General features: G+C 41.8%; 1 protein-coding gene and 1 long non-coding RNA gene across 2 annotated transcripts; both read right to left on the reverse strand.

The window, feature by feature from the left end:
* Window positions 1–11033: 11033 nt before the first annotated feature.
* Window positions 11034–51112, reverse strand: LOC116355341 (uncharacterized). The gene is made up of 2 exons (XR_004204373.1): window positions 51024–51112; window positions 11034–11620 (listed from the first exon to the last, which is right to left on the reverse strand). It is a non-coding gene; the product is annotated as an uncharacterized LOC116355341 (long non-coding RNA).
* A 5385-nt stretch (window positions 51113–56497) lies between these two features.
* en1a (engrailed homeobox 1a) lies at window positions 56498–60931 on the reverse strand. The gene is made up of 2 exons (XM_020499692.2): window positions 60130–60931; window positions 56498–57570 (listed from the first exon to the last, which is right to left on the reverse strand). Exons 1-2 carry the CDS (start codon window positions 60656–60658, stop codon window positions 57251–57253), a joined length of 849 nt encoding a protein of 282 aa, XP_020355281.1. The 5' UTR covers window positions 60659–60931; the 3' UTR covers window positions 56498–57250.
* Window positions 60932–72089: the final 11158 nt, after the last annotated feature.

Below are 72089 nucleotides of genomic sequence, written 5' to 3' on the forward strand. Positions count from 1 at the left end.
CCAGTATAAACAGGACAGGAAAGGGAATATATACTGTAAGCTCTTAGGACTTCTACTCAGTACTTCTACTCAATAAAAGCAATGTTCTTGGATGGATTGCAGTTAGGGTGATAGGGCTATACAGTCGTGAATGACCCTGTTGAGGTGACTGATGCCTCTGAAGAGACAAGCCATGTGAGAAGACACAAAGATTGGATTGGAGATTGGTTGGGGATCTATTAGCCCTGTTCCAACATGTTAGTCCTCTGTTACGCCACTAGAACGTGCTCTTCAGCAGCCTATCAGTCCTCTGTTACTACTGTACCATCACCCCTCTCTTTATCTCTCTCTATCTCTCTCTATCTGTCTCTCTTCCTTTCTCTCTCTTCCTCTCTCTCTCTCTTCCTCTCTCTCCTTATCACTCTCTCTCCTTATCACTCTCTCTCTCTATCGTGCTCTCTCTCTCTCTCTCTATCGTGCTCTCTCTCTCTCTCTCTATCGTGCTCTCTCTCTCTCTCTCTATCATGCTCTCTCTCTCTCTCCATTTATCTATTTCTCTCTCTCTCTCCCTCCCTCTCTTGCTCTTTCTCTCTCTTTACCATTCTCTCTTCCTCTCCTCTTAATCTCTGTCTTTATATCTATCTTTATCTCTCACTCTTTCTCTCTTTTTGTTCTCTCTGTCTCTATCTCTCTTGCTCTATCTCTGTATCTCCCTCCCTCTCTCTGCAGACCCTAAGACAAAGCTCTGTGTCTAATTTGTTGAAGAGGGCAGAAAGAATGTGATTTAGAGCTGTGAAGAGCAGCATACCACCAACACACACACACTCAGGGGTCTCCTGGGGTTCTCTGGGCTGGTCTGTGGAAAACACACAGGATGAATAAATCACAGAGTCATACAGTGTCAGAGACCACCTACACCATACCCCACTGCTCATAGTCCATACCCATTGATTGATTGTGTGTGTGTGTGCGTGTGTGTGTGTGTGTGTGTGTGTGTGTGTGTGTGTGTATGTGTGTGTGTGTGTGTGTGTGTGTGTGTGTGTGTGTGTGTGTGTGTGTGTGTGTGTGTGTGTGTGTGTGTGTGTGTGTGTGTGTGTGTGTGTGTGTGTGTGTGTGTGTGTGTGTGTGTGCATGTCAACCCTGTATCTTCACAGTCTAATAAATGTTAATGACACATCAAGAAGACATTAGAGAGTCATGGTAGACCGAGTCACCATTAGGAGTTATCAATGAGAGAAACTGAGGGACCAACTATTTTAGGTGCCCTGTCTGCTGACCTGTAATGGCCAATATGCCTTAATTATTGACACTCTTTAACAAGCTCTGAACTCTTTAGTGAGCATTGAATAGAACTTCTAGGTGTGGTCCTCAGGGAGTGAAGGGGTGTTGGGATGTTTTCTCCATGGGGTCCTGGTTGACTGGTCCAGGGCCTCCCCAGGGCCCCTAGAGAGTACTGAGTCTCCCCATGGAGTCACAGTTACATACTGGGGTTAAATCTCTACAAAAGAGACCTGCTCAGTCTCAAAATCCAGAGTGAGACAGAGAAAACACTTGCAATGCCTTGTATCTGGCATCTTCCACTTATAAACAAAGGAAAACCTAAGTGCATCAGGCATACAGCACCATTCATTGATTATTCATTACAATCTTTAGATCAATAGGTTTATTTTCATGATGCAGACATTGTAAGTGGGATCATTTATGTGTATTTCAAATGTATACATGAATCCAAATCCAATCCAAAACCTTTCACTAATGCACCATACAGCCTGGTTGTGTTAGAGGCTTCAAGCATTGAATGTGCTGATGTCTTCTATTACCCCTCCATTGTCCATCAACAAACGGATGGCTTCTATTACCCCTCCATTGTCCACCCAACAAACTGATGGCTTCCATTACCCCTCCATTGTCCACCCAACAAATGGATGGCTTCTATTACCCCTCCATTGTCCACCCAACAAATGGATGGCTTCTATTACCCCTCCATTGTCCACCCAACAAACTGATGTCTTCTATTACCCCTCCATTGTCCATCAACAAACTGATGTCTTCTATTACCCCTCCATTGTCCATCAACAAACTGATGTCTTCTATTACCCCTCCATTGTCCACCCAACAAACGGATGGCTTCTATTACCCCTCCATTGTCCACCCAACAAACTGATGGCTTCTATTACCCCTCCATTGTCCATCAACAAACTGATGGCTTCTATTACCCCTCCATTGTCCATCAACAAACTGATGGCTTCTATTACCCCTCCATTGTCCACCCAACAAACTGATGGCTTCTATTACCCCTCCATTGTCCATCAACAAACTGATGTCTTCTATTACCCCTCCATTGTCCATCAACAAACTGATGTCTTCTATTACCCCTCCATTGTCCACCCAACAAACAGATGGCTTCTATTACCCCCCTATTGTCCACCCAACAAACTGATGGCTTCTATTACCCCTCCATTGTCCATCAACAAACTGATGGCTTCTATTACCCCTCCATTGTCCATCAACAAACTGATGGCTTCTATTACCCCTCCATTGTCCATCAACAAACTGATGGCTTCCATTACCCCTCCATTGTCCACCCAACAAACTGATGGCTTCTATTACCCCTCCATTGTCCACCCAACAAACTGATGGCTTCTATTACCCCTCCATTGTCCATCAACAAACTGATGTGTATGTGTGACACACACATACACACACACACTAACACTATGAATATTGAATCAACGACAGTTAAAATGAAATATACTAAATGGAAAAATAAATACTTGGAAAGTCTATCAATTGATATTTTGGTAAAATAACTTTAGTTGTACACATCATTCTGTGCATTACAAAATGAAGCTAATGATTAAAATCAGCAACCTGACTGATCTCCTTTCATTCTCCTTTTGAATGACTCGTCCCTGTTTGTGCAGGGATACCTAGGCCTTTCACTGACTGGCATAATAGCCCTTTACAACCCTTTAATTCATCTGATGAGGAGATATCAGTAGGGGATGATATGGATGGTAATTGAGGAGGTGTGTGTAACCACCCACACTATTATTAAAATTCTTCATTTCCTCTTTCATTTGGAATTAATTGGAATAAAATCCATCCTACATTAGTCTCATAATGAAAGGCAATAATCTATAAAAGAAAACGTATAAGTGCGAAGATCTTCTCCTTAGGTTCAAATTAAGGAAATTTATTTTTAGCCATATTTGATTAAATTGCTCTCATTTCACCAGTATTGGGCCTATGCCATTCATTCTAGAAGTGCATAAATTAAGAAAATAAAAAAGTGAATTATCTGAGAGGAGCCAACTGTCAGTGAATTCAGACCAAGTTCATTATTTCAGCCTGATAACCCTTCTCATCTCCTTGACTCGCTTTATAGAGACAATTAATTATGTCAAACATGCTCTCTTTCTTTCCCGAGAATAGCCAGGCACAGGCAGGCTGGTGGGGGTGTTTACGATACGAGGGAAAGCTTTCCCTAATCTCGACACACCTGTCAGACATATAGATCGTTATGTTGCCACTGAGGGCTAGATAACAAGCTGAATGTTGAACTACAACATCCAGGGGAGCGCAGAGCTGTGTGGAGCTGATCAGACCACTGTCCACTGGTAGACAATTCATTCAATTAGCCAACAGCACTCAGCCATGGCTGTAATGAGCTTGTAACAGGGCATGAGTTGGGCTCATTGACTGAAGATCCTCAAACCTCATCTATGTTATTGATACGGGACATTGACTTCATCTCCATCAAGGACGTTTTGCCGTTCCCTGCTTGTGGCTGCATGAAGTAGTGTTTGGGAATAGCAGGGAAAAGCAGCAACGTCTGGCAAGAGAGAGAGCCTGATCATCCTAGTGTTGAGTGAGGGACATCAGCATGACACCAAAAAGAAAGCATTAGCACATGGCAATGTCCTCAGAGCTAGCGTGTATCCTGTCTGAGCATGTGGCTGTGACACCTGGAGATGCGGGGGGAGCATTTAACAATTCACTGAGTCACTATTGGAGGGAAGTGGGACCCTCCGGCGTAGCTACCAGAGTTGTTTCATCGGCAGGAACACACTTGGGAGACAAAAGTCTCTAGAAAATGCATGGTGTGTAATCCATCTCAGGAAAAAGGGCGGAAAATCACACCCTCTGTCCGAGGCGCCCGCTGCATAGTTGCTACGGCTGGTTACACTCTATCAGTCATTGGGTAAGGTCTGAGATGAGAGGGTGACGTTGGGTAACAGTTTTAATGGCTAGGGAAAATATGAAGTTGTGTCACAAGGTCCTGGAATGGTAGTCATTTTGAGGAGTATGGTCTTCAAAACATTTGATCTTTGCGTGTTTGCTATATTTCTTCATTTGACTTCATAAAAGCCGCCTCTTCCTCATGAGAGAGTCTGAGAGAGTATGCATGAATACAGCTGCCTGCTTCTCTAGCTGTAACATACCACAGATGTGAGTACAGACAATTTACAGACAATTTAGTAAAAGTGTGAGCCATGGTAGCCGTGCATGGGCTTCCCCCCCGACATCAAAGAGATGGAGGGAGGACTGGTTGGAAGGATGAGGAAAAGAAGTGAATTAGAAACTGTAGCTCTCTACAGCTCAGTGTGAGAGTCTGACCTCCACCTCTGACAGCAGGCCATCCAGGTAAACACACTGTCTATCAGCAGGGGATCTGAATACTGCTGGAGAAATGTAGGCTCAATTTACAGCCTAGAAATTAGCTAGTGGTATACCACATATACATGTGTGTGTGTGCCTACGGGTGTGTGTGTGTGTGTGTGTGTGTGTGTGTGTGTGTGTGTGTGTGTGTGTGTGTGTGTGTGTGTGTGTGTGTGTGTGTGTGTGTGTGTGTGTGTGTGTGTGTGTGTGTGTGTGTGTGTGTGTGTGTGTGTGTGTGTGTGTGTGTGTGTGTGTGTGTGTGTGTGTGTGTGTGTGTGTGTGTGTGTGTGTGTGTATTTTGAGATGCCTGTTAGTTGAGTAAAAAGTAATTCTCTTTGATTCGTTCCCAGTCACACATCCAAATGAGTCAGGATGAGAAAGACAGCGGGGAGTCTCTTGGCCTTCCCAAACTAAAGGCCCATTTTTGGTGCATGGAATTAGCCTCTCTCTGTTTGGATTTATTCATTTTATATGTGGAACCTGATAATGAAATGAATGGCTTTAGACTGGTGCTGAAACAAAGAGAAAGAGTGAAGGTTTTAACCATTATTATATTGACTCTTCAGCAGTATTCCGTTTTATGTCTCATCAAATTCAAATAGTTGTATAAGCCCCCTTTTTCACCCTGATTTCATGATATCCAATTGGTAGTTACAGTCTAGTTCCATCGCTGCAACTCCTGTACGGACTTGGGAGAAGCGAAGGTCGAGAGCAATGCTTCCTCCTAAACACCCCACCAAGCCGCACTACTTCTTGACACACTGGTCGCTTAACCCGGAAGCCAGCCGCACCAATGTGTCAGAGGAAACACCATTCAGGTGGCGACCGAAGTCAGCTTGAAGGCACCTGAAGTCAGCTTGAAGGCACCTGAAGTCAGCTTGAAGGCACCTGAAGTCAGATTGAAGGCGCCTGAAGTCAGATTGAAGGCACCTGAAGTCAGATTGAAGGCACCTGAAGTCAGATTGAAGGCACCTGAAGTCAGATTGAAGGCACCTTAAGTCAGATTGAAGGCACCTTAAGTCAGATTGAAGGCACCTGAAGTCAGATTGAAGACACCTGAAGTCAGATTGAAGGCACCTGAAGTCAGATTGAAGGCGCCCGGCCCGCGACAAGGCACACGTCCTGCCTTAATTTTGCTGGACCCCAGGAAGAGTAGTTGCTGCTTTGGCTAATTCTACCTCAATTTGACTTATACTGTTACACATGCAGCCATGCCATTTGGAAAATGGCGCCGGAGGAGATGGCTGCCGTTTTACGGTCTCCTAACAAATTATGTGTGGGTTTTTCGCGATATTTGTAAATTATTTTGTACATAATGTTTCTGCAACCGTATCTTATGGCAGAAAAGAGCTTCTAGATATCAGGACAGAGATCACTCACCTCGGATTAGACAAAGATTTTTTCAACAACAGCAGCAGCAAGCAGGACTCACACGATATTCTCCAAATACGAAGTGACACAGAGGAAGAAGAGCCGGATGCCTCGTCCGGACCCGCAGAAGGCAACTAGGAAAGCTGCCGTTACCGTCAATATTACTCGGCAACGTGCAATCATTGGATAATAAACTAGACGAGATACGATCACGAATATCCTACCAACGGGACATCAAAAACTGTAATATCCTATGTTTCACGGAATCGTGGCTGAATGATGACATGGATATTTAGCTCGCAGCGATACACGCTGTACCGGCAGGATAGAACAGCACACTCCGGTAAGACCAGGGGGGGCGGTCTGTGCATATTTGTAAACAACAGCTGGTGCACGAAATCTAAGGAAGACTCTAGATTTTTCTCATCTGAAGTAGAGTATATGATAAATTGCAGGCCACACTACTTGCCTAGAGAGTTCTCAGTTATACTTTATGTGGCTGTTTATTTACCACCACAGACAGATGTATAAGGAAATAAGCAAACAGGAAACCAGTCACACAGAGGTGGCGCTCCTAGTGGCCGGAGACTTTAATGCAGGGAAACTTAAATCAGTTCTACCAAATCTCTATCAACATGTTAAATGTGCAACCAGAGGGAAACAAATTCTAGATCACCTGTACTCCACACACAGAGATGCGTACAGAGCTCTCCCTCGCCCTCCATTTGGTAAATCCGACCACAACTCTATCCTCCTGATTCCTGCTTGCAAGCAAAAATTAAAGTAGGAAGCACCAGTGACTCTGTCTAAAAAATGGTCAGATGAAGCAGATGCTAAACTACAGGACTGTTTTGCTATCAAAGAACATTCGCACTGAGCTAAAGGGTAGAGCTGCCGCTTTCAAGGTGCGGGACTCTAACCCGGAATCATACTACACCGTCTCCGACACTCGTCGGATGTGGCAAGGCTTGCAAACTATTACAGACTACAAAGGGAAGCACAGCCGCGAGCGTACCAGACGAGCTAAATCACTTCTATGCTCGCTTCGAGGCAAGCAACACTGAGGCATGCATGAGAGCATCAGCTGTTCTGGACGACTGTGTGATCACGATCTCTGTAGCCGACGTGAGTAAAACCTTTAAACAGGTAAACATTCACAAGGCTGCGGGGCCAGATGGATTACCAGGACGTGTGCTCCGGGCATGTGCTGACCAACTGGCAGGTGTCTTCACTGACATTTTCAACATGTCCCTGATTGAGTCTGTAATATCAACATGCTTCAAGCAGATCACCATAGTCCCTGTGCCCAAGTACACAAAGGCAACCTGCCTAAATGAGTACAGACCCGTGGCACTCACGTCCGTAGCCATGAAGTGCTTTGAAAGGCTGGTAATGGCTCACATCAACACCATTATTCCAGAAACCCTAGGCCCACCCTCATTTGCATACCGCCCAAACAGATCCACAGATGATGCAATCTCTATTGCACTCCACACTGCCCTTTCCCACCTGGACAAAAGGAACACCTATGTGAGAATGCTATTCATTGACTACAGCTCAGCATTCAACACCATAGTACCTTCAAAGCTAATCACTAAGCTAAAAAACCTGTGACTAAACACCTCCCTCTGCAACTGGATCCTGGACTTCCTGATGGTCCGCCCCCAGGTGGTGAGGGTAGGTAGCAACACATCTGCCATGCTGATCCTCAACAATGGAGCTCCCCAGGGGTGCATGCTCAGTCTCCTCCTGTACTCCCTGTTCACCCACGACTACATGGCCAGGCACGACTCCAACACCATCATTAAGTTTGCTGATGACACAACAGTGGTAGGCCTGATCACCGACAACGACGAGACAGCCTATAGGTAGGAGGTCAGAGACCTGGCCGGGTGGTGCCAGAATAACAACCTATCCCTCAACGTAACAAGACTAAGGAGATGATTGTGGACTACAGGAAAAGGAGCACTGAGCACGTCCCCATTCTCATTGACGGGCTGTAGTGGAGCAGATTGAGAAGATCAAATTCCTTGGTGTCCACATCAACAACAAACTATCATGGTCCAAACACACCAAGATAGTCATGAAGAAGGCACGACAAAGCCTATTCCCTCTCAGGAAACTAAAAAGTTTTGGCATGGGTCCTCAGATCCTCAAAAGGTTCTACAGATGCAACATCGAGAGCATCCTGACCGGTTGCATCACTGACCGGTTGCATCAATTGCAACCGTTTATCTCTGTTTATCTTATATGTATAGTCACTTTAACTATACATTAATGTACATACTATCTCAATTGGCCCGACCAACCACTGCTCCCGCACATTGGCAAACCGGGCTATCTGCATTGTGTCTCACCACCCGCCAACCCCTCTTTTTACGTTACTGCTACTCTCTGTTCATCACATATGCATAGTCACTTTAACCATATCTACATGTACATACTACCTCAATAAGCCGGACTAACCGGTGTCTCTATATAGCCTTGCTACTGTTATTTTCAAATGTCTTTTTACTGTTGTTTTATTTCTTTACTTACCTACACACACACATACTTTTTTTTCTCCACACTATTGGTTAGAGCCTGTAAGTAAGCATTTCACTGTAAGGTCTACCTACACCTGTTATATTCGGCGCACGTGACAAATAAACTTTGATTTGATTTGATAGTCCATGTAAAAGCACTGCTCCAGTACTGCAGGTGCACTGACTGTGTATGTGTTGAGGTTGTAAAGGACGGCTCAGTGATCCGGCCTCTGGAGGTCATCCCAGAGAGCTCTGCTGTCCAGAGCTGCCTGAGTGGTGACCTACAAGTCAGCGGACAGCAGTCCATGGCAACAGGTTGACCCACATTTCACGGCCAGCTTGTGCAGGTGCCTCTGAGGTCAGGGGTCTGTAGCTGGAGGTCATAAGGGTCGCAGTCTGTTTTAAAGAGTAGGGTCCTGCCCTGGCCACCTGTCCTGAGCGTGCTACGTTTGGTGCACCAGAAAGAGTATGTGGGTGATCAAATGCATTTACCAAATTTCTCCAGCGGTGCTGGGCCTTAAAAAGATTGATCATTAAAAAGAAGAAAAGCCTGCACACTATAAAACAGTACAACTTGATGAAGGCTATTGCACCTAAAACGTTCTCTGTGTTTGTGCAGGGGGAAAGCATGAGAGCAGCATATACTGCTATGTATACCATGTGCATGTTGTTCTGTCTTTACTATGGGTGTGGTGATCAGCCAGCCAGACTCAGGGAGAGCAATCAGCGGCCTGTCCAGTCTGGATGGACACCAGCAGGGGGGGATGTGTGGAATGTCCAGACTGTAGGCCACTCTACCCCACCATGGTATGCTATGTATATGGAAGGGAAGACCAACAGGACCTCACTCTACATGCACCTGTGTTTTTGATGCATGTGTGTGCGTGCATGCGAGAGTGTATGTATTCGCGAGTGTGTATGCATGTTGAGTGTGTGTGGGGTGGGGAATCCTGGCATTGGAATGTGTGTTAACTCTTAACTGCCAGGCCACACCATCAGCTGGATATCTGGCCTGGATTCATTTAGGCTTCCTTCCCATCAACCCCCCTCTCTCCATCAACCTGCCGTCCCCCTCACCCCCTCTCCCTCATCGACCTCCTCATGCCCCTCTCTCACCCATCAACCCCTTCTATCCCAATAACCCCTCACCCCCTCTTACCCATCGACCCTTCACCCCCTATCAACCCCTTCTTTCCCATCAACCCCTCACCCCCCTCTCCCTACTCTCTCCCTTCACCCCCCTCAACCCATCAGCCCCCTCTTTTCCATCAATCCCCTCTTTTCTATCACCCCCCTCTCCCCCACAACTCCTCAACCACATCAACCCTCACCCCCCTCTTCCCATCAACCCCTCTCCCCATCAACCACCACCCCCCTCTCCCCATCAACCCCTCTCTCTATCCACCCTCACCCCCTCTCCCCATCAACCACCCTTCCCTCCTCCCCCATTAACCCTCTTCCCCATCAACCCCTCCCCCCTCTCCAATCAACCCCCCTCCCCATCAACCCCTCACCTCCCTCCCCCGTCTTTCTCCACTCCCCCATCAACCCCTCACCCCCCTCCACACTCCTCCCTTCCTCTCATTTCCTACTCACCCTCCACTCATCTCTGGCAAACACTCAACACTCAATCTTCTTTATTCTCTCATCATCCCCTTCTCTTCCTCTAATCTGTAACCCTCTTTCACCTGTTCTCTCTATTTTACCTCTATTTCTCCTTCACCTGCTGAGCCTCTATTGTCTGCTCCCTCTCTTTCCTCTCCGTTAACTCCTCTCACAGATGGTTTCTTTGACTTTACTGGTGTTCGCCCATAGTACATACACCATCTGATATTATGCTCTATCCGGTGGCTGTAGTGGTATGTTAGCCAGCTGTCCTGGGGGTGTCTGCTATTTGATGTGTCTGCAGAAATGGCAGCAGGGGTGCGGGTCAGGGAAAGATGGTTTGTTTCATTACTATCGCAGCCCTGAGTTACGGCCCTGCTAGACGTGTTACTGGATAGCCTGCTCCCCTGTCTGTGTTTGAAGTCCCGTCAGATTTAGCAGTGGGGTGTACATCCATAGGCGATGCATACGGACACTTGCTCTGACACTGCTGATGCGTTGTCCAGTGCCATCCAAACATATTCACACACACACACACACACACACACACACACACACACACACACACACACACACACACACACACACACACACACACACACACACACACACACACACACACACGAGTAGCAAGACCAGGGGCAGCCCTGCAAACTGTGCCGTAATAGAGAGAGTGTAGAATGTGGAGGGGTCAGGGACTAGGCCAGGGGTCATACATAGGCCCACCCACATGTAAACTCACTCCACTCAACTCCATACAGACAGACGTCTACAGTTTCCCAGATGCAGATTAAGCCTAGGCCTACTCATGGCCTAAAGAAACATGCCCAATAGAGAAACTCCACTGAAAGAAGATCTGGATAAACAAAATAAGTCTATAATCACTGCATGGTGGAGAAACAGACTTTATTCTACCCAAGGTGTTACACATCATCAGAGTTATTGAGACAGTCAGTGGGCAGAGCTGTCACCATAGTCTAGTCAGAGTCTAAACAGACAGTACAGCAGTTTGAATCACCTCCAGATTATCTTCACTCATTCAGAATGTTGAAATGCTCCTCTACAGTCTGAAAATAGGCTTGTTCACTGCTGCTCTCCTTGTCACACCAGCAGCCTGTCCTCTCAGCCCAGTATCCAGAAGCCTGTCCTCTCAGCCCAGTATCCAGAAGCCTGTCCTCTCAGCCCAGTATCCAGAAGCCTGTCCTCTCAGCCCAGTATCCAGAAGCCTGTCCTCTCAGCCCAGTATCCAGAAGCCTGTCCTCTCAGCCCAGTATCCAGAAGCCATCAGCAGCCTGTCCTCTCCTCTCAGCCCAGTATCCAGAAGCCTGTCCTCTCAGCCCAGTATCCAGAAGCCTGTCCTCTCAGCCCAGTATCCAGAAGCCATCAGCAGCCTGTCCTCTCCTCTCAGCCCAGTATCCAGAAGCCATCAGCAGCCTGTCCTCTCCTCTTAGCCCAGTATCCAGAAGCCATCAGCAGCCCTGGCAGGAGAGAGAGGGAGGGAGAGAGAGAGAGAGAGAGAGAGAGAGAGAGAGAGAGAGAGAGAGAGAGATAATTCCTAATAGAAGTAATTACGATCTTATATTGTAAACTCTTTTCAATGGCCAAAGTAACATGGAGTCAGATTGTATTCTACAGTTGTGAGTGAACACCAGGAGAACAACTTTGGTCTGATGCCTCCACATCAATAACTTATTCATCTGCTATCAGGCTGAATCATTTCAATACCCTTGCTATTTATAAGCAATACCTTTCAAATATTTCTAAGTCAGTGTAAATGGGTAATTTGTGACTGACTAATGATCCTTACAGTCTGTCTAATTACAGCAATTGAAAGGGATTAGTCTGTTTTCATGTCTTCAAGGCCCGTGAATACCAACCACCATTATTAGGCATTCACACTGACAGAGAACGTTACAGGAACGCTAATAAAAGTGTGTAGTTTAATTAAGGCTAACGTTTCTTCACATAATAAAGCAGCGCGCTGAAGACCGTGAGCCTGGCTCTGGAGATCTGGAGTTTTGTATTACACCCCCGCAATGTAATTAATAAGACAACAATATCGGTGCGCAGGGCCCCGTGGTTTGGAATGCCAACGGCAAACCCATGCAGCTAATGTACAAAGCCACTAATAAACAATATGGAAATAGAGGGACCCAGATGAGCCCCTGAGGGCCAGACCATTCTGATGCGTAATTACAATCACACTGTATTAATGACGACAGAACACTTATTCTCTGAAATGTGAGAAAGAACACCAAATCGTATTATATGAAGAGAGCAGACAGAGCTCAAAGCCAAGTCCTTCAGCACTTTGGGGAAACGGATCTGAATCGGAGAGAGGATACACAGTGGCCTCCCATACATCATAGACAGAAGGTCATTGCTGATATGGAGAGGCTTTGATAGCTATTATCAGGCAGCACAAACAATGAATGGTGTTGATAATAAGTGTATGAGAGTGGTCTTTGTGGGTGGGGTCTCTGTAGAGGGAGCCCCTCTGGTGTGAACAGAGCCAGGCACGATGTGGCTCCTCCCTCTGGCTGGTGTGGCCATGTAATCATTAGCTAGTGATAAGACAACAAGGAGGAAGGGAGGAGGAGAGGGAGATGTTTACTGGAACAGAGCTGGCTCTGACTGGAATATAGGAGGTGTACAGTGAATCTCAACCTAATGCTCAGGTACACTATGCATTCTCGCAGTCATTAAGATGGCAGAATTGTGATAGGAATCCTGAATGATTTCACCTTTGAGTGAAGCATTCAACACAATCACTACCCTGGCAAATATGTGAGATGTGTGAATGCATGGCATGTCAACATTATGTCGGTCATGATAGCAACAAATATTCAGTCTGCAGTCTAATGTTGTTTTCTGTGTGATTGACAGCTGCATCCGCCAGCCCTTGGAGTGCAGCCAGGCGTTAACGCCCTGCATGAGCGATCATGGGGTCCGCCCCCGAACCCGGGCTGCTGGGCCGGTGGGGCGTCCCACTACCACGACACGTTTAGGAAGTGGCAGAGGCCAGGGATTGTCTCTGGCCAGCAGGGAAGATGGAGAGACACCAGGATAGACAAAAGGAGGAGAGGATGAACGTGAGGGCTGAGGCCTCTGTCTCTTTCATTAGAGAGGAGCCGTCTAGACATGAATGTTCCACAGGAGAGCAGGGCCTCTTTTAAAGATGACTTTGAGAAAGTCTTTGCTGGGAAAATAGGGGTGGGGGTCAGTCAGTGATCAGTATAGGCACCACAATACTAAGGTGAAACTGAATGTCTAAATGAATCCACATTCATCTCAAATCACATTCTGTGACATTAGGACACAGCAATCACAATATTGTGATCGCAATGTTTTGTATACAGTTTGTGTTTTCTGGTGTCTTCCTCCACAAAATAGCAGGTGTAATGTGTGCATGTGTGAATGTGTGTGCACGCATGAGTATCTGTGCTTTGTGGTGTCCCTTCCTTTCCACAGCAGCAGCACAGGAGGTGGGGGGTGGGGAGGAGAGGGTAATGGGCCACGGCTCTATTTTGAACACGTACTTACTGGTTCTTTAATAAACCTTTGACCCCCCCATGGGGTCATATATCCCAAAACAACTGTGCAGCTCCGCCACCCACAGAGCCTGCTGCCTGGCTGTCACAGTCACAGAGATGAGAGGCTCTGTCTCACACCAACTGCACTGTACCCAATACCCTTGTGCCCTCATATAATTGTTGGTGGTATGTTTGTAAGAGGTTCTCTCCCTTTTAACCCCTGCTCCTTAGCTGAATGTACTGTATGTGCTGAATTGGACAACCATCGGCTCTCATATAAAAACGTGTGTATTTACACTCCTGCATACTGTACATGTAATGCATTGTTATACAGTGAGGCCATATTTCTTTCCCGGCGTGATCATATAGCCCCTCTGCACTGTTTATTCTATTTGTTTGCCTGATGCAGTGATTGCAGACTGTTTTGATGGTCCTGCATTGAGTCGCATTCATTACCTAAACCTGCACTGACATTTGAAATATGCACCTGCAGTGCTCCCTCTAGAATGTTACATCAGGCTCCTGTTATAAAGATACACTCAGACATGAAAAAACTTGATGGGAACATTTGTAAATCTTGCCTTGCAAATAGTGTTATGAAAATGTCTAACTAATTGCAGGATGTAATGGCCCAAATATAGACATATAAACCTATTCAGATTTGAGACATTTTTAGTTACCTCGCATAAAAGATGTGATATGCAATAACCTGGGTAGAAAGATGCTCTACAGCGTGTGACCATTTTAGATAATCCTATTCCTGAAATAAGTTATTTGTTTGTAGATGCTTCCTCTCCTTACCTGCACATTAATCCCTGTATCTAACCCTCTCTAAAACAGAGTTCACCAAAGGCAGATGGGTCACTCTTCTGTTATTTAGTTGTTGATGGAAAATGTGTTCATCCTTGTCGTCTGTTCATCCATTGAGCCCTGGCGTTGGACTGAGTAGCGGGTTGAGAGGAACAGACGGTGGCACATTTGCATGAGAAAGTGTTTATGGTCCCCTATCTCTCCCCTCTCCTCTCAGGCAGTGCATTTTGAATCAGTCTTGTTGGCTTTCTGGCCCTCTAGATGAGGGGAGGGGTCACGAGGGCAGCCTATTACAACGCCCCCTATCACTTCTATGTCACTCAGACCCTGTCACATGACCCTTTGTCAACCAGAAGGGCGACAGCCCTCTTAAGAATAATCAAATTAGTTATCAATAAGCCCCATAACTCTGGATGTAATTGGCTTTTTATGGACAGAGGAGGTGTGCAGCTGGTGGCAATGATTGAGGTGACACACACACACATAAATACACAAAGGTGTGCGAAAGAATGATGGGATGGAGAATAATGCAGTCTCTAGGGGGTACTCTCTCTTCAAACCCTCAACCAAAATTCTAATTGAATTAGCGGAGCTACATTGAGAGAACTGGGAGGGCAGTGTATTATTGAAAATTATGTGCATTATTTTGGCTCCTTTTTGGTCAAAATTGAGCTCAAAGTAGTTTAGAAAATACTTGATCGTGACATTTCCTCTACTAAAGAATTGTTTTGAATCTTTCATTTTTAATGAACACAACCAAGAATGGACCCATATGGGCACTCCACTGACATGTGTGTGAGGTATATCACCTTCACGTACGAGGTGTCCTAATCTTATATTATGTGTAAATTGCAACAAGCCTCCTAGCTGCTATCAGACAACTCACCCTTCTGAATTGTTCTTTCCCCAATATCAATTCTCCTCACCCTGCAGAATCGTTCTCCCCAGGGCTTCTAGCCACAGCCAGAGTCACAGCCACAGCGCTGCCTCGCTACATTAGCTGATCGTCCAGCACCGGGACCCGGGCCCTCCTAATGAGACGGGGGCGTGGGGCCCTGTAGCTCGTTCATCATCCCGCTCCCTCCAATCCCAAGCCCTTTTATCAGGCCCCTGTCATCTCCACCAACATTAATCAGCTGTCCGCTGAGGCACAGGCTCTGATAATGCCCTATTAGTCACCATGCTGCAGAGTCATTACGGGCCAATGAAAAGGCCAAGGAATTACATCCCCAAGACGCTCACAGAGCGCGCTCAGACAGCGCGACTGGCATGGCCCGGATATTAGTGTTAGCTAGCAACAATGGCTCAGATTCTGAGAGAGGAAAGGTCCTGCTTGGCTTGTTTGCTCTCTCACTCTCTCTGAAAAAATACTATTCGGTAATACTGAAGGGATGAGAATATTTCAAAGCATGACCAAATAGTACATTTTCTGTAAATAAAGTCTTCGACTACCAACTAAAGAACATGAACCAAAAGCTAACCCTGGACAGAGATAATTTACATCCCCATTTTATCAGACAAAACCAAACATCACAATGTATTCCAGACAAATATGTCCTTTCAGTTCCTCCTCACCCATCAGCTAGCTCCCTGCAATAACTCATTCATTATCACCATCAAGATCAACACTATGATCACTCTTAGAACATAGGTTTCCAAAGTGATTCTTCAGCTGTCCCCATAAGATAACCCTTTTTGGTTCCAGGTAGAATCCTTTTGGGATCCATGTAGAACCCTCTGTAGAAAGGGTTCTAATGGAACCCAAAAGGGTTCTACCTGCAACCAAAAAGGGTTCTCCTATGGGGACAGCCGAAGAACCCTTTTAGGTTCTAAATAGCTTTTTTTTCGAAGAGTGCATGGTTATGAATATCATCAGAGCCATGCTGAACATATCCCCACCGTCAAAATATGGTGCTTTGGATCTTAGTGGTAATTATCTGAGATATGCATTCACTTCCCTTTATGATTATCTCTGTGTATGCTTGAGTGATCTGGCATTAGAGGTAGCATAACATCCATCATGGGGAGACACAGGGAGATTAGCAGGGTTAGTCGTGTGATAGATAGCCCCTGATAGGCTAATGATAAGCTTCTTAGTGTCCATGTAGCCAGCCTGGTTCTGAGCTCCACTAACCATGCAGATGAGAGCCCATTTGTATTCATTAGACCATGGAGGTCCTGTCTCTCTCTTTCATTCTCTCTTTCTTCCCCTCGATCTATAGCCCTGTTTATACCTGGTGCTAACATGCGTCCCTTGTCCTGATCTTGTCTACATTCTGATTGTGCCCACATTTCCAGATATGTGTCTACACGTGGTATTAAAATATGTTTGTTATCCGTCCACTGTGTCTACACTGTGACCATATTTCCTGGTCCCTTCCTTTATGCAAATTATTTCATAGTTATTCTTTCAAAATATTATTTATAGATATAAACTGATGTAATCAGTCAATGGTGCCACCTGTCAATGATTTTAGAGGGCGGAATAATGATGATTTAAATAGTTTCTCTGTCCAGATCTGTCGACACTTGTAAGATATACAGACACAATGCATGTCTAACTACCTTAGGAGGTGGGTAGGATGATCTGATCACAATCAGATCACAATGTCTTTTGATTGTCTACACCGGTCTAAAATCGTGGGCCCAATCAGAATGTGGATAAGTCCAGGACAAAGGAATCAAGTTAGAACCAGCTATAAATGTGGCTTTTGTCTCTCTACCTCTCCATGAACATAAAAGGGTCAAATATCTGTGGAAATTAAATCAGCACTACAATTCTAGAAAACCTATAACACCCGAGTTCCTGGAAGATACAAAAAAATCTGTGTTTAAATTGACCAGGTAGACTTTCCTGAGAGACGTTGTTGCCGTCAGTGTCAAAACGCAGCCTTTAAGTCTAGACTGACTGAGACTATCTCTTCTCTGGCCTTGGAGATGAATGGTGTGCATCTGACAGCTCAGCTTGTTCTGAGGGCTGATAGCATCTCCACACCGGCCCAGGCCCTGAGGTGAGGTGAGTCTAGCCTTATACTACAGTATGTCAAGCTGCTGCTGTGACACTGAACAGAGTGCTGGCCGCAGGCAACGAGTCCAGTCATGTGCCACAGGCAGGTGGACACACCCCTGTTTCTGTAAAGTGTATCTACTACCTGTAATGGTTCCTGTGATCCAGAATCGTTAAGCTTTTAGAACAGCTGGAAGAGAACTGAGCCATAGACAAAAGAGGGAAAGGACTGTGATATTTCTCTCTGCACTACATGCTGCCAATGTTCATTGTTGATATTGTTGCTGAGAGTAAACCAGGAAACATGTTGGCCAATTAACCAGCTGTGTTGTCATTCAGACAGTAGGCAACAGGTTAGATGACGTGTGATATTCTAATTAGTCCAGCAGGGTATTACAACATGATGGTTCCAAACAGTTACCTCTGAAGGCAGGCAAGGCACAAACACACACTTTCTGTCAGTAGATCTCTTTCCTAATGACAGCAAGGCACAAACACACACTTTCTGTCAGTAGATCTCTTTCCTAATGACAGCAAGGCACAAACACACACTTTCTGTCAGTAGATCTCTTTCCTAATGACAGCAAGGCACAAACACACACTTTCTGTCAGTAGATCTCTTTCCTAATGACAGCAAGGCACAAACACACACTTTCTGTCAGTAGATCTCTTTCCTAATGACAGCAAGGCACAAACACACACTACTGTTATGGCTAGGTCCCTTTCTTCATGGAAGCAACAGAGAAGAGCACCCAACTAGCAACTTTTTTAGAAGAAGTGAGCAGGTTATTTATAATTTCATCGACACAGCCAATCCCAGCCAGGTGATTTATGGGACATCAACAGCTCAGGATGTGGAGTCATCTGCAGACAGAGGAAAGGTGTTTATCTGCTGCTGTCTGGATGAAGGGGAGGGAGGACAAGACACTCGACTTGGCTGTAACCGTCCGGTGTGATCTTTAATATACACCCTTCTGACAGCTTGGGTCTGTCCTCCAGACCTACTCTGATGAGGCCAAGAGATCAGTGTGAACTGAAGTCCCAGATTTCAACAAGCTTGTTGCTGCTGACTTACACTTTACACTCCACCTGTTGTGTCAAAAGGCCACTAAATGAGTGAAATAAAGATCTGTCTCACTTTGTCTCTTTCTATGAAAATTCATGACAACTGAAACAAATCGTCTTCCTCAAAGCAAATTTAGTCAGATGCCAGTATGAGGCAACGTTACCTTGTGACCTGAAATCCTATGGAGAAGAGACCTCTATCTATCGCTGTGTCTGTGCAGTGTCAGGGTGTGTGATGGATGGCATTAGTCAGGACCTCTGTGGAGGCGAACAAGAGGTCTGTCATTACCACGGGACCAGGAAGGGATTACTACGCCTGAATTACCTGCACTGATAAGGACAGAAGGATGAGCCACAGACATCCTCCACTCTGACCCTGTTCCCCCGTACAAACATTTGATGTACAACATATTGGGGTTGTGTCTGTCTCTGTAATTGGAGTCAAATACAAGATCCAAAAGTTCACAAATAACACAGACAGACACCGTAGATTAATCTCCGAACCCCAACATACTAAATTAGCCAAATACCCACAACCAAATAGTGAGCACAGAAAACACACACTCTACTCGCATCACTGGATCAAAAAGCAGAGATGAGTTGCAATGTGAATGCCACGACAGATGTACGTGACGCACTAGAGAAGCGATGCAAGACAAACAGGCCAACATGGGTACAGAGAAGCGCCACGGGGAAATGGTGCTCTAATTATACCATCCAATGGTTCCCGGCGAAGGATGGCCTGCCTGTGTTTCTCTGCCTGCTGCTGTGCCGTGAGCCGCCGTTCAGCAGCACAGTCATACACCTTGGGAGGAGACAGACACCCACCGTCTGCCACCTCGGTATGTGTGAATGCTCCGTCGCCCGTCCTCCCCCACCTCGTCCTCCCCCCACTGTCGCCCCTCTTTCCCCCAATGTCGCCCGTCCTCCCCACCTTGCATGGGATACGTCTACTGAGATAATTCGTCTTTATTGCAGATGAGAGAGTGTGGTGCTAACAGCCAGTCAGCTCAGCAGACTATCTTTCATGTAGTGCTCAATATTGTGGCACCAACCAACCACACTTATCTTTGGCGTTGCTTTAACGCAGTGTAGTGTTGCAAGGTGGTAAGGTTTTGTTTCTAAGTTTGTGTTTGTACACTGAACAAAATATAACCGAAACATGTAAAGTGTTGGTCCCATGTTTTATGAACTGAAATTAAAGATCCCAGAAATGTTCCAAAAGAACAAATAGCTTATTTCTCTCAAATTTTGGGCACAAATTTGATTACATCCCTGTTAATGAGCATTTCTCCTTTGTCAAGATAATCTATCCCCCTGGCAGGTGTGGCATGTCAATAAATTGATTAAACAGCATGATCATTACACAGGTGCACCTTGTGCTGGGGACAATAATTGGCCACTCTAAAATGTGCAGTTTTGTCACACAACACAATGCCACAGATGTCTCAAGTTTTATGGGCACGTGCAATTTGCATGCTGACAGCAGGAATGTCCACCAGAGCTGTTAAAAGATAATTTAATATTAATTTCTCTACAATAAGCCGCCTCCAATGTGGTACGTCCAACCGGCCTCACAACCGCAGCCCACGTGTAACCACGTCAGCCCAGAACCTCCACATCCGGCTTTCTTACCTGCGGGATCGTCTGAGACCACCTGGATAGCTGATGAAACTATGGGTTTGCACAACCAAAGAATTTCTGCACAAACTGTCTCAGGGAAGTTGATTTGCGTCCTCACCAGAGTCTTGACCCGACCGCAGTTCGGCATCGAAACTGACTTCAGTGGGCAAATGCTCACCTTCGATGGCCACTGGGATGCTAGAGAAGTGTCCACAGATGAATCCCGGTTTCATCTGTACTGGGCAGATGGCAGACAGAGCGTATGGCGTCGTTTGGGTGAGCGGTTTCTAATGTCAACGTTGTGAACAGAGTGCCTCATGGTGGCGGTGAGGTTATGGTATAGGGAAGCATAAGCTACGGACAATGAACACAATTGCATTTTATCGAGGAGGCCCATTGTCATGCCATTCATCCACCACCATCAACTCATTTTTCAGCATGATAATGCACAGCCCCATGTAGCAAAGATCTGTACACAATTCCTTGAAGCTGAAAATCTCCTAGTCTTTCCATGGCCTGCATACTCACTTCACTCATTGAGGATGTTCTGGATCAACGTATACGACAGCGTGCTCCAGTTCCCAATAATATCCAGCAACTTCGCACGGCCATTGAAAAGGAGTGGGACAACATTCCACAGGTCACAATCAACAGCCTGACCAACTTTATGCGAAGGAGATATGTTGCGCTGCATGAGGCAAGTGGTGGTCACACCAGATACTGACGGATTTTCTGATCCACGCCCCTAACTTTTTTTTAAGGTATATGTGACCAACAAGTTAATATCTTTATTCCCAGTCATGAAATCCATAGACTAGAGGCTAATGAATTTCTTTCAATTGACTAATTTCCTTATACGAACTGTAACTCAGTAAAATCTTTGAAATTGTTTCATATTGTGCTTTTATTTTTGTTCGGTGTATTTAGCTGCTCTTTGATCAAAATAACTGTCTTTGTTTTGTCTGCTTGTAGTTTATGTTATGTCTGTGTTTCAGTTGTTGTGTCTATGTTATTTGTTTGGTACATATTTAACCCATATTCAAACGCAACCCAAGCATCTTTGGTGTGAGAAAATCTACATGTCCCTCTCAACCTGATATTCTACCTCACACACGTCTACAAAGAGCTCTTGACCTACCTCTGAACAGTAAATCTAATGAAAGGCAATGGCACTGCGATCAAGGGCTGGTTTCACAGCTGCTTTTGGCTCGAGTTCTATGTTCTTTGAACCACAACCACCAAAGGACGCTGGGTATTAGACTAAACACACACACAGTCCCCAAAGAATTGCTGGCAGTTTTGAGTTTTTCATATATTTTCTCTCCACATGAGTGAGGGGCACGGCAAAGGAATTCTACCCCAGAACTTTTATTGATTCTGAGCACAGTCTATTAGAGCGCCCCTCTAGTCTTAACATTGAGTGCACTTGAACCAACACTGGATGGCACTGCAGTTTTTCATTATTTGATATCCAGCTAGATGTGATTGTGAAATTCTCTCCAACTATTCTCAGTAGTCGAAAGGAGTCGTAACCACACAGATCTGATACCATATGAGAAAACATACAAAAAAAAGTACAAGAAAAAAAAACTATTTTTACCAGGTGATATTGTATGCATAGGTATTTAAACAAACAGTATGTCTCACTAAAGCCCAATGACCATATAAATGGACAAAGTCATCGATCACATGACACCATTCATTGCTGTGTGAAGACTTAATAGCGCATTAAAGCCAACAGGAGGTGGGCCGAAGCCGAAACACATGAACCCCATCGAGGGAGGATCTGATTTTTTGTATATGACAGTAGAACATTCTTAGGATTATTGGCACCTTCAATTCTTGCACGTCTTCTCATAAAACATATATTTGAATACTCTGTCCGCTCAGATAAATTTGCAGATTTTGCTAACCTTGGAACCAATCATCACGAGGGGTATGTACGGTGGTTCTGAAGGCAGCCAAAGGTCTGCTTCTATCTACGATGTAAGCACGAGCTGCTGTCTGATGAAGAGGAACAGATATAGCTAGCTCCGAAAGACTGAAATAAGATGAATATATTTTTTAGAGTGCACTGGAAATATGCAGCATGATTTACGAATTGTCTTTATCGTAAAAAGAGGTGACATGCTAGCTAGTATAGTTAGCTAACTAGCAACATTACTAAGGTTGCTGTGTTCTAAGTTAGGAGTCATTTTACAGCTTGTATTGATGGTATCACATTTCTATAGCTAAATAGTTAGATTACAAATAAAAAATACCTGATAGCAGTTTGTCGGACGGAGATCTCTTTCAAGATGTCACCAGCTGTCTACTACCTTAGATATGGACAAGGGACAGATCGAAATTTACTGGGGGTGATTTGCTGGTCCAACTCAAGGTGTCGTAAAAACAATTATCACCACCCTCACCAAGGAAAACATTTTTTTCACCCTCCCCCTCATAGAATTAACTCAAAATAATGTTTACGACCAAATATAACAATAACTACTGACCCTTTGTTTAGAAACGTGGATATCAACTTTGCAACTTCAGCATGCTTTTGTAGCACAGTCGATGCCACACAGGGCCACGGGCCAGAAGGTTGGGGGTTCGCCGACCACCATAAACGAGCTCACTCTCCCTGCCTCTTTCATTCCACTACAATCAGAGCTGGCTGCAGACAATGATCAGCTTGGGGGAAATCAGATTTTCAACATTTTGATGCCATATTTATAATTATGTAAAATATATGCAACTCATTATCCACCAACAGATTTCTGTGCCAATGCACCACACAACCAATAAACAAAGCATACCAATTTCGGGCACTTCACTATCATGGTATATCATGGTTTCAACATCACAATAAATAGACCATGTAAATCTGGACAAACAGAAAATACATCCCTCCCTACCTTGTAGGCTTACCCAGTATAGAAGGCTTGGCTTGACCATCTCCGAATGTCATTAAATGTGTGTGTTTTGTAACAGATGTCTCTTCCCATTCATCAATTGGCCACTGCAGAGTTTGGATTGATTGATTGATATTATTTGCCAAATAAAAAAATACATAGTGTACAGTATATACACAAAGATTTGTTTAAGTGACCGGGATTGCACAATAAGGTTGGGGACTTATTTCCATTGTGATCCCTGTTTTTTACATAAATACATATACAATTACATAAATAGACACATTACAGAGATAGAGACAGAAAAATGCTCAAGCTCCAGATGAGTATGAGGGGAGAGTGTAAGTACAATTCTTACAAGCTTTTTTGGTTTGTAACTTATTCTTTAGATGTTTGGGGCTGCTGGTGAACCATGGTGTGCAGACATAATCAAAGTGACACTGGACTAGCACACTAGCTGGGTTTCCATCCATTTGGTGTCAGATTTTCATGTGAATATTCTGAAATCTTCAAATAAACTAAATTAGTTTCCTTTCTGAAAATGTAGTGCCGAAAAACATGGCAGGGAAGATTTTCATATACAAGACATTTGAGAAATTTACCAGACATCCATATGCATTCAGATCCAACCGCGCTCAGCCAGCTCTATCAATAAATGGATACTGGCCAAATTAGCCACATTTACGTGTCCTTAAAACAGCCTATAACACATTACAAAAAACAAGTCCTTGTGTTTCGATGTGAAGCATATGCAACACTTTATAGCTTATTTTTGTAATATTTTTTTAGGCTACTTTCCTAAAACAATAATTGTCAATCTCAAGGTTCAGTTGTCAGATATTTGAGCACTAAATGTATCAGGGCATTACATGCATAGGCCTATAGGCTTAGGTGTCCACTGTATGATATTAACATTTTAATAAATATAAACTCAGAAAAAAAGAAACATACCTTTTTCAGGACCCTGTCTTTCAAAGATAATTAGTAAAAATCCAAATAACTTCACAGATCTTCGTTGTAAAGGGTGTAAACACTGTTTCCCATGCCTGTTCAATGAACCATAAACAATTAACGAACATTCACCTGTGGAACGGTCGTTAAGACACGAACAGCTTGCGGATGGTAGGTAATTTAAGGTCACAGTTATGAAAACTTAGCACACTAAAGAGGCCTTTCTACTGACTGAAAAACACCAACAGAGAGATGCCCAGGGTCCCTGCTCATCTGTGTGAACGTGCCTTAGGCATGCTGCAAGGAGGCATAAGGACTGCAGATGTGGCCAGAGCAATGAATTGCAATGTCCGTACTGTGAAATGCCTAAGACAGCGCTACAGGGAGACAAGATGGACAGCTAATCGTCCTCACAGTGACAGACCACGTGTAACAACACCTGCACAGGATCGGTACATCCAAACATCACACCTGCGGGACAGGTACAGGATGGCAACAACAACTGCCCGAGTTACACCAGGAACGCACAATCCCTTCATCAGTGCTCAGACTGTCCACGATAGGCTGAGAGAGGCTGGACTGAGGGCTTGTAGGCCTGTTGTAAGGCAGGTCTTCACCAGATATCACCAGCAACAATGTCGCCTATGGGCAGAAACTCACCGTCGCTTGACCCGACAGGACTGGCAAAAAGTGCTCTTCACTGATGAGTCGCGGTTTTGTCTCACCAGGTGTGATGATCGGATTTGCGTTTATCGTCGAAGGAATGAGCATTACACCGAGGCCTGTACTCTGGAGCGGGATCAATTTGGAGGTGGAGTGTCCTTCATGGTCTGGGGCGGTGTGTCACAGCATCATCGGACTGAGCTTGTTGTCATTGTGATCTCAATCCCATTGAGCACGTCTGGGACCTGTTGGATCAGAGGGTGAGGGCTAGGGCCATTCCCCCCCAGAAATGTCCGAGAACTTGCAGTTGCCTTCGTGGAAGAGTGGGGTAACATCTCACAGCAAGAACTGGCAAATCTGATGCAGTCCATGAGGAGGAGATGCACTGCAGTACTTAAAAACCTGTTTGGGATAGGGGGCAGCATTTTCACGTTCAGATGAAAAGTGTGCCCAGAGTAAACTTCCTGCTACTCAGGCCCAGAAGCTAATATATGCATATTGTTAGTATTGGGTAGAAAACACTCTGAAGTTTCTAAAACTGTTGGAATGGTGTCTGTGAGTATAACATAACTCATATGGCAGGTGAAAACCTGAGAAAAGTCCAACCAGGAAGCAGGAAATCTGAGGTTTGTAGTTTTTCAACTCATTGCCTATCGAATATACAGTGTCTATGGGGTCATATTGCACTTCCTAATGCTTCCACTAGATGTCAACAGTCTTTAGAACATTGTTTGAGGCTTCTACTGTGAAGTGGGGGCGAATGAGCTGATCATGTGCGCACAAGTGAGAGCAACCTGCATTCAATTGCATTTCTAAAGACAATGGAATTCTCCGGTTGGAACATTATTGAAGATTTATGTTAAAACATCCTAAAGATTGATTCTATACATCGTTTGACATGTTTCTACGAACTGTAATATAACTTTTGGAACTTTTCATCTGAACTTTCGCTTGGATTTGTCCGCGCTTCGTGAGTTTGGATTTACGCGCTAACAAAGGAGGTATTTGGACATAAATTATGGACTTTATCGAACAAAACAAACATTTATTGTGAAACTGGGATTCCTGGGAGGTCATTCTGATGAAGATCAAAGGTAAGTGAATATTTATAATGCTATTTCTGACTTTTACTGACTCCACAACATGGCGGGTATCTGCATGGCTTGTTTTTGTGTCTGAGCGCCATACTCAGATTATTGCATGGTTTGCTTTTTCCGAAACACTTAAAAAATCTGACACAGCGGTGGCATTAAGGAGAAGTATTTCTATAATTCTGTGCATAATACTTGTATCTTTTATCAAAGTTTATGAGTATTTCTGTAAATTGATGTGGCTCTCTGAAAATTCAGCGGATGTTTTCAAGGCACAACATTACTGACCATAAAGCGCCAATGTAAACTGAGATTTTTGGATATAAATATGAACTTTATCGAACAGAACATACATGTATTGTGTAACATGAAGTCCTATGAGTGCCATCTGATGAAAATCAAAGGTTAGTGATTAATTCTCTCTATTTCTGCTTTTTGTGACTCCTCTCTTTGGCTGGAAAATGGCTGTATGTGTTTTTGTGACTAGGCTCTGACCTAACATAATCATATGCTTTCGCTGTAAAGCCTTTTTGAAATCGGACATGATGGGTAGATTAACAAAAGTTAGGCTTTAATTTGGTATATTGCACTTGTGAATGTATGAAAGTTTCATGTTTAAAAAAAATATTTTTGAATTTCGCGCTCTGCTTTTCAGCGCAATGTTGTCGAGGGGTTCCGCTAGCCGTAAGAAGTTTTAATGCAGCTGGTGGCCAAACCAGATACTGACTTGCTTTTGATTTTGACCCCCCCCCCATTTCCATTTCTGATAGTCACATGTCTTTGGAATTTGTTCCGTTTATGTCTGTTGTTGAATCTTCTGTTCATACAAATATTTACACGTTAAGTTTGTTGAAAATAAACGCAGTCGACAGTGAGGACAATTATTTTTTGGCCTATATAAAAGGAAGAGAAGCTTATGCCTAACCCCAGAGATAAAGATATTCCCGTGGCATGCTATGACACCGACATGCATTTTTTTTAAATGTCAGATGGCTACTGCAACTGCTGTACAGATATAGACAAGAGGCTAAATTGTACATTTTATATCAGAATACTTTGTATAAAGTTAAGGATTATATTGTTAGATTATAGGAGGAACTTTGGTAGGCCTGAAACAGTCACAGATCTTCGTTGTAAATCTTCGTTGTAAAGGGTGTAAACACTGTTTCCCATGCCTGTTCAATGAACCATAAACAATTAACGAACATTCACCTGTGGAACGGTCGTTAAGACACGAACAGCTTGCGGATGGTAGGTAATTTAAGGTCACAGTTATGAAAACTTAGCACACTAAAGAGGCCTTTCTACTGACTGAAAAACACCAACAGAGAGATGCCCAGGGTCCCTGCTCATCTGTGTGAACGTGCCTTAGGCATGCTGCAAGGAGGCATAAGGACTGCAGATGTGGCCAGAGCAATGAATTGCAATGTCCGTACTGTGAAATGCCTAAGACAGCGCTACAGGGAGACAAGATGGACAGCTAATCGTCCTCACAGTGGCAGACCACGTGTAACAACACCTGCACAGGATCGGTACATCCAAACATCACACCTGCGGGACAGGTACAGGATGGCAACAACAACTGCCCGAGTTACACCAGGAACGCACAATCCCTTCATCAGTGCTCAGACTGTCCACGATAGGCTGAGAGAGGCTGGACTGAGGGCTTGTAGGCCTGTTGTAAGGCAGGTCTTCACCAGATATCACCAGCAACAATGTCGCCTATGGGCAGAAACTCACCGTCGCTTGACCCGACAGGACTGGCAAAAAGTGCTCTTCACTGATGAGTCGCGGTTTTGTCTCACCAGGTGTGATGATCGGATTTGCGTTTATCGTCGAAGGAATGAGCATTACACCGAGGCCTGTACTCTGGAGCGGGATCAATTTGGAGGTGGAGTGTCCTTCATGGTCTGGGGCGGTGTGTCACAGCATCATCGGACTGAGCTTGTTGTCATTGTGATCTCAATCCCATTGAGCACGTCTGGGACCTGTTGGATCAGAGGGTGAGGGCTAGGGCCATTCCCCCCCAGAAATGTCCGAGAACTTGCAGTTGCCTTCGTGGAAGAGTGGGGTAACATCTCACAGCAAGAACTGGCAAATCTGATGCAGTCCATGAGGAGGAGATGCACTGCAGTACTTAAAAACCTGTTTGGGATAGGGGGCAGCATTTTCACGTTCAGATGAAAAGTGTGCCCAGAGTAAACTTCCTGCTACTCAGGCCCAGAAGCTAATATATGCATATTGTTAGTATTGGGTAGAAAACACTCTGAAGTTTCTAAAACTGTTGGAATGGTGTCTGTGAGTATAACATAACTCATATGGCAGGTGAAAACCTGAGAAAAGTCCAACCAGGAAGCAGGAAATCTGAGGTTTGTAGTTTTTCAACTCATTGCCTATCGAATATACAGTGTCTATGGGGTCATATTGCACTTCCTAATGCTTCCACTAGATGTCAACAGTCTTTAGAACATTGTTTGAGGCTTCTACTGTGAAGTGGGGGCGAATGAGCTGATCATGTGCGCACAAGTGAGAGCAACCTGCATTCAATTGCATTTCTAAAGACAATGGAATTCTCCGGTTGGAACATTATTGAAGATTTATGTTAAAACATCCTAAAGATTGATTCTATACATCGTTTGACATGTTTCTACGAACTGTAATATAACTTTTGGAACTTTTCATCTGAACTTTCGCTTGGATTTGTCCGCGCTTCGTGAGTTTGGATTTACGCGCTAACAAAGGAGGTATTTGGACATAAATTATGGACTTTATCGAACAAAACAAACATTTATTGTGAAACTGGGATTCCTGGGAGGTCATTCTGATGAAGATCAAAGGTAAGTGAATATTTATAATGCTATTTCTGACTTTTACTGACTCCACAACATGGCGGGTATCTGCATGGCTTGTTTTTGTGTCTGAGCGCCATACTCAGATTATTGCATGGTTTGCTTTTTCCGAAACACTTAAAAAATCTGACACAGCGGTGGCATTAAGGAGAAGTATTTCTATAATTCTGTGCATAATACTTGTATCTTTTATCAAAGTTTATGAGTATTTCTGTAAATTGATGTGGCTCTCTGAAAATTCAGCGGATGTTTTCAAGGCACAACATTACTGACCATAAAGCGCCAATGTAAACTGAGATTTTTGGATATAAATATGAACTTTATCGAACAGAACATACATGTATTGTGTAACATGAAGTCCTATGAGTGCCATCTGATGAAAATCAAAGGTTAGTGATTAATTCTCTCTATTTCTGCTTTTTGTGACTCCTCTCTTTGGCTGGAAAATGGCTGTATGTGTTTTTGTGACTAGGCTCTGACCTAACATAATCATATGCTTTCGCTGTAAAGCCTTTTTGAAATCGGACATGATGGGTAGATTAACAAAAGTTAGGCTTTAATTTGGTATATTGCACTTGTGAATGTATGAAAGTTTCATGTTTAAAAAAAATATTTTTGAATTTCGCGCTCTGCTTTTCAGCGCAATGTTGTCGAGGGGTTCCGCTAGCCGTAAGAAGTTTTAATGCAGCTGGTGGCCAAACCAGATACTGACTTGCTTTTGATTTTGACCCCCCCCCATTTCCATTTCTGATAGTCACATGTCTTTGGAATTTGTTCCGTTTATGTCTGTTGTTGAATCTTCTGTTCATACAAATATTTACACGTTAAGTTTGTTGAAAATAAACGCAGTCGACAGTGAGGACAATTATTTTTTGGCCTATATAAAAGGAAGAGAAGCTTATGCCTAACCCCAGAGATAAAGATATTCCCGTGGCATGCTATGACACCGACATGCATTTTTTTTAAATGTCAGATGGCTACTGCAACTGCTGTACAGATATAGACAAGAGGCTAAATTGTACATTTTATATCAGAATACTTTGTATAAAGTTAAGGATTATATTGTTAGATTATAGGAGGAACTTTGGTAGGCCTGAAACAGTCTTCCTCACCTCAAGTTCAACTGTCAGAGTCAGTTGGAGCGCCAGGGCACACTGCCTTCTCTTAGACCTGCAGTAGCTAAAGCTTAATAGTCACACCATACCAAATGTTTCTAAACTTTTAGGGTAATATCAAAAATTAGTCAAGGCATTGTTATAGGGAAAATACAAGCAGAGCAAATGTAAACCAGGGAAAAAAATACTTAGAAAACAGCTCCTCTTTTGACAGAGATTGAGCTCGAAGATTGAAGCAAATAGCTTTCTACTGCCCACCACCTGCAAATGAAGTCAGTTAAGATTGCATTTCATGGAGACATGACATGCACAGTTTGTTCTACTCCAGTCTAGCTCAGTGCTGCTCCCTCTCATTGAGTATCTCAAATTGAAGGCCAACCAGGGTACTACTGCAGGCTTCCAATAGCAACTAAATTAGCCTGAATTAAAAAATAATTATCCTTAACTTCTGTGTGCAATTTTAAAATAGTCGGTTCAAGAACATACTTCTGGTGTATTAGATGCAATTGACACTACGATGGTCTTAGAATATACATTTTTTTACACAAATATTGCCATTTTTTCCATTCACTATAATTTGGGGAGATCTGGTTTTCTGCTAATGTCAAAGGCTGGTCAAGAGCAGCTTTGACTAGACACAGTTCAGTACCATTGATAAGACTACACCACCCTAGGTTTAGACCAAGAGCATAGGGAGCTCAAATAAACACTTCTACCAATTGGCTACACAGGTTCTTTCGGTTTGAGTTTGAACAGAAGAACATGAAAGGAGGATCAGAGGCATGCTACAGTTCAGTTTGTTTTGTTTTATCTCCCAATTTCAGCTTCCATACCCACTTTAGGATTAGCACAAATGGAGGATGGATAACAAATACAAACATTTATATCAAACAAAACAGGTTTCAGTGCATGTGGAGCATTGTAACATTATCTTTAGCTTAAATTATTATTTCATCAAGGTAATACTTCTCTTAGCAAAACCCTCAGCTTCCAACCCTCTGTCACAGCTTTAATCAACATCACTTCCCTCTAACCTGCACCTTCCCCTGGACAGCCAGGCTTCAAACAAGGGATATAAACAGCCAAACACATTGCTCCATGAAACAATCAATTAGGAACACTCAATTAGGGCAAAATCATGCACAGTAATTAAGGGCATTCATCACACCTGGGACACTTACAATGCCTTCAGTACAACGGTCGGTCTTGAACTTCCGTGGCTTCAATGAGAGGGGGTAGTTGTTCTCCCCTTACAAAACATTAGCTCTCTGCATCTATGATGTCACCATAGTGTCATGAACTTAACATTCTCTTTGACAGGTTAGTATTATGACTTTACGTAATCTAGTAGGGGTCAAGGACATACAGCTCTGTTATGGCTATTCTATGTCCACTGACTGACTTGTCTGATGGATGTGGCAAAAAACTTGAATAAGTATCTGCCTAAATGAGGCAAAGTGGTTGGCAAAGAGTTATAAGCGTTGATAGGTAATGATGTTGAAGAGAATGACAGTGAACGTGTTGACCTGAAATGTCTGTTAGATCAGTGTAAATATGTTGAGGCGAACTTGGCCAGTTTATGTCCCTAATGAGCTTATCTTCTGTAACTGATGAGAGTTTCTTTCAAGGTTCGTTTGAAGGGTGCAGAGTGACACATGATCCCATCTCTTTCTCCAACGTTAACTCCATCTTGTCTTCATATTTATTTTACTCTGTATGGGCAAAACTCTGGCATTGCTCTTCATCTGGGGTGTCAGACATGAGTCTGCTGTGAATATGAAAAAAAATGTCCCTAATTTTTCAGCAAACGTATTTTTTCTGCCTAAGTACTCCTACATGGCCAAAGTTCCTGGGCCAAATCACTTTGAGCATGGTGTCTATGAAAACCAGGCATACAGTGGAATCTAAGCCTCCACAGCTTCTGAATAACAGAAAGATATTATAGGGACATGTCTGCATTTCTGGTGTCAGGGCATCGGGTATCTAAACATTGCCAGAGTTCATTTGGACTAACATTGTGTCATGTGACATATTTTTCATAATGTACAGCAGACCACTGCAAAAGAATATGGTCCAAAAAGGATTTTGTTCCATATAAAATACATTTTCTCTGTATTCTTCTAGGAATATAGGCATGGACATTGATACGCCTTTCACTTTTAAAAAATGTATGTGTTTGATTTATGGTAAATGTAAAACAGCTTCTAAGATTGAGCAATGAGGTGGTGCTGAGTTGAGTTCTGCATTACTGAGCTGATATTTTGTGTTCAATGGTATGCCTGTGATAGTGAGAAAGGGAAGAGGCAAAACTACATTGGCACACATAATTCTGTCAGATTACTGGTGACAGGGATGTAAATAGTTCTCAAACCTTCAAGAGCATGTGACCTTCATATCACTAACACTCTGACACTCCATGTACGGTAACCACGTCTCAGATTATACCGGACAGTCCCGCGTTTTGGCCCTTTGTCTTGCGTCCTGCAACCAAACAATAATATCCACTATTTTATCAACAAATTTAAACACCACTAATTTAGAAAATAAAGGTTGATTTGGCCGTTATTTCAGTCCGACCTGTCTCTTGCAGTCACATTGCGCTTATGAAAACATATACACTACCGTTCAAAAGTTTGGGGTCACTTAGAAATGTCGTTTTTGAAAGAAAATCAATTTGTCCATTAAAATAACATAAATTTATCAGAAATAGTGGAGGCATTGTTAATGCTGGAAACGGCTGATTTTTTATGTAATATCTACATAGGCATACAGAGGTCCATTATCAGCAACCATCACACCTGTGTTCCAATGGCACGTTGTGTTAGCTAATCCAAGTTTATAATTTTAAAAGGCTAATTGATCATTAGAAAACAATTATGCAATTATGTTAGCACAGCTGAAAACTGTTGTCCTGATTAAATAAGCAGTATCTGGAGCTTCAACATTTGTGGGCTTGATTACGACTCAAAATGGCCGGAAACAAATAACTTTCTTCTGAAACATGTCAGTCTATAATTGTTCTGAGACATGAAGGCTATTCCATGCGAGAAATTGCCAAGAAACTTTTCCTTTGCAACTCTGCCTAGAAGGCCAGCATCCTGGAGTCGCCTCTTCACTGTTGACGTTAAGACTGGTGTTTTGCAGGTATTATTTAATGAGGTGCTTGTTTCTCAAACTAGACACTAATGTACTTGTCCTCTTGCTCAACACCGGGGCCTCCCACTCCTCTAGAGCCAGTTTGCGCTGTTCTGTGAAGGGAGTAGATCTTACAGCGTTGTATGAGATCTTCAGTTTCTTGGCAATTACGCACTTAGTGTAACAGTTTAACTTTCGTCCGGCCCCTCGCCCTGACCTGGGCTTGAATCAGGGACCCTCTGCACACATCAACAACAGTCACCCACGAAGCATCGTTACCCATCGGACCACATAAGCCACGGCAGATCAAGGGGAACAACTGCTTCAGGTCTCAGAGCGAGTGACGTCACCGATTGAAACGCTATTAGCGCGCACCACCGCTAACTAGCTAGCCACTTCACATCGGTTACAATAGCCTTCATTTCTCAGAACAAAAATAAACTGACAAGTTTCAGAAGAAAGTTATTTTTTCCGGCCATTTTGAGCCTGTAATCAAACCCACAAATGCTGATGCTCCAGATACTCAACTAGTCTAAAGAAGGCAAGTTTTATTGCTTCTTCAATCAGAACAACAGTTTTCAGCTGTGCTAACATAACTGAAAAAGGGTTTTCTAATTATCAATTAGCGTTTTAAAATGATAAAATGTGCCATTGGAACACAGGAGTGAGTGATGGTTGCTGATAATGGCCATGTAGATATTCCATTAAAAACTCTGTTTCCAGCTACAATAATCATTTACTACATTAACAATGTCTACACTCTATTTCCGATACATTTTATATTTTAATGAACAAATTAGCTTTTCTTTCAAAAACAAGGACATTTCTAAGTGACCCCAAACTTTTGAACGGTAGTGTATATATTTTCATAAGTACAATGTGACTGCAAGAGACAGGTCGGCATGTGACTGAAATAACGGCCAAATCAACCTTTATTTTCTAAATTAGTGGTGTTTAAATTTGTTGATAAAATAGTGGATATTATTGTTTGGTTGCAGGACGCAAGACAAAGGGCCAAAACGCGGGACTGTCCGGTATAATCTGAGACGTGGTTACCGTACATGGAGTGTCAGAGTGTTAGTGATATGAAGGTCACATGCTCTTGAAGGTTTGAGAACTGTTTGCATCCCTGTCACCAGTAATCTGACAGAATGATGTGTGCCAATGTAGTTTCTCCTCTTCCCTTTCTCACCATCACAGGCATACCTTTGAACACAAAATATCAGCTCAGTAATGCAGAACTCAACTCAGCACCACCTCATTGCTCAATCTTAGAAGCTGTTTTACATTTACCATAAATCAAACACATACATTTTTTAAGTGAAAGGCATATCAATGTCCATGCCTATATTCCTAGAAAAATACAGAGAAAATGTATTTTATATTGAACAAAATCCTTTTTGGACCACATTCTTTTGCAATGGTCTGCTGTACATTATGAAAAAGACATCACATGATGCAATGTTAGTCCAAATGAACTCTGGCAATGTTTAGATACCCGATGTCCTGACACCAGAAATGCAGACATGTTCTTAAAATATCTTTCTGTTATTCAGAAGCTGTGGAGGCTTAGACTGACGAGTTTCAGAAGAAAGTTCTTTGTTTCTGGGCATTTTGAGCCTGTAATCGAACCCACAAATGCTGATGCTCCAGATACTCAACTAGTCTAAAGAAGGCAAGTTTTATTGCTTCTTCAATCAGAACAACAGTTTTCAGCTGTGCTAACATAACTGAAAAAGGGTTTTCTAATGAATAATTAACCTTTTAAAATGATCAACTTGGATTAGCTAACACAACGTGCCAATGGAACACAGGAGTGATGATTGGTGATAATGGGCCTCTGTATGCCTATGTAGATATTCCATAAAAAATCTGCTCTTTCCAGTTACAATAGTCATTTACAACATTAACAATGTCTGCACTGTATTTCTGATCAATTTGATGTTATTTTAATGGACAAAAAAAGCGTTTTTCTTTCAAAAATCAAGGACATTTCTAAGTGACCCCAAACTTTTGTAAGGTAGTGTATATTATAAGGATGTGGTAGCCTAAACCTACTTGTGATGTTTAGCACTTCTCCAATTGTTATTGAGAACTGATATTCTGTGCAGCAACAATATGAGATATAGGCCTATCATCAACCAATCATATTTGTCATATCCTTCTGATCTAAATTCCAGCCTAACTTGGAGAACAGTTAAGCCTAACTACTTACAAAAAGTGTGCTTCTAATGAAGAGCTACAAAAGTAATTTGCCGTATTAGACTGAAAGATATAAGGTCATTTCATCAAACTTGTGATGCTCTCTTTGCTCATTAGTTGCTACTTCAACATATTTGCGGCTACTTCACTCAATCCCATTTTAATAGTCTCCCTTCCTTTTTACATTCACTGAGACCAACCAGAACTGTTTCCTTGGAACAAGTATTCACAGATTTTCATGTAACAGGCACACGTGGTCTCTCGTTTCTGCATCATACAATTTTGGCTATGCTAGGTGCTTGTTCGGTGCAGCAGCGGAGTGAAGGGGTGTAGTGCTGCCTGCCAGAGCGCCCCGGAGCATTGCTCCACAACTTTTCACAATTGTGCTTGTTTAGTAAAGTTAGTTCAAAGTTGAATCGATGTCTTGGAAGATCACATAATGACTAAATAGTTATTATACATGATCTTATTCATATAGGCTATACTGTCCCACAAAATCACAATATTGTCCCGCATTTGGGTATTTTAAATATGATCATCCTAACTCTGTGTGTGTGTGGTGTGTGTGTGTGTGTGTGTGTGTGTGTGTGGAGCATATGGGCCTTACTCTAAAAGGCTGACATCAAGCAGGCAAACAAACTAGTATGATATCTTATTCAACAACCTCTCACAGTCTCACTGCATAATTAGAAGCTCATCCAAGTTCTCCAAATGTCAAATTCTGAAGTTAACTTTAGGCACTCATTCCGAATGGTTAAGGTAAGTGATAAGATTTGGCAGAGGGTTAAAACCAAAAATAAATAAACAGTGCCCAAGACTGGGATGGAACACACAACCTTTTGAAGTTAACTTTAGGCACTCATTCCGAATGGTTAAGGTAAGTGATAAGATTTGGCAGAGGGTTAAAACCAAAAATAAATAAACAGTGCCCAAGACTGGGATGGAACACACAACCTTTTGAGCCAGTGTGTGTGTCATGGAGTTACACCATCCACGATGCCCCAGCAAAACCCAACCATTTTCAACATGAATGGCGCTAACTATTGCCCCAAGTGGACGGTTTTGAAGGCATTTCCCGTCGTACTAAGGACATGAATAGACATCCAATTTTGAACAACCTGGCTGATGTTATTGTACCTGAGGGGCACTGACAAGATATTTAAGATATTGGTCTAGGGCAGGGGTGGGGTGGGCAATTCCAGTCCTTGAGGGCCTGATTGGTGTCACAGGTTTGCCTCAGCCCCAACTAACACACCTGACTCTAATAATCACCTAATCATGATCTTCAGTTTAGAATACAATTTGATTAATCAGCTGTGTTTGCTAGGAATGGAGAAAAAGTGTGACACCAATCAGGCCCTCGAGGACTGGAGTTGCCTATCCCTGGTAGTGCAAGTGAGTGAAAACTCAGGGTGTACGGCCCTTCGCTCACCGATGGAGGCAGGCTACTCCCATGCATGTACACAAAATGGTTAAGTCAACATTGTTTCAGTTTAATTTGTCAACGTATTGTGATGTGGAGAATACATTGGATTTGAAAAAAGTCATCAACTGTCATTTTTAACCACAGGATTATTTCATTATGGCAACCAATTTTCAACATAAAATATGTTGAATTTGTTCTTTTTGAAACAATGTCAGATTTTCAACGTAATATCCACTATAACAAAAACAAATAGTCTGGGCAGCACCTCGTACTGGAGAGTTGATCTATCTACAGCTATCCCGTTGGTCTCCCATCAAGGGTTTTAGCCAAGCCCAGCGTTAATATTTGTCACTGACTATTACCAATGTCCTATCGTGAGAATGACTGTTGAGAACTATCCAGTTAACAGATTCACTGTTGTTATCGAAGTCATTCCAAAGGGTAGGATCAACAGAGCAAATTAAATGTAACCATACAATATTAATCATATATTATCAATGAGGCTATTTAGCCCTATATAGTATTTGGGAAGTCATCAACAGCTAATGTTTAAATTCAGCCCAGGATTAAACTAAAAATAGACAATACATACAGTGCATTTGGAAAAGTATTCAGAACCCTTGATTTTTTCCACATTTTGTTACGTTACAGCCTTATTCTAAAATGGATTAAATAGTGTTTTTCCCTCATCAATCTACACACAATACCCATAATGACAAAGCAAAAACAGGTTTTTAGAAATAGTTGCAAATGTATCAAAAAACAACTGAAATATGACATTTAAATATTTAAATATAATACTTTGTTGAAGCACCTTTGGCAGCGATAACATCCTTGAGTCTTCTTGGGTTTGATGCTACAAGCTTGGCACACCTGTATTTGGGGAGTTTCTCCCCTTCTACTCTGCAGATCCTCTTAAACTCTGTCAGGTTGGATGGCGGCGCGTCCCTGCACAGCTATTTTCCGGTCTCTCCAAAGATGTTTCATCTGGTTCAAGTCCTGTTTCTGGCTGAGCCGCTCAAGGACATTCAGAGTCTTGTCCCAAAGCCACTCCTGCGTTGTATTGGCTGTGTGGTTGGGTGGTTGTCCTGTTGGAAGGTGAACCTTTGCCCCAGTCTGAGGTCCTGAGCACTCTGGAGCAGGTTTTCATCAAGGATCTCTGTACTTTGCTCCGTTCATCTTTCCCTCAATCCTGACTAGTCTCCCAGTCCCTACAGCTGAAAAACATCCCCATTGCATGATGCTGCCACCACCATGCTTCACCGTAGGGATGGTGCCAGGTTTCCTCCAGACGTGAAGCTTGGTATTCAGGCCAAAGAGCAATCTTGGCTTCATCAGACCAGAGAATCTTGCTTCTCATAGTCTGAGAGTCCTTTAGGTGGCTTTTGGCGAACTCCAAGTGGGCTGTCATGTGCCTTTTTTACTGAGGTGTGGCTTCCGTCTGACTACTCTAACATAGAGATCTGGTTGATTGAGTGCTGCAGAGATGGTTGTCCTTCTGGAAAGTTCTCCCATCTCCATAGAGGAACTCTGGAGCTTTGTCAGAGTGTCCATTGGGTTCTTGGTCACCTCCCGGACCAAGGCCCATCTCCCGGATTGCTCAGTTTGGCCCGATGCCCAGCTCTATGAAAGAGCCTTGGTGGTTCCAAACTTCTTCAATTTTAGAATGATTTTGGCAACTGTGTTCTTAGGCACCTTCAATGCTGCAGAAATGTGTTGTTACTCTTCCCCAGATCTGTGCCTCGACACAATCCTGTCTCAGAGCTCTACGGACAATTCCTTCGACCTAATGGCTTGGTTTTTGCTCTGACATACACTGTCAACTTTGGGACCTTAGTTAGACAGGTGTGTGCCTTTCCAGATCATGTCCAATCAATTGAATTTACCACAGGTTGACCCCAAGTTGTAGAAATAGAAGGATGATCAATGGAAACAGGATGCACCTGAGCTCAATTTCGAGTCTCATAGCAAAGGGTCTGAATACTTTATGCAAATAAGGTATTTATGTTTTTTATTTTTAATACATTTGCAAAAATGCCTAAATATGTTTTCACTTTGTCTTTATGGAGTATTGTCTGTAGATTGAGGAGGGGAATTATTTTTTTTAATCAATTTTAAAATAAGGCTATAACAAAATGTGGAAAAAGTCAAGAGGTCTGAATACTTTCCCGAATGCACTGTATGGGCTTAGGGTTTCAAGTGTTGGTTGATTTCAAATGGCATCTACAAGTTAATAATAAATATGTTTGATTCACATCTCCATCTCTAACAAAAATATAATATAGGATATAAGAATAGGATTAAGAATAGGATAATAGAATAAGCCAGTAACTCAGATGGAACTGTCCAAGCAGTAGATACAGCTCCTTTAAATGTTGATATTTGGTTTGTCAACCAAACACAATTCAATATTATGCTGAACAAAAATATAAATGCAACAAGCAACAATTTCATATAAGGAAATCAGTCAATATAAATAAATAAATTAGGCCCTAATCTATGGATTTCACATGTCTGGGAAAACAGATATTAACTTGTTCGTCACAGATACCTTAAAAAAAAAGGTAGGAGGTTGGATCAGAAAACCAGTCAGTATTTGGTGTGACCATTTGCCTCATGCAGCTCGACACATCTCCTTTGCATAGAGTTGATCAAACTGTTGATTGTGGCCTGTGAAATGTTGTCCCACTCCTCTTCAATGTCTGTGCGAAGATGCTGGATATTGGCGGGAACTGGAACACGCTGTCGTGCACGTCGATCCAGAGCATCCCAAACGTCCCCAATGGGTGATGTGTGGTGAGAATGCAGGCCATGAATGAACTGGGAGATTTTCAGCTTCAGGGAATTGTGTACAGATCCTTGCTACATGGGGCCATGCATTATCGTGCTGAAACATGAGTTGATGGCAGCTGATGAATGGCATGACAATGGGCCTCAGGATCTTTTCACTGTATCTCTGTGCATTCAAAATGCCTGCCCATACCATAACCCCATCTTCACCATGGGGCATTCTTTTCACAATGTTGACATCAGCAAACCCCTCGCCAACACGACGCCATACACGTGGTCGACGGTTGTGAGGCCAGTCGGACGTACTGCTAAATTATCTAAAATGACATTGGATGCGGCTCATGGTCGGGAAATTAACATTAAATTATCTGGCAACGGCTCTGGTGGACATTCCTGAAGTCAGAATTACAATTGCACTCTTCCACTTCAGACATCTGTGTGGTGCACCTGTGTAATGATCATGCTGTTTAATCAGCTTCTTGATATGCCACACATGTCAGGTGGATGGATTATCTTGGCAGGAGAAATGCTCACTAACAAGGATTTCTGAAAAGAAAATATAGAAATAAGCTTTTTGTGGGTATGGAACACTTCTGGGATCTTTTATTTCAGCTCGTGAAACATTCAACACTTTACATGTTGTGATTATATTTTTGTTAAGTGTACTTTTGTTAGACAGTTAATAGCCTAATGCTTTCACATTTTGAGTTTACTGTAGCAAAACAATTCTTATCATAGAAAGCATGCACAGAATCTCAAACGGCATTGATCACTTGGACCATGTACTAACTGCAATCCAGGTAGGTTTTGCTATCAGATTATTAAGCACAGTGATAACACGTTGTATAAATAAACAAAATATCTAACATTGTTTTCCCTTTTTTTTTTACTTTGGTGTGCTTTTAGATGGTTGAAAGCATAGTGACAACATTGGGAATCAAACTTTAGGCTTGTTGAGTAGGGGAAAATAGTTTGGAATCTCATTGATCGATGTATCTACCAAATAAGACCACATTCTCCATGTTGAAATGACTTGGTGTGCTCAGTGAGAGGTAACTTTCAGATCATTTTTTTTCTACCAGCTCTCACACTCTCCCATCAGAATTAGACGTTCATCCATGTCAAATTTCTAAGTTGTTCCAAACGTCTAATTCCAAGGTGTTTAAGGTTAAGTTTAGGCATTAACTCTGAATGGTTAAGGTTTGTATTTGATTAGATTATATTTGAGTTTTGAGCCTATCACTGGATTCAAACTTGCAACGTTTGGAATCAGAGGCGACTGCTTACGCCCATCCGCCATCCCCATCTACAATGCCCACGCAAAACCCAAGCATACTTAATGGTAATAGTGCTCACTGTTGCCCCTAGTGGATAGTTTACAAGTAATCTCCTGACATCCTCAGACATGGATGGACTTTGAATACTGACTTCTATCACAGGTGACCTGTCTGTTTTTTTTATCCAGCTGAATTGAGACACTCCCCTTGTCATATGTTTGACTGTTTGACTGAGTGGAGTGGAATGCTCAGGCCCCTCAGGTGAGATTAGAACTGTGGCATCTGCCTATTCTGCTGTAAATGCCTATCGTGTGTGTGCCTGTGTTCGCATGCATGTGATCACAAGGGATCATTACAATGCAGTCTTGTGTGTGTGTGTGCGTGTGCGTGTGCGTGTGTGTGTGTGTGTGTGTGTGTGTGTGTGTGTGTGTGTGTGTGTGTGTGTGTGTGTGTGTGTGTGTGTGTGTGCAGGAGGTCTGAAAGTAGACAGGTAAAGGCCATACTCCTGGGTTGAGGACTATTAGACATGGTTTGGGTCAGACGTGCCCAGATTCACAAGCCTAGAACTCATTCCATCTCTGTTTGACCTTTGCCACTTTCCCTCAGTGGCTGAAGGTTAAGGTCGACTGCTAAGGTTGAAGTCGAAGACGGTGTGAATCCTTTGTTTTGATTTTTTTTTTTTACTGCACACACTCTCTGACTTAATCAACCCCAGAGTGTTTGGACAAAGAAAAGGATCTCTCGTATATTTCAGTTGTAAGTAAATGAAACAGTGGCTGCTGAGGGGAGGACAGCTTGTGATAATGGCTGGAACGGAGTGAATAGATATTCATCAAACACATGGAAACCAATGTGTTTGATTTACTTGATACCATTCCACCTATTCTGCTCCAGCCATTACCACGAGCCCGTCCTCCTCAATTAAGGTGCCACCAACCTCCTGTGAAATGAAAGTACTAAATACTAAATAAATAAATTGAATGTAAAAAGGCAATGTGGGATGTACATAATAACAGTTCAATCTGATTCAATGATACAAAGCAACTTTGGCATCACAATACATATTGGTTCAGAGAATGTACAGAATTATGTATGTTTATTTAGCTATTTTTCTATTGTTGTTAGTGTGAGTCACCTTAAAAGACAGTATTTTAATGTATGAAAGATCTATGTGTCATTACTGAATATTACTGAAACTGTAAACAAAATATTATTGTACATATTCAATACTGAAACAAACTAGATTTAGTATTGTAGTTTTTTTAAAGTGTAAAGACAGTGTAAACCTGTTGACAGTATAGACCTCCGTATTTGTATATCTTTGTATTTTTCATTTAGTCTCAACCCTGTATGCAGAGGTTCATGTGAAACACATGTAAGGTGTTAAGCAGACCACACAGACTCTCATCTTAACCTCTGCTCTGTCTGACCGTCAATAACCCATTCTATACAGCACATCCTCCACAAACAACAGATCAGCTCTGAGAAATAGGTCAGCATCATTTACACCTCCACAAACTCATCTGCGATATGGTTACTCTGTTTATACGCAAACACCTCAGGGCACAAACACGTTTTTGAACTTTCTTTTTCTCCTCAACATCAAAAGAGTTGCCGAAAGAAAATCTATTTCTTGCAACTATGTAATGGATTCCACATGTGAGAGCAGACCCCAAGTCCACCACCGAGGCTGAGGCAGTCTATCAACCTTTGAGGTGCTGGTATTCACAGATCAGGGCATTAAACCAGAGTGTATCATCAAGGCACAGTAATAGACAGTGATTGACCTTCATCCGTGTCTGGGTGGGTGGGTTTCACTTTGGCAGATGAGGAAAGAGAGGAGTAGTCTGAAGTGTTTGTTGTCGTATACTCTCATAGTGTACAACAGTATGCTATGAACCATGCTGTCTTACTTTTCAAACCAACCTAATTACTTAGCCAGGTTAATCCACTGACTGTGGTCTCCAAAAAGCACTGACATCCCCCCTCGGTGCTATCCAATTCCATATCACGTCTTGGCTGTGTGTGACTGCTGTATCTAGAACAACATACAGTAAAGTGAATGGTAGAGGCTTGGGGAAGCTTGCAGTATAGTAGGGTGATAAAGAGTGACTGTTTGGTTTGAGCGGGCGACTGAGAGGGCAGCGCTGACTGGTCATGCACCTGCAGTAAGTTAATCAGTCAGTGTCTGGGTAGGCTTATACAGACCAGCTGGGCACACTGGAGAGCTCCAGTAAAGCTGCACATTTCTCTCCTATGCTAGAAGTGGGAAGATGAAATATAGGAGTTCAACAAAGGAACCATTCAGTCCTTGCTAAAGAGCCCAGAACCAATGTGTGAGATGAGCGATGAATGAGCATTAGCTCTCCCTCACAGTTATCTGCATTTCTCAGCCTTAACATGTTGAGGATCACCCACTATGAGGAGGCCTAACCAGTGCTGATATGCCATTGCACTTGTTTTGGACCTGTTGTGGGGTACCATTCAATTATATTATCATCAGATATACCAAGGTCATTATTGGGATGAATCATTGTAAGCATTGTGCCTTAATAGTAAACTGCCCAGTGAAATGTTTAATGGACATAGCTATGCTTAATTAGCCACGTATTGTCCATCCCCTTCCTTGTCTAATTACATGGAATGCCTTTATTAAGTTGCCACTACCTCTATTAAATTAATAAAAAGGGTCAAATAAAACTGTAGTTTAGAATGAATAATTATTATATGTCTAGTTTTCTCAGGCATTGACTCCATAAGCATTCAGTTCATAATGACCCTTATTTTAGTGAGGGAAATCCTTGACACACACACACACACACACACATAGAAACACACCAACAGGATTTTTCATGCCTGCCCAGATGCATTTGGGGCCCAAAATATTGCAGATGACATCACGACAGCCACATGAACGGCCGTGAAAGCCTACTGCTCCACACATACTAAATAGATTTCACACCACCGGTTAACTAAATGATTCTGTACTGTTTCACTGGCGTCCTACAGTTTAGTATGTCTAATAACTTTATATGACACTGAAATATTATGATTCATTTATACCAGTGCAATTAGTGTTCGACATTTGGCACTGGCTTCTGTTATCTTTCAACACACACACACACACACACACACACACACACACACACACACACACACACACACACACACACACACACACACACACACACACACACACACACACACACACACAGAATTCCATTGGGACCACACATGACGCTGGCTGGTGTTAAAGCAGTTATCCACGGTCTGTGCCGAGCTCCATTCCCAAGATGCCTCCCAGTTGTAACCTGAACTCTTTGAGGAACACATGGGATGAACACTTTGCTCTTCACTCTGCGTGAGTGTGTGCATGTGCGTGTGTGTGTGTGTGTGTGTGTGTGTGTGTGTGTGTGTGTGTGTGTGTGTGTGTGTGTGTGTGTGTGTGTGTGTCATCAACCCTCTTCTGCTCTCAGATCCAGTGTTCATCTGTCATGGGGAGATATTCTCAATTGGGCAAAAGTGCGTCCTCTCCTCAACTCATCTGTCCTCCTTTCCAACGTGACCCCGAAAACCGATAAGTGGTTGCCATATGTAGGAGAGTGTCAATTAGTTAATAGGTGGACAGAGAGTAGTTTGCTCCTCTCCTCGACTGCCGTCTTCTGGCAGAGGATGCTCCAGTGTATCCTACATGGAAGAGTTTTAAAATCCACCACAAACCCTTTGAAACATATATTTTCACAGATGAGTGAAAAGCATGCACACATTTAAAAACAATATGCCAGGTATCTTTTTTATCTATAAATGTCTAGCACAACTAGCTAGATGTATTTTTCTAACCATTTTCTTTAGGATTAATTTGTTTTATGATTTAAATCATAATTTACCGATGGCATGCTAGAGGAGAAGGAGAGTCTTATTTCATGCAAGCACGTTTGTTTCCGTGGCCTTTTCTCAATTGGATTTGTTCAACTCCTGCTGTCCTCTCTCCTCTGTCCTCTCTTGCCTCCTTTTAAAAAAGGACAAAAGTAATCAAGGAGAGGCAGCGAGGAGAAGAACATGGATGGAAATGTGCTTGTATGAAATTAGACACTTCTCCACTTACACTTTAAATTTTAAAAATGTTACAGATAAAACGATAAGTAACATATTGTTTTTAAATGTGTGCATGCTCTTCTCCGACAAAACAAAAGCTGATTCAAAGGGGGTGTGGTAGATTTCAAAACTCTTCCGCTTAGGAGACAGGTAGGACACACAGAGGGGAGAGGCCGGAGGGGAGAGGGTGGAGGACGGACTTTTTCACAAATGAGAAAAGGCCCATGTTTCCTGTCCTCGCCTCCTCTTCTTGATTACCTTTGACCTTTTTTAAAAGGAGGCGAGGAGAGGATGGAGGAGAGGATGCAAGAAATTAAGGAATCCAAATGATATTCTCCTATGGGGTAAACATTACTCTATGGATAACACTATATGATCACATGACCTGTCATTAGGGTAAAGGACATCAAAAATCACTGATACAATTTTAACAAATGTTCACAAACTTATACTGTATATAACACAAACGTGTCTGACACTTTCAACGAATTATTTAAAGTTAAAAATAAATGAAGATGTAAACTATAGGAACTAAATTCATGTGTTGGCTACTATTCAAAAAAGTTTTGACTAATTTGTTAAATAATGTATTTTGTTAAATAAATTTGTGTAATCTGTTAAATATGTGTCATTTGTGGAATAAATATGTGTAATTTGTTAAATAAATGTGTGTAATTCAAACATCTAAGATTTACTGGTATATTTGCCTATCCAATTTTTTGACAATGACACGAAAAAGGTGACGGTGTCATGGGATAATATATATGTTTTAATCAACTTACCAATGTTATAATTATAATTGTGTTATGAATTATAATTGTGTTATGAATTATTCATAATTGGGTAATTAATTCATATGAATTTATAATAGATTGTATAAAATGTATAAAGCTGAGTCTTTAGCGTTTTGCAACAGTCTTTTATTGTTCAGATATAGCATTATACAAGTATACCCTTCTCCAATGGGTGATTCGCTTCAACTAAAGTAAGCTGATTTACCATTGTCTGTCAACTAGTCTTCTGTCTGTCCTCTCAGTACTTGTGTATATCTAACACTATTTATTTAAATGTAAATCTTACAAGAAATATACTATTTGAGGATGTGTTTTTTAAAGAGAGTTCTTAAGAGAGAACTAAAATATTATTTTGTTTTATTTGATTACCGCTTGGGGCTACGTTAAGATGAGAATCAAAATATAATTATTTGATGAAATCCACAAATCCAATGACTATATACCAAGTGAAATCTTGCTGTATATTGCACTTACATAAGAAGACAAAACAAACTGTTGAAAGTCTGCTTTAAAAAACAGCTATGCTGTTAGAGTACTGTAGTAACCAAGTTTTCTGGCTACACTTTTTTAGCCACAATTTGTTGAGGACGTAGTCTACTGTATACGCGGTTGCAGACACATCATTTTGAAAACATAGGACTGTTGATTTGCGGATTAAGAATGATTTTTGTCACCTAATGAACTGGACGTTTAAAAGACAGCGAAGGAGAACGTTTTACAAATGAAGAGTTGGGGTTTTCTCTGGCTATGGATGTTTGAAGTGGGAATATATTTCGAAGTGGTGGGATATGCTATAGGTGCTATAGTCTCAGCCTTTTTAATGAAAGAACCAACTGCACTGTACTGTAAGACAGAAACGGAAGAGGAAGCCAAACATCCCACTCCATAATGCTTTCTGTTTCAATGGAAGTCACTGAACTAAGTAGAACAAACCCAGCTGATATCGCATTGGTGCCTATGGGAGAGCCACCTCTTAAGTAGACAGGACCTGAATTTTTTTTGTTAAATGGTAAATGGCCAGAGTGAACTATTTTCATTTATCAATCATCTTTGGTACGATTATTCAGCTAACACAACACATACAGTGCATTCGGAAAGTATTCAGACCTCTTGACTTTTTCCACATTTTGTTACGTTACAGCCTTATTCTAAAATGGATTACATTAAATGTTTTCTTCATCAATCTACACACAGTACCCCATAATGACAAAGCGAAAACAGGTTTGTAGAAATATTTGCAAACCTGTGATATATTCAATTGATTGGACATGATCTGGAAAGGCCCACACCTGTCTATATAAGGTCCCAAAGTTTACAGTGTATGTCAGAGCAAAAATCAAGCCATGAGGTTGAAGGAATTGTCCGTAGAGCTCTGAGACAGGATTGTGTCGAGGCACAGATCTGGGGAAGGGTACCAAAAAATGTCTGCAACATTGAAGGTCCACAAGAACACAGTGCCCTCTATCATTCTTAAATGGAAGTTTGGAATCACCAAGACTCTTCCTAGAGCTGGCCACACGGCCAAACTGAGCAATCGAGGGAGAAGAGCCTTGGTCAGGGAGGAAACCAAGAACCCAATGGTCATTCTGACAGAACTCCAGAGTTCCTCTGTGGAGATGGGAGAACCTCCCAGAAGGACAACCATCTCTGCAGCACTCTACCAATCAAGCCTTTATGGTACAGGGGCCAGACGAAAGCCATTCCTCAGTAAAAGGCACATGACAGCCCACTTGGAGTTTGCCAAAAGGCATCTAAAGGACTCTCAGACTATGAGAAGCAAGATTCTCTGTTCTGATGGCACCAAGATTGAACTCTTTGGCCTGAATGCCAAGCTTCACGTCTGGAGGAAACCTGGCACCATCCCTACGGTGAAGCATGGTGGTGGCAGCATCATGCTATGGGGATGTTTTTCAGCTGTAGGGACTGGGAGACTAGTCAGGATTGAGGGAAAGATGAACGGAGCAAAGTACAGAGATCCTTGATGAAAACCGGCTCCAGAGTGCTCAGGACCTCAGACTGGGGCAAAGGTTCACCTTCCAACAGGATAATGACCCTAAGCCAAGACAACGCAGTAGTGGCTTCGGGACAAGTCTCTGAATGTCCTTGAGTAGCCCAGCCAGAGCCCGGACTTGAACCCGATCGAACATCTCTGGAAAGACATGAAAATAGCTGTGCAGGGACACTCCCCATCCAACCTAGCAAAGCTTGAGAGGATCTGCAGAGAAGAATGGGAGACACTCCCCAAATAAAGGTGTGCCAAGCTTGTAGCGTCATACCCAAGAAGACTCAAGGCTGCAATCGCCACCAAAGGTGCTTCAACAAAGTACTGAATAAAGGGTCTGAATACTTATATAAATGTGATATTTCCCTTTTCCAAAATGTCAAAACAATCTGTTTTTGCTTTGTCATCATAGGGTGATGAGGGGGGAAAACAATGTAATCAATTTTAGATTTTTTTTTCCTTTATTTAACTAGGCAAGTCAGTTAAGAACAAATTCTTATTTTCAATGACAGTCTAGGAACAGTGATTAATATTGTACAATTACAGTTGCCTGTTCAGGGGCAGAATGCCAGATTTGTACCTTGTCAGCTCGGGGATTTGAACTTGCAGCCTTCCGGTTACTAGGCCAACACTCTAACCACTAGGCTACCCTGCCGCCCCATAAGGCTGTAACATAACAAAATGTGGGGGTCTGAATACTTTCTGAATGCCCTGTATGTAACATCTGACCTGCAATAATGACTTCCTTTGTTTTCAGACATACAGTGGGGCAAAAAGGTATTTAGTCAGCCACCAATTGTGCAGGTTCTCCCACTTAAAAAGATGAGAGAGGCCTGTAATTTTCATCATAGGTACACTAAAAAAAAAATCCAGAAAATCACATTGTAGGATTTTTAATGAATTTATTTGCAAAATATGGTGGAAAATAAGTATTTGGTCACCTACAAACAAGCAAGATTTCTGTCTCTCACAGACCTGTAACTTCTTCTTTAACAGGCTCCTCTGTCCTCCACTAGTTACCTGTATTAATGGCACCTGTTTGAACTTGTTATCAGTATAAAAGACACCTGTCCACAACCTCAAACAGTCACACTCCAAACTCCACTATGGCCAAGACCAAAGAGCTGTCAAAGGACACCAGAAACAAAATTGTAGACCTGCACCAGGCTGGGAAGACTGAATCTGCAATAGGTAAGCAGCTTGGTTTGAATAAATCAACTGTGGGAGCAATTATTATTAAATGGAAGACATACAAGACCACTGATAAATCTCCCTCGATCTGTGGCTCCACGCAAGATCTCACCCCGTGGGGTTAAAATGATCACAAGATCAGTGAGCAAAAATCCCAGAACCACACGGGGGGACCTAGTGAATGACCTGCAGAGGGCTGGGACCAAAGTAACAAAACCTACCATCAGTAACACACTACACCGCCAGGGACTCAAATCCTGCAGTGCCAGACGTGTCCCCCTGCTTAAGCCAGTACATGTCCAGGCCCGTCTGAAGTTTGCTAGAGAGCATTTGGATGATCCAGATGAAGATTGGGAGAATGTCATATGGTCAGATGAAACCAATATATAACTTTTTGGTAAAAACTCAACTCTTCGTGTTTGGACGACAAAGAATGCTGAGTTGCATCCAAAGAACACCATACCTACTGTGAAGCATGGGGGTGGAAACATCATGCTTTGGGGCTGTTTTTCTGCAAAGGGACCAGGATGACTGATCCATGTAAAGGAAAGAATGAATGGGGCCATGTATCGTGAGATTTTGAGTAAAAACCTCCTTCCATCAGCAAGGGTATTGAAGATGAAACGTGGCTGGGTCTTTCAGCATGACAATGATCCCAAACACACCACACGGGCAACGAAGGAAGCATTTCAAGGTCCTGGAATGGCCTAGCCAGTCTCCAGATCTCAACCCCATAGAAAATCTTTGGAGGGAGTTGAAAGTCCGTGTTGCTCAGCAACAGCCCCAAAATATCACTGCTCTAGAGGAGATCTGCATGGAGGAATGGGCCAAAATACCAGCAACAGTGTGTGAAAACCTTGTGAAGACTTACAGAAAACGTTTGACCTCCGTCATTGCCAACAAAGGGTATATAACAAAGTATTGAGATACACTTTTGTTATTGACCAAATACTTATTTTCCACCATAATTTGCAAATAAATTAATGAAAAATCCTACAATGTGATTTTCTGGATTTTTTTCCCCTCATTTTGTCTGTCATAGTTGAAGTGCACCTATGATGAAAATTACAGGCCTCTCTCATCTTGTTAAGTGGGAGAACTTGCACAATTGGTGGCTGACTAAATACTTTTTTGCCCCACTGTATAACCAAACAATAATAATCATTCACAAAATGGGGATGCAACTGAAAAATGCCGCCATTTGTGCAACTTTAAAAGGCAAGAACTTTTCATGGGTAAATGAGCAATTTATTTAATCATTCAGACTGTCATTGCATTTTAAAAATTAACCTGAATGTTATGCTTACCAACAGCAGCTGTTTCAAATTACAGTTCTCCTCAGTTTCTCCCTGTTTCATGGTCCATAACTCTTATTCTAACAATCATAAGATGGGAAATATGGGGAAATATTATCCTTAGATTAATATTGTACAATTACAGTTGGATTAAGATGATGTATCTTTGCTCTTTGGTAATGTGCATGGATTTGACATATCAAAGTGTACAAATGCTATTCATATACTATATATTTACATAACATTCAATCATTATACTTAGTCATACAATATCATATTTACTTTCACAGGAAAGTCCATGTACTATAGACTATTTTGACATTGACCAACCTGCTAGTCCAAAACCATAATGTCCGAGACAAAATGGCTGTCTTGCGTCATATTGAGCCACATCATCACGTATGGCTAGCTGGAACACAGCGAATAGTAGGTCCGCTGTTGTGAGCAGTGTGTTCTAACTGGCTCAGCGTTGGGCTCCTTCGCATGGCCTTGTCTGTCTGAGGATGGGCTAATCCGGTTAGCATGGTGGGCCATAGAGGAAATGGAGTAGTGATGGGGGACAGGGAGGGTTTTAATACCCACAACCAACAGGCTGTATACAAAATCCTGAACACACACACACACATAATCAACTCTGCTTATATCCACCTTGTAATCTATGCAATAGCGTATGATTGCACGGCTGTATGCCAAGCACATATACATATAGAAACACACGCCCACACACACACTACGCTGCGGCGTGGGAGGCCTGTAGGCTACGTCTCAATGCTACTTTTGTTAACTCCTCCTGACAAAACAACAGCAGTCCTTCTCACCACAACTGCTGCCTTGCCCCTCACATGCAGCCAGCCCACTTGTCAACAGCCTGGTAGACAGAGGACGGCATGTGGTGTTCTCTACCATTACTTCAGGAACACAACCCTTCATTGCATAGGGTCTACCCATTCCATCTGTATGTTTGTATGTCGGTATCTGTGTGCACAGGCATGTGTCTGTATGTGTGTGTCTGTCTGTCATGCTGCCTGTCTGCCAAGGATCAAAGACCAAAGAGTGTGTTATGTGGTACTCACTGTACAGGGTGGGAACAGACCAGTGTCCTTTTTCTAGTGCCGGAGGGCACTAAGGATATCTCCGACGTGACGTGTGGCCATCCAAAAATGGCCGAGACCCCCCCTGACAGTAGCTTGTGTCGAATCAGGATTACAGCAGTGCCTGCCCCCATTTTAGGAGTGTGTATGTGTGTATGTGTGTGCGTGTGTGTGTGCGTGGGTGTGTGTGCATGTGCGCATTTGTGAATGTTCAACCCCAGTCTTAGCATTGTGTTAGCTCTGGTCCTGTAGGTTTCCACTCAGGTTTGATCAGTGTTGCATGACCCAGACAGACAGGCTCACAGCTCCCAGAGCAACACTGGGACATTCCTGTCTGTTGTCTGGTCTCCTCCGGACACGGTTAAGTCCAACGCCAACCTGGAGCACAAGACCCGCTCCGACATTTAAGGAGCCTACAGAAAAAAAGAGTGTTGGTGTTTTGATACATTGGAGTTATAGCACTGAGTGCAACATCCAGTCAATTTTTCATTACTGAAGACGATGCAGTGAAGTTCTGTTGTGTTTTCTGTTTATTGCCTTCATTTGCATGTAAATGAAAGCTGTATCATAGCCGGAGGACAGGCTGTGTTATGGACACTCTGCACCCTAGGGTCTTCCTGTATCAGATGTTCAAACAAATACGTAAAACACAGCACACGGTTACAGTACATCCCTAAAGCTACTGGGTGGGGAAATTCTAATTTAGTTCATTGTCTTGTTGTTTGCACCCCCATCTGTCATCATGCACATAGACACGCATTTCATTCCTTTCCCTTTATGTGATCTGTTGTGGTTTATAATATTGTATAAACAAAAATAAATTATACTAAAATAATTTAGCAGAATGGGCATCATTATATTAAGATATAATTATGTCATTTCTGTCATAATATTTTTATTTGCTACATTGTTTACTTGTTTATTTGATGGACTACTCTTTATTGTGCTGTAACCACTTATAGTGTGGCTCTATGTCCATGATCCACTTGCCACTCTACAAACCTCTGCCTCTCTTCCCATTTCTGAAATCATTTCAGAAAACAGACAAAGTACAGGAAACACTCACAGGCAGGGATCCAGCCCACCTGTCACAACATTTGTCTCTGAATCCAGAATGACTCTGAAAGACAAAAATAGTAAGAGCATGTACTGTACTGTAGCAGAGGTTTAGCCTATATCCTCGGGCATAGTACCATGGATGACAGATGACCTCTTTGCCAGCGGAAATAGGTTGGTTTTTCAGGAAGATATTCACTCAATATGTAATTTGGCCAAAAGTAATTACACTGTTTTGTCTCAGAAAATGGGCCCAAATCCAGTATTTGTAACAATACTGGCTATTAAGCTTAACAAATGATAATGTGTTCGACATGAGTTGTAGACTGCGTGTAATGTCAACGCTGATAAGGCGGCTGGTGCCGTTGTACACGGCTAGTGCCGTGTCTAAAAGCGTGATAGATAGTGTGGGACATCCTTGGCGCACCTTCTCATTTTATCATTATCGTTTTTTGTCTATACTTGATGTCTAATAAAAAAGTATTGTGATAATCACATCCATCAATATATTGGAATAGACATCTATTCTATATAGGCTATGAAGGACTAACGGGTGCTATAAAATCAGAAAAATTATAAGACGGCGGCCAAATGAAAATATTTACGGTGAATTTCTCGCTGTATAACCTATTTGAAAAACTCAGCTTAAGTTGAAAACAATGTAGGCCTACTTATTAGGTAGACTATTATTTATTTTAAATTACAAAGTGAATTAGGCCTACATTGTGGGCATTTAATAAACATTTGCGATTATGTAGCTAGCTTCATGGATTTTGGTTAATTCACGTTGGCAAATAAGATAGGAAAAGTTACTTTCTACTACCAAAATAAACCATTCGTTTGATGATTTAAGTTCAAATATTAGTTTAAAAAATAACATTGCTCAGCCTATTATTTAAATTAATTTAGAAATCAGGGTGTAGGCCCTAATTAAAACATCTCGATTAAGCAAAAGTTTTGGTACATTTCGAATAGGCAGGCTAATAAAACATTATTATCAAATTATCAAAATCATCAATAATGGAAAATGGAAAACATAAAAATGGTCCTGTTTCAATTATATGGAAAACATAAAAATGGTCCTGTTTCCATTATTGTTATTGTTATCGTTATTATTATTGTTTTTGTTGTTATTTGTATTACTTGTTTTGCTAAAATCATCCGGTAACCAACAGGCAGTCATAACAACTGGTAAAACATATTCTTCTGACTAACGTTTTTGGTCTTACAGTCTCAAGTTCATGCAGCCCACCTTATGTAAAGTAAGCAATATACCAACTCCAGATTGTCCTTTCAAATGTTATAAAATATTGAAAATATATATATATTGACAAGTAGCCAACAAGTTAAAAAAAATCATATTTCAAGTTGAAGACAGAAACAACGCATAAGCCTATTGATCGTTAGTTCACCTGGCACTCTCGTTTTGTCGACGCTCACACGCACTCACACAAGCGCTCTTCGATTTAGACTTTACTAGGCCTAGGTCAACTGCATCTGAAATTTAATCGGCATCACCGCTTACACATAGACATATAACGGATATTGACGCTAGTTCCTGTGGTTATACAAGATTTGGTTGGGTAAATCACCAAAATAATGTTAGGCCTATATTAATGTCCTGACATTATTTTACCTCCACCTATTGGAGGGTCCCTTTAAGAAGCATCTTTATCTCCACAGCCTATATAGCAGGGTTCCCCAAGACACAGCCCACATGCCGAATTTGGCCCTGGTGATTTTATTTTGGCCCCAAAATTTTCTGAACAATAAATAAATAAACAATATACGTACATGACCAAAAGTATGTGGAGACTTGCTCGTCGAACATCTCATAAAAAAATTATGGGCATTATTATGGAGTTGGTCCCCCCTTTGCTGCTATAACAGCCTCCACTGTTCTGAGAAGGCTTTCCACTAGATGTTGAAACATTTCTGCAGGGACTTTCTTCCATTCAGCCACAAGAGCATTAGTGAGGTCGGGCACTGATGTTGGGCGATTAGGCCTGGCTCGCAGTTGGCCTTCCAATTCATCCCAAAGGTGTTCGATGGGGTTGAGGTCAGAGCTGTGTGCAGGCCAGTCAAGTTCTTCCACATCGATCTCGACAAACCATTTCAGTGTGGACCTCGCTTTGTGCAAGGGGGCACTGTCATGCTTCCCCAAACTGTTGCCACAAAGTTGGAAGCACAGAATCATCTAGAATGTCATTGTATGCTGTAGAGTTAAGATTTCCCTTCACCGGAACTAAGGGGCCTAGTCCGAACAATGAAAAACAGCCTCCACCAAACTTTAGAATGTTGTGAATGATGATCTTAGGCTTGTGTGCAGCTGTTCGACCATTGAAACCCATTTCATGAAGTTCCTGACAAAACATTTTTGTGCTGACGCTGCTTCCAGAGGCAGTTTGGAACTCGGTAGTGGGTGATGCAACCTAGGACAGATGTTTTTTACGCACTGTGTGCTTCTACACTTGGCGATCCTGTTCTGTGAGTTTGTGTGACCTACCACTTCGTGGCTGAGCCGTTGTTGCACCTAGACTTTTCCACTTCACAATAATAAGCACTTACAGTGACCAGGGCAGCTCTAGCAGGACAGAAATTTGACGAATTGACATGTTGGAAAGGTGACGTGCCAGAAAATCACTGAGCTCTTCAGTTAGGCCATTCCACTGCCCATGTTTGTCTATGGAGATTGCATGGCTGTGTGCTCGATTTTATACACCTGTCAGCAAAGGGCTCAAATAGCCGAATCCACTCATTTGAAGGGGTGTCGACATACTTTTGTATATATATTAGTTGCTGGACATAAAATACTGTAAAAACACCAGCAAATCAGCTCCAATTGATTTTAATTTAGAACATTTGTTCCAAAGTAGTACAACACATAAGAGAGAGATATGTGATTCTATAACAATGTAAGCAAGGTTTGAAATGATTATGTTTTAGTCAAATGTTATATATGTTTGGTCTTTTTGCGGTCAATTTGGAGTCTACACGTTATTTGTACACATTATGTTCTGCCCCCCTGACCATCCATTCAAGAGGAGGAGAGAGCGAGAGAGAGAATCTTGAGTCCTATCTTTGTCAGTTTGCTCATAACTGTGAAAGCATATCCAACTTTAGTTATCATCCAACTTTAGTTATTATCGATTTATTATGTTTACTACGGCCTTCGTCCTACATACTTGACAAAGACCTTTCGAATAGGTTTCGTGTAAATAGTATCCATGATTCATCTAAGTTGTATAGGATTTGTTATTATGGGTTCCCTTTAGTAAAAAAAAAAGCCACATGAAAAACAAAAGGGATTATTATTTACCTAGGACCATTTATCTCCACAAAGGAAATAACATGTTCTCATGCTTAAAGTCTGAGCTGACTTTAAGCGTTTCCTATCGACTTCATGAAAGGGTAGATTGGCTATATCTGCTCTTCGATTTCATCCGTTAAGATAAAATGCAGCTCTGCATCGTGTGTAAATCATAATTCAAATGAATAATTTATTCTCAAATGATTAGGCTAATATCTAAATGTTCGGGTACAAGAATGCACAGTCCTACATAGAGCCATGGAACTCTATTTCACATCAGATAACTGATGCAAGCAGTAGAATCAGATTGAAAAAAACAGGTAAAAATACCATACGGTACGGGGACTGTGAAGAGACACACAAAAGTACAGACACATGCTTACGCATACATTGTGACATTGTTTTATGGTGGTATTAAACATTTTGTATTGTGGATATGTAGTGGTGTAATAATGTTATATGATGTACTGTTCTATATTTTGTTGCCTTTGTAACAGTTTAGCTTCCGTCCCACTCCTTGCCCCTACCTGGGCTCGAACCAGGGACCCCGCGCCACAAAAGCCGCGGCCCTTGCAGATCAAGGGGAACAATTACTTCAGGTCTCAGAGTGAGTGACGTCACCGATTGAAACGCTATTAGCGCGCACCCCGCTAACTAGCTAGCCATTTCACATCGGTTACACCTTGGCAGCAGCTAATGGAGATCCCTAATAAATACAAATACACGAAAAGGCAGTGAAAAATGAATCAATCTTCCTTACTCGTGGTTGTGGACCCTCGCGCTAGCACGATTTTCAAGAGAACCGCGTGACCTGTGAATCCAGCCAAGCTTTGAGCGGTGCGCTCTGTCTGGCTCAACATTTGATACAAGAGCAAATAGTCGGTTTTATATTTCTAGCCTAGCACACAAATAGTTGAGCAAATGAGTGAGCACTGTGGTGCACGGCAAGCCAATTTCATGCTCAGCAACGCTCTGAACAGGCCTGATATCATCACGCTTCTCATAATAAAATGTCCCTTTGTAAAATATACGGGATGAATATGGACAGTTACCCCACTCACTTGAACCAATGAGCTGCAAACCAACTCCATAGAGACTACGATTTATTCATGTAATCGTTTGCACAGAGCAGTGCAACATACAAAAAAGGAGCAGTGTTGCCTTTTTTCCAATAGAAAAAATGTTTATTTGTTAACATTGTTTAGATGTAGCTTAGTATATGCATCCCCTCTAATCATGGAGGGAGATTACATATATTTCAAGAGAGTCTGATGCTGCTGTGTCTTTGTAGTATTCCAATATAAGGTGAATCCAACACGAGTTGAGTCATATATCCTTTCCACCCAAACGGGTTGAGGGGCTTACATCAAGCGGCAGGCAACTAATGACAACAGCGGTCTACTGATTGTTAGAGACTCGCAGTTCAGGTAAAAGGTACGATAACAGGGAGATTCAGTTTTTTCAGGCTGTTTTTTCCGATAAAATCTTTGGCTTGAAGTGGCAGATCGCAGTCTGTATGTTCATCGAGGTTTGATATAAGAGAGAGATCACAACACATTAGGCCTAAAGCGACAAAGATAAAAATCATATAATTATCCAGCAAGTGCGGGATGAGTAGTCATATTCCTATAGCTTACCCCTTCTTCTTAAATTAAATATACAACGTCTCATTATGGGCTATTCTTTTTCATTCATGTTTGTATTTTGTAGGCATACTTTGATAGTTTATGTCCACATATAGGCTACACATTTAGCCCTATCAACAAATGAAAAATCTCTTTACAATAGCCTTGACTTTCCACAAATATTGTGCCCCCAAAAGGTGACTCCTGCAAGCGAAGTCTCAGTCACTCTCCTCCTTGTCTTCCTGAATGGTGGTGGTGGAATGGTTGTACAATCCTTGCGCCATGAGCTGGAGAGCCAGGCCGTTCTTATAGCCGTTGGCCTTTTTTATTTTCGCCCGTTTGTTTTGGAACCAGATTTTGATTTGTGACTCATTGAGGTTGAGCTCTTGAGCTAGAGACTGTCTCCTCTGCTCCGTGATATAACGGTTGGCCTGGAACTCAGTTTTCAGTCTTTGGAGCTGCTCAGCCGTGAACGCCGTTCTGGGTCGCTTGTCTTCCTTTTCATTTTTCGTCTTTTTCAATTTCCGTGTCCTTGGGCCTACAGTAGGGACGACAATAAAAACGGGAATATAAATATTCAGCGAGCGCCAGACACCTAGTCTCACTATCATCACCAAAATCCAATTCCATTGCAGATTTTAGGCTAGACTTATTAATAATACCCTAATTATAAAAACAACGTACACAAATAATAACCGCTACTAGGGTAACCTAGTGGTTAGAGTGTTGGACTAGTAACCGAAAGGTTCAAATCCCCGAGCTGACAAGGTACAAATCTCTCGTTCTGCCCCTGAACAGGCAGTTAACCCACTGTCCCTAGGCCGTAATTGAAAATAAGAATGTGTTCTTAACTGACTTGCCTAGTTAAAAAAAGTTATTTTGTAAAATCACATAATCATAAAAATAACCAATATAATCACGGTAGGCTAATAAAAATAATAACAACAATAAACGTTATTATAGTTGAATACTTTGCTATAGTCTAACGGTATGGTCATCCCAATGGTAGACCTTCAATAATAACTATGAATAGCATGATGTCCTGAGAAGAATAAGCCATAGTGCACTGAGCGGCAGGCCTTTGTGTGAAGGGAACAATAGCTGTCGGTCGACTTTCATAATTATTTAGCAAAAATATGCAAACAAAAAACTGTAGGCTACTAAAGCCAACTACAGCTATTTAAAAACATACAATCGTTTAAGGACTATTGGCCAACTGTGTCGGTTATAGGCCTTTCATTGATCACAAGTAGTTATAGGCCTAATAAATAAAAAAAATCGTTGAAGCTCAGTGATCTTTAGCTGTTGACATAAGAAAGGAATTAATATATTTTGTACCAAATGCAGACCCAGGTAGAGGCCTATGTGCATAAGGGTAGCCTACGCTACAGTATACATTTAAATATTAAATTGTGTCCTTTGTTATCATGGTGCCAGAGACAAACAAATAAACAATATGATGAGAAACAGGAAATGTAATTTATCCGTTATTATCTCTTTCTTAAAATTGTATTTTGATGCTAGGCCTAATCCTATATCATTTTCAAACACAAATATAAACTCTTCAGTAAATAGTTTAAGATTAAATGTATAGCTTTAAATTTCATGTCATTATTGTTGCACTGATTTTATCAATACCTACGGCATAAAACACAGTCTATATTTTTGACAAGTTTATGGTAATTATGAAAAGCCCATTTATTCGCCAAAACGCCATTGGAACCATTGGACTGTGGAACTTAGAACAAAATAAACATTGTGCATGCTTTAACGTAGCCTAACATTTATTAAATACATTTAGTTGGGGAATTACACTAATTGCATACTCAGATAATATACAGCCTTCTCTATCAAGACAGGCAAAGTTGTTCATTAATTCAACATGTTGACATCACTGAGATTCTTATTCTAGTTTTTTTCCCAGATGCACTTTCTTAAATTGTATTAAATGTAATCTTATTTTTCTAAAGTCTCATTGGAATGTTTAAATATATATGGTACATGATCTAATAAGAGGTTATGAATCATGTAAATGTATAGCCTGTATAGGCCTATATTGGCCTAAACGTGTATTCTGTTAAATGTACTAGCTCTGTCTCTCTTTCAATCCAATGAATGGAGTATGTTCTCATGTTAAGTGACACATTTTAAAACATGTCATATCTGCAAGGCATTTTGGGGTGAGCCTACAAGATGAAACCAGTGGCCAGGACCAAGAACTCACTTGCAAATAAGGAGAGTGAAGTGTTAGGCCACACAGTCATCGATGAAATGATGTTTACATATTCTGATATGTTCTCAAATGGACCAATGCTGCTCTTGAAAAGCACCTATTCGATTTTTCACTGTTTCAATTTATTTGACTTCTCTCGGTAGAACAGAGTAGATGTCACACAGTCCTATTTCAAAATGAATTAACACAAAATTATCCAAGTAGCCTATTTTCAGCTCTTTTGTTCCTTATAGGCCTGAATAATGGATTAATGGATTATTTACATATGATATGGCATAATTGAAATTTGCAAAAGTTTGCTTCCTGTTGAAAAAAAGATTGAGTAGGCCTACAATATACTGCTTGCTTCATATGGCACCCATAAAGGTTGTATATAGAACCATTTTGTAGGGTTATTTGATCAGAACCCCAGGGGCTCTTCTTCACTAAACCAAAATTGGTTCCATGTAGAACCCTTGGGTTCCATATAGGGTTCTATATGGAAACAATGTCGGTTCTGTACAGAACCTTTAGGAGTGCAATATGTCAGCATAGAAATAACCGTTTTTGGTTCTATCCAGAACCTTTTTTCTAATAATATATGTTAGCCTGCTCTACAGCCAGTCACTCTTTTCATGCAGTAACAGGACCACTACGCCATTACCTACAAATATTGTCATTTATCACAGCGTGAAAATAAAGTATAAAATGCAGTTGAATTTAAGTATAAATGTGCAACTTCGACGAATTAATAACAAATATATCAAATACAAGCATGTTGAGGAGATACTTATATTTCTGCAAAGGGAAAATAAGGCATTTATAACATTACGAATTAGGCTACAATACCCTGACAAAAGCTTGTTCAAGAATCTATTGCCTCACCAGATGACGGCCTGTCCGAGTATCTAGTGCAGTACACCCAGGCAGGCCACAGCAGCGGCTGGGACTCGGCTTTGGGCGCTGCTCCGCCACTACCGCCGTTCACAACCATGACAGAAGATGTGTTCTCGCCGAACTTTGGCGTGCTGCCTCCAGAGCTCTCGTCAGCCTTCGACGACGAGGTGCTCTTTTGGGGGGTGGGAGACAAGGCCAAGGACGAAGTGGAGGAAGAAGTGCTGTCGCTGCTGCAGTTAGAGTCCTGGCATGGGGTTCCAGGATGATTCGGCCTGGCGACCAAAGGTTGGGCGCGCTCTCGGCTGGAAGTCTGCGCACGTTCCCTAGCCCCTAAACCATGCTCCTTCCGGCAGCCGAAATCTGGCCGCAGAATATTGTCAATAAAAAAGTTCGTGGTTCTGTGCGCTTGCTGCGCTGCTTGGAGAGGCAGGATGGGCGGCGAAGGCAGACTGCGAGAAGGAGAAACGCTCTCCCCTTCACTAGACTCCGGGCTGTGTAGAGCCCTTTGCTTCTCCATTGCTGAAAGGGACTGCAAAAGGGTCGATCCCGGCTCCTAACTAATTCCACTTGTTGGTGTGTATTGGTATCCAAATTTAAAAGAATGAAGCAATACGGTGACCACTAAAGGCTCATTAATACCTCTCTGATTTGGGGCACTTTTTGATTTCTAAATTGTTGACATCCCTCGTGCGTAACGCTCCAACGTGTCATGGTCGTCGACATGACAAGACTGACAAGGCATTGCGCTCTCCTCTCGCAGCCCCGAGCTTTTTACCACTGTAGGTATGACAGTTCGATCTTCACCAACTCCTCACATCACATTTCCCACACCAACCGGAAGCACGTGAACCCTTTCTAACGTGTAGTGGGCCAATCAATGAACGATACACTTTTGGACACGGGTGAAGACGTCCAATAATGTCTCGCAACTCTGGGTAAGTATGCTGCATGCTATCAAATGGGTTTTAAGAAAACCGCTACGCGCCTTCTGCAACCTTGTCTATTCTCAGCAAACGAATGCTGGACCTATAAGGGAATACAATAATAACAAATACGGATATTTCACCTCGGTCAAAATATGTTGTCCCTAAGACAGGCTAGGCTGTATGGTGTTTTCGATTATTGTACAATGTTGCTACAGCCAAATGGGACGTTTGATATTAGCGTTAATCATTAAAGGTAGGGTATAGTCACTGGTGAACAGGGGTGGAATGACATTATAGGCGCGCGCACACACACAGCAAAAGGATCCAACAGAAGCGATTTGAATGCCTATACCGGTACTTCACATTAATTCAAAACAAATGTATAATGATAATGAATAGTGTAGGCCATTTGCAGTTGCAACGCAATCACACGTCCAGCCCACATTGTTTAATTTCATTTGGGCCAACAAAACTGAAATCTTTATCCACAAGCTATTTGTTGGTACTTAATTAAATTCTAATTAGGACACTACCGTTATCCCATTTAGTAACCATTGTGTGGCTGTTGTGAGACACAATTCATTTCTGACAGTAAATGGGCACAGGGAATGCAATCTTGCCTGCAAAGAGATGCCTTAAGAGAGACCGCAAAGGAAAATTCATAGGTTTTAATTACTCTTCATTCCGACTGTTCAGCTTGGCGTCCATCACAGCCACAAAATCATAAACCCCGCCTATTTTTACAATGTATCTTCTTAAAATCTGATTTTAAAAGTAGCCTTAAACTTCACCTTAACCGCACTGCTAACCGTATGCCTACCCGTAACCTTAAATTAGACCAAAAAGGAAATATTTGTTTTCATAAATTATTACAATATAGCCAATTTTGACCTTGTGCCTGTGGTAACTAGTAACAACCAGAAGGGTGAAAAGGCAGTCAAAAGCTGTCATCATTCCCGCGCAGGAGGCTTAATCAAAATAGTGCGCGGGGCTGAGGCTCAACTACAGGCATGCGAGAAGCACGTTCTTCTCAGGGTACTGATAAAGCGCAATGAACTGAATAATACCAGGGTCCTCAGAGACGCTATTTACACAAATTAGTTTATTGAAGGCTTAACGTTTGGTAATTCATATCACCTCTCATGTAGCGTTCTGGAGCCTGCTCTTCCACAGAGGTTTTGTAGGTTCTGTAATGTAAACGCCTTTGGATACGTGCACGAGAAATGGTCCGTTTCTGCAGTCTCAAATACTTCATTAAAATGTTCAATCACCATGTAGACTACCAGCACATTTTACTCGACAATTCCAGAGAACAAGGGGTTCCAAAATCGTTTTTACACATCAATGGTGCATTGCGCAATGGCATTGACATGAATATATAGGCCTAGAGTCATCCTAAACTATTGGAGAGGCACATTTTTGCTCGTCATGCAGCCTACCATTTTTTTGTATCAGGTCGAGGTAGTGAATTTGTTTAGAAAATAATATAAGAACATGATAGTTTGAGACTTTCCCTCTCTCTTACACACACACACGCACACACATTAAGCCATACTAGAAAAATGTCAGGAACCATCTGATGGAAGATCTTTTTAGCTAGACCCATATTTGACCGTACAGTGTTTAATATGAGCCAGCTTCAAACTTCACCTCATAACGGACACCATGCAGTCACCTGGACATGCAGGCTGTCTGGGGGTTGACGATGCCTTTGGAACTGATGATGGGCTTTGTTCATGCAATTGGAATATTCGCTTCTTTTTGGAAACAGATGTTCTTGAAACGTTGCTCTAAATACTATACTGCATTTTCAGAAAATAAGATTTGAAAGACACAGATGATACTATAGGAAAACACTCCCTATATTTCTAAATAGGCTCTCTCAGATATGCATATTTTTCCAGAATATTTCACTGGAAAGCATATTGATTGCCTATAGCCTGCATGCGCTTATATGCGCTTTTATTCCTCACGGCCTGAGTTGTTTTTAATTTATTCGTTTTTTTTCTCATTTAGGCTATTTTGTCTTCACTTACTGTAAATATTAGCCAATTCCAATCTCCTGCTTGAATGATTTTAGCTTGAACTGAATTTCTTAATTTGTCATTTGAAAGGAAGACAACATAGAACTTAAGTTAAACATTTTCACAAAAGTAAAATTATTCTCTCAAACGTTTGGTCAATCGAAACTCGTATGACATTTAGACTGTATTTGTAACCATCCAATGAAGTAGACAAGTTTTAGGATAATTTCGTGAAGGGCTGCCTTCGATTTCTTCAGTAGAATATAATAAACATTCATACGCCTACCTCCAATCCACACACAGCTTTACACTTGAAACCGGAATGTAAAGCTGTAGTAGCCTGAACAATAGCTAAAATAATCAACGTTAGGCATTATCTTCAGAACTATATTATGTTTATCCATAATGTGTTTTTCTTTTAGAGCATCAAGGAATTGTAACTGGTAGTCTTTCCGGACATGGAACAATCATGTTCAACAGAGCATTTACAGGAAGTTCTAATAATTAGGTAAAGGGGTGTAGGCCTATGGTTTTAATTATAAGATCGTTTAGATGTTCTGTCTTTACAATTCACCATGGGGGGAATGGAAAGTGATTACCTTTTTATGTGCTTTTCTCTCTGCCTATTCTGACCTTGAAATGAAGCATGAGAATAGCATGCTATTCACCCACTATTAGTTTAGGGTGGAGATGGAATAAATGAAGGTGTGACAGAGGTGTGTCTACAGATACACAATATTCTGACTTTGATTTAATACAGATACACAATATTCTGACTTTGATTTAATTCAGTAATAATTCCACCACTGTTATGCACGAGGGAACCACGAATACGGTCTACCTAACCTACGGGTTCCAAGTGGAAAAAGTATCTACTTATTTTTTTTTTATAGAAGTAATGAATAATCCGTTTGGATAAAGGAATTGTAAATATAAATAATACTTGTTTTAGATCAATTTGACTTTATAATCGCTGGGGACAAATGTGAAATCAGTCATGTGGCAGCAAACTGAAGCATATCAACATATCAACTTTCCCACAGTTTATGAAATGCTATGCCATTATGCAGAATTGAAAGTGTACTGCCTTTTAATTTGCAGGGATGGGCACTCTCACATGTCTTAATTATAGGTTACATCGATTTTCTTAGTTTCCTATTTCTATCATGTTAAATATTAGCCAATATCATTATCGAATGTCAATAGGACACATAACCACTCACACACATCTATCAATGTACTGTTAGTTCCCTTCAGTTGGTCTAGCCTAGGCTACATTATCATTCCATTTAATTCCATTGTTTGTTTACCTTCATTTGCTACCTCTGTAAATGCGTCATGAACATGGCCGTGTGGTTGCTGCTAAGGATCATCGGTATAAGACGATAATATACAAAATACATACAAAATGAATAAAGACACGAGGTTAATTTAAATCATTATGGCAGCCAGGTCACCCGTAATACAAGTCAGTATTCGACGTCCATCCATGTCTGAGGACATCGGGAGATGATGTGGAAACCGGCCAATAGGGGCAACACTGAGCACTGTTACCTCCATGTAGGTTTCGGTTTTGCTATGGCGTTATGGATGGGGATAGTGGATGGGCGTAAGCATCTGCCTCTGGTGTAAAAGGTCTGCCTCTGGTTCAGAAGGTTGCATGATCAAATACAGTCTAACGGTCATACAAGTCAGTTAAGGTTTAGGATAAGCATACATTTAAAAAACATCATATTGCTGTTTTAATCCAGCAAATGTAACCCTAACCTTAAAAATTCGGAGTTAATGTCTAAACTTTAACTTTAAACATTTGGAATTTAACGTTTGGAACAACTTCGAAATGTGATGTTTGAGAAACATGGATGAACATCTATATTTCTGAGGTGAGACTTGTTGGTTATAGAGCAGAGGGCAGACCAAGCCTTAACAGTTCGATCCCGACTCATGGCACAATATTTGCCCATGTCATCACAGTTCCATGGTTAGTGCAGGCAATATATGATGGTATAGCCTACTATTGTACACTATTCTCCCAATTAGAATTATATATACACTCATCTTTCAACATTACTATGGGTTGAAGAACTAAATGTGGCAATTTTCAGAAGGAATCAAACTGCCATTTTCTTTATTTTGTTTGTAAAGGCTCTCCAAACATTTTATGATTCATAAATACTTACCGGAACCTAAATAATCTACAAGATCAGAGTCTTTTCAAATCTACCAATTGGTGCTGAAACAGACCAATATGCATATGCATATACGCTATATATCCCTACAATTCTGAACCCATTGTGACAAAATTCAAACTAAAACGGTACACCATATTTAATACTGCAGTGGCCTAAATCAGGGTCACACAGAGTGTTTCTTGGTAGTCATAAGATAAAAATGTATACCACTGAAAACACTATTTAATGAAAACTCCATGAGGAAAAAATAGGTTGGCCAGCAAGTGGGAGGGTTTTCAGCAGTTGAATTCAATTTATTCAGAGCACGCAAGGTAGCCACACGTTCAGTTACTCGACTGAATAAGGTAAATCTAAATACCACATATTGAAAAGTGTCTAAGAAGTGCGTAGGGAAGGCTTGAGCAGGAAAGGCGTACATTTTCTAAGTCTGAATCGGCCCGTGTAGGCCTGGTATAACCTACTGTAAAAACGAAAATGAAAACGGATTCAATTGATTCGTTTTGAAACATGTTCTACATTGCAGAATAACCTATCAATTTGCAAGACATAGGCTAGCCTATTATTGGGCGATATTTTACAGCGTGGTAGCCTAACGCTTCGAACACACCGACTGCGTCAGGCATCACTGCTGCATAACATTTTGCGCAGCTAGGCAACTATACTGATGCAGGTATCTTTTGCAGATGGTCGCATGCTGTTGGACACATGGAGGAGAGAATCTTTTTCGCAGTATTCTCAAAACCGTGTATTTTTGACACAACTGCTGACAGCTACATGGACATAAACACAAAAAAATGCTGCTTGAAGACAACTGTCCACGATAGTAGTGAGCTTGTGCTAGATGTGGCTAGTTAACGTTAGCTAGCTAGCTAGCTAGCTAACCTAGCCAATGAGGTGTGTGTGTGTGTTTGTGAAAGAAATAGTCATATAAATTATGCTAGTTACTACCCCTGATAACGTTCCCAAATAATCATGTTTGAAAGAGTGTGAGTGTGTATGCTAGATAAATAGTAATAGAAATGGTAGATACTACTGCACCCCTGATAATTTGGCCAATTAACCGTGTGTGTACAGTAGGTGACATGTTCATGATAGATATCTAATAACTATAGTTAGGCTAGGTAAGGGTTTGGCTTATCATGTTCATGTCTATGTAGAAGAAGACTGTAGGAGGAAGTGGAGAGGACTCAGGGACAGGTATCAGAGAGAGAGAAGGGCAGAGAAAGAGAAAGAGAAGGAGAGGTCTGGGTCAGCAGCTTCAGGTCAGCAGCCTTGGCGCTTCTGCCACATTATTTTCTGGATCCATTTATTGTGCCTATGGCAACGAGTGGCAATTTTACAGCCAGACCAAGTGCGACCATCGCCTCCACCGGTGCAGCGAGACCCTCTACAACTTCTACATCATCCACAAGTATGACCACCACCGGTGCAGTGAAACCCTCTACAACTTCTACATCATCCATGAGTATGACCACCAACCGGTGCAGCCATGGAAGATGATGAAATGGAGGAAGCACCTCTGGATCTAGGACCACCTGAGATTATTATGAACCTCACGGAAGTGTCCACTGAGGACCTCGTTGAACAGGATGTAGCCGTGGAGACAAACGAGGAGAGAAACAGAGAGGAACAACGTCACACCAGGCGTCATCGGAGGTACCAGCCCCCAGATCCACTCAACTCATCTCAGCAGAGACTCTCCTCCAAGCCGTCGAGAGGGATGCAGGCCAACCTGATGCTCACAGGAAGGAGGATGAAGAGACCCTCTTTGCCATGAGCCTGGTGCCAACACTGAAGAGGCTGCCTCAGCAAAGAAAAGCAGCAGTCAAGGTTCAAATGTATCAGCTGCTTTTCTCCACATCACAGGTAGTATCATGAGTCTTGCGACAGTGAAGTAAAATAGGTAATTTTTACAGTATAGTCATGTAGGCTATTTGGTATTTCAGATCAAAGTATTAATGAGGCAAATGTATAGCTGTTTCTAGGTTAGAAAATATCCCAAAACAACAGTTTGCTGTCTAAATATTTGCCTGTCATATTCATCTTTTGATCTGAAATACAAATTCCATGAGTAAACAGCAAGTAATACCAACTTTACCGCACAATATCTATGCCTCTAACTACACTATACAAGCAGTATTTAGTTAACATAAATCTTGTATGTGTTGTTTTTCTCTTTCCTTTCAGAGATGGAGTCCATTTAGCCGACCAGCTCACAGGAAGGACAGGAAGAGCAGAGGAGTTGTCTGGTTGTTGTTTTGACCTCCCTCATTGTACCTTTCTTTTCACACACGTCAGTTACGTTTAAATTCAGTCAATTCATAAAGTCATTTGTTTATAAAGTCTTAGGATAGCATTCATTATTAGTGTTACATACATTTCTGAATTGAAACTCATAGAGTTTTCACAGATGCTCTTGGTCTCTTACGAGACTAAAGGTCAATATTTCTTTCATTTAAAACCACTTGAAAACCAGGGTGTTGAAATTGTTTGTGAAGTTATGTTCCATCGACTGGTCCGCGACGTCCAGGGGCCATTTGTTTGTTTAGCTGCCTTATGGCTACCTATTATTCCCTTTTTCTCAGAGACAGAGACACACACACACACCTCTCCTCTCTGTACCTCAGAGGGCAGGGCACTGCCCTCTCTCTCTTTATGGCCATGTCTGAAGTTCCCCTACTACGTCTAGGCTTTATGAGTAGTCCCTGTATCTGTCTGCAGTTGTGCCAAAAATACATGCTCTTGCTGTTCTCTTACAGATTACAGGCTACACATTCATTATTATTTATTTTTTTACACGCACACACACCTGTCATGCTCTTTCCTGTACTTGAATACTTAATCAATTATAATGTTTTCATAGTCAGTTGTTTATTAATATCTCATTTAGGCTTAATCTGCTTATTTCTTCCCTACACCTTTGCAGATCTAAGACAAGGTGAAAGTAAAAACACATTCTCTTCCTAATTCGTTTTTTTCCCGCCTGTATTTTGTCAGGCCAGTGAACATGGTGGTAAACTGTACTATTTGTATGGACCCTAGGTTACCTAGGTTACCCTTTCCCTTTGTTATCATACTAACTGTATGTCGTATAACCTTAATTAGTGCTCCTGCTCACGTGATGTACCATGCCAGGTGTGTATAATACTGACGTAAGTGGGAGAGGGAAGGGGTTAAGGTGTGGTCTTTACTCCCAAATGTCACTTAAATATAGCTTCCAAATGAAGAGAGACAATCATACATAAAGTAATCTGGGGGGAAAATGCAATTTTATGGACAACGGTGGATGGTTCTTAAAATAACCTTTGTGTTATGGGGCTCTTAAAAGAGCCATTTCACTCCACGGCATACTGCCATGGGACTTCACCTGCTGGCGATGAGAAGTAGGTGGTCAGCTTCTCCCTCACCTGGAGTGCCTGTCTGGGGGCGTTGTTGGTGACATCAGGAAGGTGACCATCTCCATCCGGAGCGGCTCCTGGAATGACCTCCGCAAGTAGTTGTGGAGAACACATGTGGCCTTCACGCAGGCATCGACATTTGAGGGGCTGAGACCAAGCACTCTCCGATACATTCTCCACCGAGCTGCCAGAATCCCAAAGGCGCATTGCCACGGACAGTCATTTGTTAAAGATCCTTACAGGCTTTGGCAATGGCAGCTGGTGTCCAGCGCAGGGCTCATGAGGTTGGGTCTTAAAGAGAAGGCCTGGTCGCCGACAAAGACGTGGGGAACAGGTCTCAGGTCTTCAGCCCCAGGGAGTGATGCAGGTGGTGGAATCTCCAGGGTGCCATCCTGAAGTGCCTGGCCGAAGGCAGAGTCCCGCCATCACTTCCCTTGCCGTAAGCACCAACATCAACAACACGGAAACAGTAGATGGCATCTACTACAGCCAAGAGTACAACTGAATATGTACCCTTGTAGTTGTAGAACTGTGAACCTGAGCACAGTGGAGCCTGGATTACTACATGTTTCCCGTCAATGGAGCCAAGACAGTTGGGGAAATTCCACCTCTCCAGGAACTCAGCAGCGATGGCCCTCCAGTCTTCCTCCTTGGGGACAGGCATGTATTCACCAACCAGACAGTCCCAAATGGTTTGTGCCACAGAAGGAACTATGCCTGCCACCTTATAATTCAAAATAATGATCAATATTGTGTGTAACTTGAATTCCACCCACATATTATATCTACTCATATAGCTACCTCATTACTGTTTATTATGCTTTACTAATTATATTGTAATACTCATCAACCATCATTAACAATGACTTGAAACAGTACAATTCAGTCTATGACTATATCAATAAACTGTAGTCCAGGCCAACTCTACTCTTAGAAAGAATGGTACTATCTACTTAAAAGGGTTCTCCGGCTATCCCCATAGGAGATCCCTTTTTGGTTCCAGGTAGTACCCCTATTGGGTTCCATGTATAACATTTTCCCCAAAGGGTTATACCTTGAACCAAAAATGGTTATCCTATGGGGAAAGCAGAAGGACACTTTTGGAACCTTTTTCTCTAAGAGTGTATGTGAGTCCAATAAGAATGTAATGAATGACTGTAACTGTCTTGAACAAAAACGGGTCCTGGAGAAGACTAGCCTACCTTCATCAGGGCAGAAGGCACCTTTCTTTTCATTTGGTAACATTGCATAATTAAAAAAGGATTTTAAATCAACTTTGGGAAAAGTTATAGTCCTAATGAACATTATGTAAAAGTACATCTGATGTCAAATAGGGACTATTAACTAGAGAGCCCTTTAGCTAGCTAGGTTGCACATAAAAGCAATGTATAAAAATATCAATCAATTATGGTATCAACGGCTTTAAAAATGTACTAGAATGTAGCTTACCGGAGACAAATCGCCAGGCGTTCAACTGGGCTGATGGACTCCCGGTAGTTGGTATCCATCCGGGCGATCCTGGCTCCAACCATCTGCAGCAGGTGATCGAACTGGCTTCGGTTCAGACGAACGTAACTTCAGAATTCCCCTCAAAACATTCGAAGCTCTTGAATGAGATGCTGGAATTCCCCTGCCTGCTTTCGGGACTTTAACCATCTCTGGAACCACACAGACCTGCGCTTTCGGCGGGACTGGTCCCGGCCCAACAGCGCGAACAAGACCACCTTCCTCAACGTTGGTCTCATTGTTGAAAGAGCCTACTCTGCTATCTTGACTATTTAATATTGCATTTCGCTCCAAAACTGCATTTGAGGGAAACTATATTATAGGCTCTCACAATTCATTTGTGGATGTCATCGAACAAATAATATACTTGGCAAATAAAATAATAAAACATGTAAAGAAAACTGTATTATGTAATCCCCTTTTTTTTTACTGGATATGTGTACAACAAAAATTCAACATTCACATTTGGCTATTTTCTGTCAAATCTACGCATACAATTTGATGCATACGTTCGATAAATTGAATGTATGCACCACACAGAACGACGGCATCTGCAACGCAATGCTGCAAGGAAAACGCAGCGTTACATTGGAAATGAATGTACTTCTGGTGAATTGAAACGCAAAACTCAGTCAGTGTGTTCGAAGCGTTATAATTATAATATATAATAATTTATAATACTTTAATAGCCTAACTACCAAACTAACATTATTTCAAATTATTCTTATTTTTAACATGAATGTAACATAATAATATAAATGTTCCTTATATTGCGTTTTATGTTTGCTATGGAACAAATATGTACAACTCTTAGGGATACAAAATACAAAGATAAAGGCTTCATGGCAATTATGTTAAATGGAACAATAGATTGTAGGCTATGTTATGCACCTAATTATTGTCATTGTCAGTATACTTCCTGTAGCTGTTGTCTTGAGAACAACATGTTAAAATACTCATAATGTATTATAAAATGATAAAGAAACAATGTATCTTAATAGCAGAAACTCAGCAATGTTTGAAATGTGGGGTGGAGACAATAACTGTCCAAATATGGCTGCATATGGTTGATTCAGAATCAATTGTCTTAGCAGTGTGGTTGATTTCAGATCTGTTAGTGCAGTGTCAGAGAGACACCTTGTGGCTATTCACAGCAGCACACCCTCACAAGTCTTCCAATTTAGGCCTAACAGGCCTATTGATCCCAAACCAGAATAAGGCACACTGACACAAAAACAAACTACTCATGGATCTTTTTGCTGTAAGTATTGTAAGTACATCAGTACATCAAAACCAATGTATTTTAATCACATCAGATCTTTTCACGTCAGATCTTTTTCTGATTAGTCAAAAGAACAATTAGTTTAAAAAAATATCAGAATTGGACTGCCTGTCATAAACTGAGTTTACACAGGCAGCCCAATTCTGATATTTGTTCAATTAATTGGTCTTTCGACCAATCACATCAGGTCTTGAACGCACTAAAGTCGTAGCTCTGAGATTTTCGAGTTGTCATGAACGCACCATTATTTTGACCGTTTCGTTATTAGATCTATCCAATGACCACAAGGTGGCAGGATGCAGTCAAAAGTCAGATGAACGCTGTCCTCTCCTGGTATTTCACAACTGTGTGTGAGATACCGAGAGAGACAGACGTACCAATTAGTATCTGGCAAAAAAAATACTTGAATCAGTTATAGAACCCATTGTCCTTTATGGTTGTGAGTTCTGAGAATAATATGTTTATTAGAGCTCGCTGAGAGCGTGGTTGTCATATGGTTATTTTGAATCCAATCTCCCCACAACTTTCTGGGAGTGGTGCAGGATAGTTGGTTGGCTTTGGAATATTCTCAGTACATTTAAAGGAACATGCCAATAAAACTTTATTTTCTTGGTATTTCA

The sequence above is a fragment of the Oncorhynchus kisutch genome, linkage group LG2 (genome assembly GCF_002021735.2).
Source record: "Oncorhynchus kisutch isolate 150728-3 linkage group LG2, Okis_V2, whole genome shotgun sequence".
Taxonomy (NCBI): Eukaryota; Metazoa; Chordata; class Actinopteri; order Salmoniformes; family Salmonidae; genus Oncorhynchus; species Oncorhynchus kisutch.

What these genes read in the sequence shown, in the direction of transcription:
- en1a (XM_020499692.2), bottom strand. Translation starts at nt 60,658, where the DNA reads ATGGAGAAGCAAAGGGCTCTACACAGCCCGGAGTCTAGTGAAGGGGAG. An exon ending in CTCGGACAGGCCGTCATCTG is followed by an intron (nt 57,571 to 60,129) that starts GTGAGGCAATAG and finishes TCCCTACTGTAG; the next exon opens with GCCCAAGGACACGGAAATTG.